This window comes from Dermacentor albipictus, chromosome 4, assembly GCF_038994185.2.
Source record: "Dermacentor albipictus isolate Rhodes 1998 colony chromosome 4, USDA_Dalb.pri_finalv2, whole genome shotgun sequence".
NCBI lineage: Eukaryota > Metazoa > Arthropoda > Arachnida > Ixodida > Ixodidae > Dermacentor > Dermacentor albipictus.
Window position 1 is genome coordinate 35,390,918 of NC_091824.1, and position 72,089 is coordinate 35,463,006.

A 72,089-nucleotide genomic window follows, 5' to 3' on the forward strand; every position below is an offset into this window, starting at 1 on the left:
AGGATTGCGTGCTCAGCAACTTTCCCCACGCACGATGTGAGCGAAATTGGGCGGAGGTTATCGAGGCTGGGCGGCTTGCCTGGCTTCGGGATGAGAATGGTGTTGGCAGATTTCCACATTCCCGGGACTTTACCATTGCTCCACGCTTGGTTAATGATGTCCGTTAGGTATTCGATGGACTTCTCGTCCAGATTCCGTAGAGCTTTGTTTGTGATCTTGTCCGGACCCGGAGCCGATCTGCCGTTGAGGGCGTGGAGCGCCTGCCTGATCTCCTCAATCCCGAATTCTGCGTCGAGCTCAGGGTTCTCGGAGCCTTCGTAGTCAGGGGAAGGTGGTGTAGGGCACGATGCGACTGATAGGTACTTCTGTACGAGTTTCGATAAAATTTCCTTGCTCGAATATTCTCGCTTGGCTGTGTGTAGGGTGCGCGCCAGTGTGTTGCGTTGGTTGGTTCTAGTGTTCGTCTCGTCGAGGAGATGCTTTAGGAGGTTCCAGGTGCCACCGTTGCGCATCTGCCCGTCGATCGAGTTGCACACCTCATCCCATTGCTGTTTACAGAGGGCCCTGCAGTGTTCCTCTATAGTTCGGTTGATTTCCGATATCCTTTTTCTGAGCCTGCGGTTGAGCCGTTGTCCTTTCCACCTGGCGAGGAGGGATTGCTTGGCCTCCAATAGGTGAGCGAGACGGCTGTCCATCTTTTCCACCGGGAGGTCGGTACAAACCTCTTTGGTGGTAGCTTTGATGTCGTGTCTAACCTGTGCAACCCATTGTTCGAGGCTAGGCTTGTCCTCACTCTCCATTCGCTCTTCCCTTATTTTGCGAAATTTGTCCCAGTCTGTGTACTGGAACATGCGCTGTCTCTTCTGGTCGACTTGGATGTGCGTGGCCAAGATATAATGGTCGCTACCAAAGTCTACCCCGAGGTTTGTCCACTTGACCGCTGCAATGCTCCTGACAAAGGTGAGATCCGGTGTCGTGTCACGGCTCGACGATGTTCCGCATCTGGTGGGGAACGCTGGGTCCGTGACTAGCATCAAGTTAAGGTTTAGAGCCTCACGCCAGAGGTCCTCCCCCTTTTTAGTGTTATATGGGTAGCCCCAGGTGTGGTACGGCGCGTTGAAGTCACCAGCTATGATCAAAGGGGAGTCGCGCGCTAGTTGCGTGGCCTTGGTGATTAGGGCTTTGAAGCGCTGTCGTTGAGCTTTGGGACTACTGTAGACATTCAGGATGAATATACTTTGGCGGTTCGTTGGGCTAGGGATGATCTCTATCATCATGTATTCAACTTTAGTTGCGGTCATCTTAAGGTCGTGAGTGATGTGGGTCAGCTTGTTGCTAATCAGTACGGCGATCCCCCGTCCTTCTTCGTGCTTTGCTACGGGCCTGTAGCCAGACAACGTGACGTTAGATGTTAATGTTTCTTGTAAAATGATAACATTTGGCTTCTCTGCATGCGAGCGAATATATTGTTGCAGGGGAGCCCTCTTGGGAAGGTAACCCCTGCAATTCCATTGCCACATCTTGAATGAGCTAGTTTGAGTGGCCATCGTGTTGCTCTTGAGTTGCTGTGCTAACCATCGGAGAGCCGATCGCCCCCGAGCTGTTACTAGTCGATGCTGTTGTTGGGGGTGTAGGAGCTGTAGGTGCCAGCACAGGTGCTACAACGTTTTCTAAGAAGGATTCAATTTTGCTGATCCGCTGATTAGTGCGCTCCTCCATGGAAGCCATGTTGCTTTGGAAGAGCGAGAACTTTTCATTTATCTGCTTAATGCTGTCACTGAGAGCGGAGAGCAACTCGCGAATCTCCGATTTGGCCCTGCCTGGTGCTCTTTCTTGCTCGTTAGCGATTGCCCTCTTTTTAGCGGGTCTCTCTGTATCGATCTTCTCAACCATGGGGACTTCCATTGGCTGGGGAGCGGCCGGTTGCTTATCCGCATCGCTCTTCTCAACCATGGGGATTTCCATTAGCTGGGGAGTGGCTGGCTGCTTGTCAGCCATGACGGGTTGACCGCCCTTCTTAATCTCAGCAATTTCTGTCATCAGTCGAGCTATTGTGTTCTTCATCATCTCGTTTTCGCGCTCAAGTTGTGCTAGTCTGTTGTTACCTCTATCATGCTCTGGCGGTGAGCCCCGCGTTACCTTTTCCGGCGTTCCTCGAACTCGGTCGGCCCAGGTCGGGTAGCACTCGGGTCGGCGATCCCTGGAACAGGACCTCGAGCAGGACTTGAACCGGACTTGGCTGACTCGGCGCCGGGATCCGGAGCGACCCCTGGAGCGTGATCTGGTCCTGGTTCTGGAACAAGAGCGGCCTCTGGATCGAGAGCGACTCTGGGGGCTCTCTCTGGAGCGAGAGCGTCCCCTGGATCGGGAGCGCCCCCTAGGCTCTTGCGGTGGAGGTTGCTCGAAGTGTTTCTTGCTTTCGCTGCTATGTGGTGTTGACGAAGCCCCATTGGTCGAAGCTTCCACCGTCGCACTCTCCCATCGTCTCCTTCTGACGACGTACGGGATCTGGAATCTCTCCTTGCACGTTTTGTCCGCCGTAGGGTGTGGGCCCCCGCACAACCCACACTTTGGCGTGCACTGGTGTTGATCGTCCGGGTTGACTGCCCCACATCCTCTGCAGGTGGACTCTTCGGGAGTCGGACAAACGTCGGCACGATGGCCGAGTTTGCCGCACGCGTAGCAAATATCAACTTGTTTGCGATAAAGAAAGCATTTCACAAGGACTGGGCCATAGCGTACGAAGTTCGGAACCTTGAGTCCGTCGAAAGCAATGATGATTGTGCCTGTGTTCTTAATTCTCTTGACCGCCAAGGCCAGTGGGTTTCTCTCGTTGACGATGTTACGTTCCAGGTCCGAGGGACTGTCGTTGAGGTCGATGTGTCTGATTACCCCTTTGCACGTGGTGTGGGGGGCGGCCTCGTATGCACTTACTTCAAACATTTTTCCAGCCACATGAATTGCTCTGATTCTTGTGTATTTTGAAGCGTTGTCTCGGTTGGGCGTGCTGGCCACCAGAATGTTTTGCTGTATGTTAGGACAAATGATGTCCGAGCTTATCTGCGTAGGGGTAAGACCCGCCGCTTGCACGATCGCTTTACCGATCACGGTCGGTCCTGTCTTGGCAATATTCAGCCCTCCGCGGGGTCGTATGATAATTTTGGCATGTTCCTTGGGCATGGGAGGCATCCGTGATGCCCTGATGATTTTGCTCTTGAGCTTATTTCCATTTTCCTGAGTGCTGAATGAGGCGCCGGCGTTAGGCTTATTCCCCCATACGCCGCCGCTAGGGCGCTTGGCAGAGTCCGCCTTGGCGGACATACGCTTCGAAACTGCCGACTGCCATCCAAATTCTGGTGAAAATTCTTCAGGAGGAAGATCCTCCCCGTCAACCGTCATCTGCATAGTCACTCAGATCTCAGAATTGTTGGTCCAGCTACACTTGATGGCGCCGATCGGCGCTACGCCGGGCTAGGCTTGTCGTTAGGGCCAGAAAGGCGGCGGCGTGGTCCGAGCACAAAAACGTTCATAAAATGGAAAAGAGGCCACCCACCGAAACAAGTCCAATATCGATGTGATCCTCTTCCCTTTAGACGTGCGTTGGTAACAACATGATGGAGATTAGAGGCGAAAATCTTGCCGAAATCATTCAAGAGAGCAGGAGCCGAGATGGAACCCTAGCGCTTGCGTCCGTCAGTTCTACATCATTCGCGTCAGGCGAATACATCAGATAACACAAGGTTCGGCAACAACAGACTGCGGATAGAAGCATCGATAACTTTCCAGAAACTTCGGATACATGCAAGCGCGTCCCGCGCTGTGCGATAAGATTTGTTAGGCGGTGAAACCTGGTCGCCCGATAAATATAAATACACGTGCCAATATGCTTTCCTCATTGGAATGGCCAACAGCCCCACGTGTGACACATGCAACATCGACGAGACGCTCGCACATATTATCTGTGTCTCCCGCGTTATAGTGCTCAGAGACAAGTGATGTGCAGAGTACTGGACCAGTTGGACAATCGTCCACTATCAGAACTAAAAGCTTTAGGTCAATGCTCCGAAAAAACATCCGCGTTGAAGGCCTTACTCGCGTTATTAAGGTTCCTGCGGTCTACGGGGCTTCACGACAGGCTCTAAGAATGCCACCCCCTACCGCTTTTTACTGTACGCGCTTTGTTCGTGCTTGTCTCTCTTTCTTTCTATCTTCCTCTTCCGCTATGTTTCTCTTTTTATCCCCTTTAACCCGTCCCCCTGCGCAGGGTAGCCAACCGGAACTACCTCTGGTTAACCTCCCTGCCTTTCTCTGCGTTATCTTATCTCTCTCTCTCTCAACAAAGCTCAACAGATTTGGCGCAGTGCCCGAGCTAAAGCTTCCCGTTAAAAGAAAGGAAAAGCAAAGGGCTAACTAGAGCAGACATCGACCGCTTCTGTGTGGGACTGTGGGCAGCCAACCAAATTAAGAGGCACCGGAAAAATAAAAAAAACTCATATGGTTTTTAATATAAACCTATTGCACAACTGGTACAAATCCGAAATTTTCAATTTTGTTTTAGGTTTGTAAGGCGGCCGCATGAGGAAGAAATATTTTGCGGAGTCGCTAATTGCTCTTCTGGAATAATAGCAAATTCAATTTATTTGTAAGCGTAGTCGTGGTAAGCCTAAAATGACGGAAAAATTGAGGGCACGCTTGAATATTCCACATTCGTTTCAGTGGAGGTCATTAGATAAAAATAGTGTGCTCTTGGAACTACCTAACTACTCAACAATAATGTATATTGCACACTGCATTGCAATGGAGCCTAGGAATACCCAATAGCGTGGCGAGCTTTTAGCAGACTTTTTGAACAAAAGCCGCCCAAACATTGGAAAATGGGTCGAAATTGAGCGGTGTCGTCGTAACCTAGAGGTACTGTCGTTCCGTGGCAATATTTACTAAGGTAAACATCTCTCATAATTTTCTGCGCCAGTAGATGAACTTTTGCTTTAAAAGAATATGACCTCTCCCCTCCCTCAAACAGTGTCTTTAAACAGTAATTACTTCTCCATAACTAGTTTACTATCTTTTTAAACCGAGTCAAAGTAACTTGAAAGCCGAGGTACGCTGACACAACCGAGCGGCAAAGGTTGCCATTCGTGAGTGTTCATCAGAGAAGGTCAGTGTAGTTCTCCGCAGTTTGCACTATCTGAAACGTACGATATATACTAAAGACCGGTATTGGCATGGTGCCGGAGCCCTCTAATTAAATTTCCTTCAGAAGAATGCTTGCGCTCCCGATGTCTATTCCACAGCAGGGGGGGATGGCGCACCGGAGGCTAATTAGGCAAACTTTTAGGAAATATCTTTTTTTTTTCAAAGGCACTCTGGTGGCGATCTCCAACGTATTGTGTCTATCTTCTGCATACTTCAAATGAACACGCCCTTTGACCATGGGCCTACGTTTGGCAACAGGGCGAATCGGGTTACGTCCATCGAAGTCTCTTCAATGCGGAACCCTATCAACTGTCACAATGCATATTTAACTGAGACGGTAACGCTACATTCGCTGTTGACATTTGCTGACTCCGTGAGCCTACACCACGGACAGAAGTGGGGTGAAGTTATACATGTCTGAATAAAAAGCGCAAATATTTGAGTTGATAGAGCGCGATTGCTTTTCAAAGAGAGGCAGATATAGGCCCAAGTGGAACCCTGTAATCTTTTTCGGCGATGCAGGCCAACCCACAGGGCAAATGTCTTAGTGTGTAATGAAGTTCGCACTAGTCAGACACCTTAGCTAGCATTTGTTACCGCGCTTAACACCATTATTATTGGGAAGGCAATAAAAAAGCCTTAAAGCTGTGTGCTGTTTTCTTCCTCTATTCCGTCACAAATTTGCTGATGAGCGCATCGTCGGTGTATAGTGAGTGTGGCCACGTGTTGGTACCTGACAAATGGTCGCCCGAAACATATCAATGCTATTTCGCTATTAATGTACGCGCAAACTAAAGTTGAACGATCTCGAAAGTATCAAAACAGAAAGCAAGCTTTCTATACTGAAAACAGCAATAGCCAAGTACGCTACTATAGCGACCCAAATAATGGCAAGAAGTTCACCCCTTTCGAGAAGTTTACCTATACGATATGGCTTCACAAGAAACGAAGCTGATGACCCCGTGCTTGCACGTATACGGCGGGTGGCCTGCTACTATGCTTGAGGCCATGCAGCTGGACCTCATATGATAATGCGTACTCAAACGCCACCAATTTTAAGCAGTGCAGCGAAGATGACTGCCAACTTTCCCAGCCAAGTATCATGCGTCAGCATAGATCAGATGTCTAGTGCTTTACACTGGGGTTCTATCATGAGGAATACTAACTAGGCGGCCGCATTTGGGCCTGGACGCACATTCGTCGGCGCAATTCATGCACGCAGCCCCTTAAAAGCTACTTTAGACGCTACAAGACTGTCCATATAGAATGAGCGACAAAAACTACGAAGGCAACCCCGCGGAGTATTGGAGACACAGCGAGGCCGCGCGAAACCTAACGTCGTCCATGTAATGAGGCCAGAGGATATCACGGTGTTCGTGCGGCGAGAGCGTTGTAACACGTGACCAGAGTGTACGGATTACTACAGTACATTATATATAACTATATTTGACATCACAAATATGATGACGGCTCAGAATTAACGGACAGGATGACAGTCGCTTCGTTTGATTAGAATACTACCGAGCGTGCTTGCTGCTATCGCTACCACTGAAGTGTAAGTTTCGAGGGCACGTAAATAGACAGTTCTCCGTTATTCCTCAGTTCACCTTGAGTACCGCCCCTTCACCATCACTACAGCACGACACTATTTATTTACAGCAAAGCACCACCTGTCGGTGTGTTTCTCATAAAGCTGTCTTAGTGAAAGCTATTCGTACACACCGAATTACGACGCTACATTATAGACTGTTTCGGAAAAGCGTTCAGCCCCTTACATACGCTAAACGCAAACCCTTTGCGCAACGCTCAGGTGCAAGTCTCTGGAAGACCTTTAGTTGAGCATATGGGAGCGCAAACATGTCATAGTATGTCACATAACTTGTTCTGACGGTGGTAATACCTTACATCGCAATGCTAAACGCATTGCCGTCGAGTCATTGCGCGGTGAGTTCCGCCCAATTTTCTTTGTTTTTTGTAATAAATAAACCATTTATTAAGACAGTGTAAAGTTCTTTCATTTGATGTGTATGTCCACGCTACCCATAGGTAGTGCTGATTGTGGTGTTCTTGGTCTGATTTAGCCGAGTACAATATAGATTGTGTGCTTTGTTCGTGAACGAACAGCGTTGTCACTTTCGGTTGCATATCGTCCTCTTTTCAAGGATGACGGCATATACCGCGTGGCAAACAGCCGTTACATATAGCAGAAGAGTTTAGTTTTGGGCCAGTTGGTTTTCCATCTGTGTATGGCTGTGGTTCATGTATCGCTCCTATGTTGTGTGACATATTTTTGCCTTTTGTTGATAGGTCTTTGGAGCAGGTTTTTAATGGGAGGGGGGGGGCAGGTTTTAGATGTTTTTAGGTATGTCGATCATGTTTAGTGCTTTCAAACAATAAGCGTGACTTTACCTACCCTGCTTTCATTTTAGAAGCTTTTACGAGCCGATGCCAAGGGTTCGTTTTTACGCATGAACTTCCTGGCGCCACAGGCCTGCAGTTCCTAGATTTAAAGCTGTTTTTTGTAGATGGTTACGTCTGCTGGGCCTGTCAGCCGCGAGCCTTGAAACAATTGCTGCCGTATGATTCCGTACACTCTCTGGTGGTGAAGCAAGCAGTAGGTAGTCATCGCTTGGAATCAGCTTTGCGAAAATCGTGCGTGCACCGAATGCGGTCTAGTTTCTCAGATCAAGTTGGGCGCCTTTTGGCAGCAGGTTGCCCTTTGATGGTCGTCAACGCTATAGCAGAGTCTGTACTGCAAAAAGTAAAGCTTGGAGCACGAAGGGGCGAGAGCAGAGGTCCAAGGACCGAAGGTGAGACCGGAGGTTATACCCTACGTGCACAAGGTGTCACATTAGCAGTGTGTTCAATGGGGTTGGTTGGCTCATCTTTAGAACAAAAGCAGGAACAGCGCAACACAAGGCGAGCGAGTAAACAGGACAGAGCGCCAGGAAGTTCAGCGCTCTGTCCTGTTTACTCGCTCGTCCTTTGTTGCGCTGTTCCTGTTTTTATTCTTTAAGTGTGACACAATTTTAAAAATGTTGCTAACCATCATGGTATTCCTCTGCTTTTTTTTCTGTGCCCAACAAGCTTTCGAAGCTGTGCTCTCGAGTTTGCTTTGAGAGCAGGTGGGGCCGCCGCGCGAGGCATGAGAAGCCCTTCGGTAAGTGCTCCACAGGGGTTGTACATGAAATTTCCTTGCACTCTTGTCAGCAGCTCCGCATTGGACAAACCGAGCGTTACGTGAATGACTGTTTAAAGGAACATGCGCAAAACCTAAAGAAAAAAGGAGGATAAGGGAGCACATATGGTAGCTGATGTTACGGCGTGTGGGTGCGACGCTCGATTTTCTGAGACTACTATTCTGGGCTGGAGCGGCAACGCCTCTTCTAGGCTTACACTTGAGGCCTTCCCTATCAATAAGAATAGAGATAGGTGTATAAGTGAACCTTCTATCTCATTACTAGATGCTGAATTGAACTTCTTGCGCAACGGCCTCTGATATGCATGTGCCTGTTACATTTTGTTTGGTACGCGCATGCGTGAGAAGGGGGTATATATATATATGTACGACCCTATCCTCAAGGTCTATCTAAATAGGTCGCGAAGCTTGGAACGAAAAGCGTGCCAAAACCTATCGCCACGGATATAAGTTAGTTGTGCACGATTGAAGCGCGACCAGGTGACGGGGAGGCAAACACTGAAAGTAGAAAACCTAGGTGAAAAATAAATTGTTCTAAAATGTTTGCTCGGAATACTGACATACGAAAATATTTTACGTTTCAGATATTTTTCCTGCGCTAAAAGGACAAATCCTAATTTTTCTTTCTATTTAACAATTTATTAGTTCTTGCTTGGCGATCCCTACCAACCAGCCATTCTGGCGCGATACTTAGCAAGGCTGTGCAAGTCAGCTAATATGTCGTGAGGACTGGCATTGCTCACTTGAAGGCGGTGGCTTCGTCCGAGTTGTTTTTTTTTCTTATGATTATTTCTTTGCGTGTTTCTTCAAAGTGTGGCATGCGCTTCACTTCAAACTTTGCGTGACCCAGCGCACTACATTCGTTGGCGAAAAGTGTGAGTGCAGGCTTTTTGTTATCGTGCAAGTTCGCGCTGCGGAATCCAACGCGCTTGTCTCGTCGTGAAGGTAAAAGCCGAACGGCCTGTGAACAAACGTCACGCTATGCTCGTTTACTCTGTGTAACACAGGCTCAGAGTTACAATTATGAGGTTTTACGTACCAAAACCATTTCTGATTATGAGGCACGCCGTAGTGCAGGACTCCGGAAATTTTGACTACCTGGTGTTCTTGAACGTGCACCTAAATCTAAGTACACGGGTCTTTTCGCATTTCCCCTCCATCGAAATGCGGCCGCCCTGGCCGGCATTCGATCCCATGACCTCGTGCTCAGCAGCCCAACGCCATAGCCACTGAGCAACCACGGCGGGTACAGGCTCAGTGTCCGACGGGCAGAAAAATTAGCAAGTGGAATACTCTCTAAACGATAATGTGGCGCAATGTTGTCTGATAACTCTTGTATAAAATCCATGGTGTGGCATGGAATTCCAAATGATTATGTGAAAAAGATTCGCATAGGTTGCTATGCATTACGACTGTGAGCTCGTCATAGTACTTGACATCACTGAAACATGTTTTGTTTGGCCGTGTACATTGGTTGCATTATTCAAGACGAATAAAAGTGAAGTTGGTTTTTAAGGGTATTTCGCAATGGCATTTATTTCCAGTATATCCGCTCCCCTTCCTGAGGAAGCTACTGGAGCAATTGCCGTCAATAACAGCCTAATTACGTTCACATCAAGATATACGCCACTCCTAATAGTTAAAAGACACGCTGGCGTTTCAGCTGAGGCGAGGTGCAAGCTCGCCTTAGCTTCAAAAGGACAATAACTGCTGTCGTAGCGTCCGTAGTGCCGGACGCTAAAGAAATTCATACATTCACACCAAGCGGCGCAGGATCTTGACATCAGTACCATTTCCGCTTCTGATGCCACTTTCTTTTTTTTATTTTTTGCTTGCTGTCAGTTTTCCGCACGACACGTAGATGGCGACAATTACAAAGAGCCCAATTTTCTTGACATATGGGCATCTATGTAAGCTTCGCGACCAGTTTACATATGCCTTGCTATCCTTCTATTAAACAGTTGTGAGTAGCGCTTGTCTTTGTCCACCTTTTTTGTCTCTGTGGTTTTTATCGCGCTGTGTTACAACTTCATTTACATATAGCAGCTAAGGGTTATTTATTATTATAAATTTCACATGGTACAGAAAATGTTAATGGAAAGCAAACAAAAATAATAAAAGCGTATGAAGCGAAGGGCCAAAATATTGCGAACGCATAGGCTATTCAAAAGTGATCCGCGTACATTTCTCAGTTTGCGTTCTCGACAGCTGCTAGGGCCTCCGGACATGGAACGCTCTTCAACCACGACTGAGCATGGGTACACAGATTTCCAGAGATGCGTTCCGACATCTGTCTAGGCCCATAAACGGTAAGCGCATCTGCGTTTAGAATAGGAAATAGGCTCTCTACACTATTCTTTCGCTAAGCACGCGCTGGCCTAACACACAAAGAAGTTTCACGGTAAAACGGGAGATGCATAGGGTCGAAAAAGTTATACTATCGTCGTATACAGTTTATGGGGTGATGATTCCACGAAAAGACTGTTTGCCAAGTTCACGCTAACGCCTTTTTAAATGAAGGCGATGCTGTCGGGTTTCACACAGCCATGCAGACCGCTCCTCAATCCCTGACTACGTTTGGGAACTTCGGAGAAATTGTGTTAATTTTGCGTCAATCCAGGACTTCCCATAGTCCTGTGAAGCCGAGAGAGCAAAACTGCCGAGGTGCATATTGTCCTGCGCAAATTGAGCACTGCGCAAGATAAGAAGAAAGAGTGAGACCTTCGGCAGGCTTCGCACCCACGATGGTTCTCATATTGACGCAGATTTCAGCAGCGATAGCAGTCTGCTATTTCAGCCAAGTGCTTGTAGAAGCAGCACGGGTAAAAAGGCAGTCAAAATGTCCGATGTCTTGTGACGATGTTGTTTGCGAGCGCGTCGACGCGTCCACGTGCACCGGAAATAAGTTGTTGCGGCACAACGCCGGACCATGCCAGTGCTGCGACCGGTGTATCATACAACTACGTAAGTATTATTCAGGGCTCGCATTCGAAAAAATCTCTAGACCTGTAGTCGTTCGCAAGAGAAAATTTCTGCAAATCCTGGTGCTCGACATATTAGCGAAGGCGGCTGTCTATTGTCGAAGAGCATAGAATTTGCTTGAACAATTACTTAATGGAACACCGGTAAAGTCGCCATGGAAGTTTCAAGAATGACTGTTCAGCCAGTACGGGAATGATGGCTAGCGCACAGAATTGACTAGTCCGCGTTTTTCTGATTTCAAACGGCTTTGTGAATTTGTACATTGGTGATGCTCAACAAGATGCTGCATGTTGCTCAACAGTATTCATTTGTTTACCTATTTATTGCAATGTCTGCAAACAAATTTTGCAGCGTGATCGCCCTTACTAGTCGGATGGCATTGCGACTTGCCAATTGCTACTTGCTATATGGCACTGCTACTCGTCCGGTTGGTATTCAAATAAGCTACAAATTGGGCTGGGTCTTGGCCTTTTAGATGCGCAGTCGAGGAATTAAAGTAAACCAATCTCGAAGTCCATGCTATTCCGTACTGCGAATGTCTGGAGATACACAGGCGCCGTTTTTTAAACGTCATTTATTGCGAGGGTCCCAGACGAAGACAAGGTCACCATTTGTTATTGACGAAACACACAAGTAACTGAACAACTGCGGCCATAAAATGGAGCTTACTGCAAAATTTGAACACGAACAGTGCAACGGAATTCGATATAAACAATGCGCAAAATGAACGGGGTCAGAAGCAACAAGAAAGCAGCACTCTGACGACTGAAGAAAAGTTATTTCGGTACAGACGCCAGTGCTAACTGGAAATTGTACAGTCGCATGACCCGAAAACGGAATAAACCACACAGGGCGCGTTCAGACATATCTAGGCATCTTATACTGCCATCAGCACAACATCGTATCTTTATCGCTCTATGCTGGCGGTTCTTTAAGAGACTAGACCTTCCTATCAGCGCAGCCAAATCTCTCTTCACTAACGGTAGGTTTCGTTTCTACCGCATAGCGACGATATGGCAGCCAATGAAGATAAATTAATACAACTAAGTTTTAAATCTAACAAAGTACACTAGTGCCACAGTAACGGTATATCTGCACTTTAGGTGCGTGCTATGCCAGGCCCCTTCCTTGAACTGCGGTCTCCGCCTGTTGTAGTAACCACGGGTGTGTGACAGCACAACCAACTGGATATGTTACAATAATTAATGATGTGTTTATTCATCGCGGTTTTTCTACATGCTAAAATGAAGTCTCTTTGTGCCACCAAGTCATCGAAAAACAAAACTTCATGATGAAATAAAATTTCCGATTTGTCGTTGGACGTACCCTGCGTGCTAGGTTCAACCCTGCCGCTATCAACGAATATTTTCCACCACAACATAGACAATACGTAACGTATGTACAGCAATACTGCTATATGAAATTGTAAATCGGTAGAAGGCTGCACAATATTGAAAGTGCGTGCCTGGACTGAGCTTGTGCTCTCGTTGAGCCAGAAGCCAGTGCTGTATGTAATTCAGTTTCTTTATTATGGTGATTGAATACCGATATTTTACCGGAGTGATGACTTCCGGTGTACCAAATAGCCTAATAGCATTCTGAGAGCTAACCTACAGAAATTCGCAACCTAGGCAGCTTGTTCAGTCGCTCTACCCCCATATATTTCCTAAGCAATATATATATATATATATATATATATATATATATATATATATATATATATATATATATATATATATATATATATATATATATATATATATATATATATATATATAACCTTTTTCAATTCAATTCAAGTATGTACAGATGACAGGAGTACAGACAAATTCAACTTGACGGGGTCTGTCCCCCTACAGAAATGCCACTGTTCACAATAAAGAGAACACAAACATACAGTAATGGATAAACGAGAAAAAAAGTGAACATGAGTGCACATTGTATAACTGAAATGCATACTTTATTACAATTCCCGCAAATTTCTGTGGGTTAAAATTTTCTTGACTTTTCCATGTCTCCCTTGAATTAGAGTTCAATTTTATAGGCCGATATAGAACTGAAAGTAGAAACCGTGCAGATTCAACGCATTGTCGCATTTTAAATGACGGGAAGCTTGTGTGACTTAGCGAAGTAGCAGCCACAACTGGAAGGCTTAATGTTGCAGGTGGTAAAAGTTTCCTGCGCATAGTCATGCATAACCTTACTATGCACCACGCGAAAGTAGACCGACGCTTTTAGTAAGAGAAGTCTCCAATACAAAGGTTATGCCTGTTTCGGGAGTAAATTTCACTTACTTTCGCAGGCGACAACGCAGCAAGCATTTTTGCTTTTCTTCGGAGCCAAGATTCATGGCTATATCACAAACTAAAAAAAAAATATTTCCCCGGTGCCTATCTTCAAAGCCATTTAGGTTACCAATTAGAGCACATTGACCATATTTTACGCCTTCTGGAATTTTTTTTGCGATAAACATACGCTAGAGAAATTGTCTACAGCTCCGAAGTTCTATATTGAAGTTTTGAAGGCTGTGGTATTGTTGGCTTTAATGCGCTGTTAACAATCTTTGAGCTGCTTGTCTCCAAATTTTCACTGCGCGTATCCTTTGGCAGGTTCGTTAATGTTGTTACCTTTTTGAGAACGAAACTTTTGACACTTTTCTGATGCCATCACGGGCAAGCTCTAGATTGCTAATTGATGCATGAATATATTAAACGGATATCTGTGGTTTGGCGTTTCCCAGGTTTGATTCGACCACACCAATACGCTACGAGGTTTTTAAACCTAAGAACCTACTAGCCCTACCTGTTGGCACAACCGCATTTACAATTGACTAAGCACAGTTCTGTCGGGCCGTCTGCTCCGTGGTGACTAGCACATTTTCTCGCCTGAATGAAGGAATGGTACAAAGATGGCAGTATGACGACAATGGCATGAGGACATTGCGATGATGATTCAAGGTATCGGCTATAATATAAAGACAAATATCTGACGGAGACAATATCAAGACAATAAGATGACCAAGGCCACCTGACAATGAGGCGCGACTGCAGTGGCATGACGAGAGTCCGATGACAGAATAGTGGCAATACAGGGACCGTAACGGCATCACGACAACGAATGTAAGACATGCGCATGACGGCATAACGATGACTGTTTGAAGACGATTCAACTACGGCGAAAAAATGACGAAGGAGCAATCATTACGAGAGAACATGAAGACCATACGATGACGACGGCAAGACGACAATCTAATGACAATTCCGAATAGATTCCGATGATGTAAACACAACAGCTTTACGACGATGGTGTGATGATGATGGCCCGACGACAAATGTGTGATGACAACGGCGTGACAACGACTGCATAAAAACGGCTGCATGACGGCGATGGCGCTACGATGATGGCAGACGACAAGCGGATGACGAAGCTCGAATGACGAGCATGCAACTAGCATGACGACATGAGGATGGCATTATCAGAGCGAACTCATGATTAGAACAATCTGATGACGCAATGACGATGATGGCATATATCAACGACATAATCCCAACTGCGCAAGCACAGCCTAATTACGATAAAATGGCAATGTCAATGACGCGAAAAAGGTGGTATAATGACGAAAATGAAATTACCTCATGGAGATGGCGTTTCTGAAACAATGACGGTAATAAGACGACTGCGACGGTGGCTAGACGATCACTGTATAACGAGGTTTATATGGTGAGGATAGGGTTTCGAAGCCGGTGTGACAAGAATGAGATGAAGAGGCAGGACAGACGAGCATGGAGCAATTACGACAGCTACACGACGACGATATGAGAACGAATGCATGACGACGATAGCATGAAGACAGTCGGAAGACGAAGCGACGACGCAACGACCACACGATGGCATCAGTACCTTAGTACATACATAGTGGCCCAAGCTATCAGACAACTGAGCCATTGGGTTGGCCTTAGAGAAGTTACGAGGACGGAATGACGAAAGTCAAATGAGGAAGCTGAAATGAAGACTATGAAAAGACCATGGCGACACCAGTCCCCAAGCACATAACTAGTGGCGAAAGCTCGTAGGCAACTTGGCCCAGTAAAGCGCAAGATAGACAGAGACGCTCAAAATCACAGAAGCAGGCAGGGAATGCGAATTGCTTTATTATTTTTACAAACAGCGGCATATACCTACTGAGAAGTACCCATTGGCCCCATCTGACATCGAATAGGTTTGTTGAAGTGGACCCAGCCGTCAATACGCTATAACCAAAGTTAGCGTCAAAGGCGTTTTTTGAAGAACTCCACATACTTAGTGACCCAAATTTTTCGAAAGGTTTGCGTTGATCCCATTTTGCTCAGCTCAGGAGTCAGATACTCTACCAGTTTGACCGCGGACTACCGAGTTACCGAAGTCAGCGCCAAATAAAGTAGAGTCCGGACATGCATGGAGGCTTAGATACATACATAGATACATCCCGACATTCAACAAAATGAGTGAAGTTCCTAAAAATGTAAGTAGCAATAGAAGTGCATGTCTGCGACGTCATGAGTGCCGGGAAGTCCTACTAGCGTGCCAGTTTTCAGCGGAAACTGCCACTGAAATGCTGTCTCTTGACTGACGCTAATGCTGAGATGACGACTCGTTTGGCGGCTTTGTGAATCAGACCTAATGGTAGTAGTGAGACAGAAATGTAGCAGAGACATTTAAGAGTGCTTACGCCTGGGAATTCGAAAGCGTTATAGTTGCCTTAGTGAAACGTATTTTTTTTTTCGCGCCTTCCTTTCCCGCGCAAGCCCTCGGCTGCGTTCTCACTACACCTCGGTAAGGCCAAATCAACATGCACGAAGGTCTCAACGCGCTCGCTTGCCCGCAATGAGTTCATTACTCGAAAGACCATTAGGCAACGTTCTATTGAACGGTAACACTTTTAGTTTTATTCAGTCATTTTATGCGCTTTCTATGCGCTTTTAGAAGCCAATAATGTACATTGTTTACAGGAACCTCACTAAGAAATTCGGCGTCCATCTTAGCATTTTGTTTACGTGCTTTTAGTCCTTGCGCCATCGGCCATTTTTGTTACCATCTTTCGGTCACGCCGACTACGCAAAGGCCTTTTGGCGGAATAGGGCATATAATTGTTTCGTAATATTAACGTTACTGGTAACACTGAATCTCTCTATTACGGCTCGCTCGTATCAAGCACGGTGTTGGTAACGAAGTTTTTGCTGTGCGTTTACGTAGAGAACGGTGAACTCTGTAAGGATGCCTACCTATGGGGTGACGAGGCGCCGCTGGCCGAATGCGTACAGGGCCACCGTTGCGACCCGACCACTGGCAAGTGCACTCCGGTGTCACAGATAAACTGGTATCCCTTCGACAACTGACGAGCACCGGAGAACGGAAATCGATGGCAGAAATCAACCAGTAAATTCTTTCCCAACTTTGTCGTTCCTTATTTCCATGAATTCTAATTAAAACAAGTTCCAAATATAACGCTTGCAGTTCTTTGTCTGTCTGTTTAGCGCTACGCGACATTAAACACTTCGCCTAACCAGAAGCATTGATTTATTATTTATATTTATTTATTTATTTGCAAATATCGTACCAGCCCAACCCTTACAAAAATTTTTATAGAAAGTCCATAGACAGTCTATAGGCATTTGTCTATGACGTCTATAGACTGTCTATAGACATTTCCTTTAGACTAGTTTATAAAAAGTCTGAGTCTATAGACTGTCATTAGAGTGTCTATGGATTAATTAAAATTCATGTTTGTAGACAGTTGTCTGCACAATGTCTATGGACAAGTGTATAGGCTTACAGTTCTACTTTTGTAGGCTGAAGTCTATAGAATGTCTATAGATATTCTATTGACTTCAGTCTACAAAAACAGAACTTTATAATCTGATACACTTTTTTCTATGACATTCTGAAAGCATTTGCCAACAAACATGAATTTCCATTAATATATAGACAGTCTATATACACAGACATTTTATAGACAAGTCTACAAAGAGTGTATAAAGCCATAACTACATAGCTATCGGCTATATACAAGTTAGTTTACATTTTTGTTTGCATGTGGTAGCAAAAACTTCTGAATGTATTTATGCATGCGCACCTGTTGCTTTTCATCTGCACTTATGCATTAACGTTAGTAGAATAATAATGCTCATGAACCAGCTGTACTTTCATACATGTTGCATAAACAAATAATTTAGTGCTGAATCATGCAGTGCAAAAAAATCAAACAAATGCACCGGCAATGCATTAACCGTTTTTATTGCTCCATATAATAGATGAATTCCTTAAAATGCATGTGTTATGCTAATATGGAAACAGACTAGATATTTACACTACTTCCCCTTGGCAAGCATGGTGGACATGCTGGCCTTGACCTTTGTGTGATTAGTACCAAAGGGGCTGCAGGTGTATGCTGCAAATAAGTAGATGCAGCAATATGAGGCAAAAATAACAAGTGTGTATTCTTTGTATGTTCAATGAGCAGCTTAATATATTTTCTCAAGCCATCTAAGTCAATACTTACTGCAGTTTAACTATGACTAAGGGATACTTCTCAATACAATTCAGTACCTTTATACAATGTTTTATTTTATGGTATGGTGAGCAATTAAACAGTCACAACTGCTGCTCGTGCCAGCAACAGTATGTTCCCTTTTATGACAAGTTCATATATGATGCATTAGTGTACTTATCCCAAACGATCTTTATATTTATTGCCATTTTTTTGGCTGGCAGGTAAGTATGCCCGTGCACAGGAATATGCTCAGAAGACGTGACTAGAGTATTCACAGTATCATGCCAAAGATTTTAATTTCTATTGCTTAATACACATTTAAATGTCTTTCTCATACTCTTAAATGAATGGGTCGTTGGCCATAAATTCAACAGAAGGCAGATGGATTGATTGTATTGATATGGTCACTTAGTTTCTTACAGGTAATGAGGCCTCTTGGGCATGCTAACAGGTTTCCCAGTTAGGTATAACACATGAGCACCCGAAATACCACACGAGCACTTTGTGTCATGGCACGACAGATATGCACCTCCCAGGAAACAGAACTGATAGCATAGTTCGAATGAATTCTATCACAGTAAATTATTTAATGCGCTTTCAAAGATGAAATTTTTTCTAGGGTTGCGAGGCTCAGGACTCTTAGGTAACACACAAAAAAAAACAAATTGAGTAAGAAATGCTTTGTCAGTATGCTTGACTTCCTTTCTTTTTTAATAAATGGAAGCAATTTCCCTCAACTTTTAAGGAGGTGAAACGTTTTAAAAATATATTTAACAGAGAGATTCTCTGCAAACTTTGTATGACATATAAGAAGACAGCATACCTATGTGGCCATTTTAAATTTTCCTGATCTTTTTCCAAGCCTTCCCTGGCTGTTTTCATAAAATTATCTGGAAATCTATGACGCCCGCAGCTTAAGTGCAATAAAAAAATATTGTGGTTTAATGCTTGCCAAGTACTGCCAGTCCATATTATTTAGGTAAAACGAATAACACGTCAGTCACTTGACATGCAGTATTAGATTCAACTCACTTGAATCCCTTGTTTAATAAAGCTGACAAGGGCTTGGGCAAGTTCGTAATTAATGGCCACGCGAGTACAGCACGGAAGACAAGGACACAGACGTGCACGTAAAGCAAATGCAACAATGTGAGGGAAACCTATTGAATGAGTTATCTTTACGGTTCAATAGTAGTTTTATATATCATTTGCTCTGATCACTTATGCCTCTAGTTAACTTTGTTTACCTGTGACTAAAGGCTACATGGCAATATGAATCAGTACCATTATGATGTTTCGTTATATTACAGTATGATAAGCAACGAGAAGAAAGGGGGTTAACCGAGGGGGCTGATTTATTAGTCATATCATAAGAAGCCAACAAACACTGACACCAAGGACAACATAAGGGAAATTACTTGTGCATAACAAATGAAATAAAGGAACGTTAAATTAATGGAAATTAAAGTGGATGAAAAAACAACTTGCCACAGGTGGAAACCAAACCCACAACCTTCGCACTATCGGTTTTCTTTGTCGCGGCTGTTGAATATCATTACATAAAGATGGCTAGCACACGTCTCAGCCAGTTGTGAAGACATATGAGCACCGCCACCAAATGCCGAAGCGAATATATATATGGAAAGATGGCTACGATTGTATTCCGGTTGCACTAAAGGCTGATATGTAATCAAAACAAATAAAAAACACTGATTTTCTTCATGGCTGAGGCAGCTCGCTAAGGCCATGCGCAATGACAGCCAAGAGCTGGCGCAGGGTGCCTGTAATGAGTGCAGCCGCCTCCCGCAAGCGCCGCATCTCCTGTGCCAGCTGCTGATGATGCTGTGAAACAAACTGACAGGTTGAAGTTACAGAATATGCAGTGTGAACATTTGTTTTACAATTTCTGCAAGTGTTATAATTCCAGCAAGATTTCTTTTGTGGAGGGTGAGAGCGTATACATATAACATGAGAAATGAAAGTGCAAACTGAATGCGATATGTCAAGTTACAAACTTGCAGAAAGCTAGCAGAAGCAACCAAGCGACCTGGGCCGCTAAGTGCAGGTGCGTGATTCACTCAGCGAGTTTAACTGAGCGATAATACTTTTTTCATTTATTGTCCATGCACTGTTTTTATGTTACAGGGCAATATGAAAAACAACAGCAAACATTTGGGCCGCTAGGGTCGATCGCATGCTGAACTATTTAAGATATCTTGCATTTATTACATAGATGCACAAACTTTAAGCTCGGCAGCTCTACATCACATCATTACCGCTGCCTAGCAGATGTTCAGTTGAATTGCTATAAAGAAGGCCATCGCGCTTCGCTGGTACAAGTAACCAGGCAAATGTATTTTGAATGGCTAAGTAACGGCACGAGAAAAGCAGTGTAAAGGACACCCCAAAGGGGATATAGAAACGTGCAGGAGCCATGGAGAACTTGAGCCCAATGAATACAGCTCACTCTCGTCAATAATGAGGCTGTAACTTACATTACCATGCAGACAAATCACCCCTTTAAAAAATGACAACATGGACAAGTTGTATATACCCGCCCATTTTTTTCCAAGCAGCATCTGGTGGAATCTAACGTTCTTTGCGTTCGCCGCCTACGCCAGCTGCCCCTTGTTGGTGTTGGCGTCTGAGACCACTTGGCGAAAGGAATTTCAACCGACCCTCTCACCCTGCCTCGTGTAAATGAGGTGTGACTTTCTAATTCGCCATGACCGTTTCGAGTGTGCCTGTCTGCCGGAAGCCCCGCAGTGTACAGCCTCTTTTGTGTGTGCGTGTGTGCGTGTGTGTGTGTGTGCACGCGCGCGCGCGAGAGAGAGAGTTTAGAGAGGCCCTTTCCTCTAATTGGACCTAGAAGAGAAGTTCCACGAACCCGCAAAGCGCAGAAGAGGTGGACAGGCGTCTATGATTCCGGGAGGCCTTCTTCCTTTCAGCAGGCTCGATATAGCGAGAAGCGGAGGGGCCCTTTTTCTGTGCCTGCCACGTGACATCGACGAAAGCAAGATCCCGCCCACGATTGTAGAGAGCCTATTTAAGGGGCTCCGAAATGTGCTCTTAATCACTTCATGCTCTTCTCATTTTCTTCATCTACCTTTGAATAAACCGTGCAAGTTTCACACTAGAAAATCGTCTCACCCTTGCTTGGTCACCACGGTGTACCAGATGCCTGCAGCCCGCCGATAACGCCACGCTACCCAATCAGTAACGTCGGTCGAGCTTCGATTGGCAGGCGCCGCTACTACTCGGCAGCAGCACGATACGCTGCCCTGTAGCACGCAACACCCTGCCGTTCGGGTTCTTCAGCTGCCCTGCAGGCTGCACCTGGCTGCACCCTTCAGTTGTTGTCGAGGCGCCTTGCGGTGCTGCTGCCAAGCTGATGGCCTTTAAAAATAAAATTAATGAACAGCATAAAAGGTTTGTGCTATCCTGCGCAGAAAATTTCTCGAATCTTTATCACAGTTGGAAGCCCAGAACAATAATCCTTGCACAAACCGCTGAAAAAAAAAACGCTGAATTACGTTAAATAAAAACGCACCGCAACATTTTACCGTTTACGTTAAATCCACATTAAATATTTGTGCAACGTGCTGGGGGAATTATTCACTGCGCACGTTTCCTACGTTTGAAGACACTTATTACCCTTCTTCAAAAATGTTTGCTTACCAAACATCTATTATGATGTAGTGCCTTTTAATAACAATAGATTGTTACGTTTCCTATATGAATGAAAACAATAGCAAACAAAAAGCGATCATCACATATGTTCAGATGCTACTGTTAAGGCATTAAGCACAAGATATATATATGTTTACTCATCTTGCACTAGGCATTCACGATTTCCATGATGTTCACAGCTTCCAAAACTCTACTCAGTTAAAGTACACCTTGGTACCATAGGCAGCGTTACGAGCACAGGTCACACATGCGGACCACGGAACCGATCCGCTGTTTTAACGTAGCGGCCATCATACGTGGGCACAGCTAAATGCCTTGGATCGATAAAATCGAAATACTTGCATTTACTTTCAAACACGCGGCCAGAACTTTTGCGTCAAATGATTAAAAAGTAGCAAAAGTATTCAGCAGCATACATTTGTTCTTTTATTAAGCGTTTATATCCTAAATAAAGCTTTTATATGGCTCTTTTTGGACTAAGAAACAAGCAAAACATACTTCCAGCAACAATTAAGGCTTTCGATTAGGCTATTTACAAAACGTTTCAAGCCCTCGCCCCCATTCACACAAACTTACACGCCTATTTGACATCCGGCCTTTGGAAGGATTTGGAATAACTGGGAATGATTTCAGGCAAGCTGTAATGCTGACAAAAATACTAATATTATTTTTCACATAATGTTACAGGACGATCTAATTCAAGCAGTGAATGAACCAACTCGTGTGCAAGGTTCTGCGAGCAGAGTACTGGATCTGTTGTTTATTCATCATGACTTTTCAGACTACGTTGTGTCAGTTGATGACACAAACTTGCAACTGTCTGCACCTATATTACAACGAAGCTGTATATAGCTAGCCGATTCGTCCATCCGTCTGTCACATGCACGCCCGAAACTTATCCGGTGCCACCCCATGCGCATGCGCGAAAAAAAAAGACAGAGAAAGGGATACGCGTGTTTGACTACGCCACTAGTGACGTCGTTGCTCTTCGTCGCAGCCGAGCTAGCGCGCAGCAGTTTTTCTCGCGCGCTGAAATGGGTAGGCCACAAGTCAGGGCTACTCCTGAGGAGCAGCCAGCTTTCGATTAGCAACGTCGCAACCAGAACTTGGAATGAGCTTGCCTACGCCGTGCCAATGCTGCAGCGCGGGTAGAAGAACAGGCTTGTGCAGCCGAGCACAAGCAGCAACGGCGCACTGAGGATCAGGCACCCTACAAAGCCATCATTTAATGAAGCGTCGGGATTAACCCCGTGATTAACATCGGGGCCACACGTTTCAGCTTCCTTGTTTAACCATCTGTACGGAGTGCTTGGGCGGTAATTTTTAATTGTATTTAAAATGTTAGAGTAAAAACCCCATTCTTTAAGACAGATATGTGTTTACTTTAAATTGTTCCTTATCAAACAACATGGCGAAACGCACAACTTTAGCTCGGCTACGCTGCCGTTGTGAGCGTTCGACTGATAAACCCAGCCGGAGCTGTGTTTGATGTCTGGCAACAATCGCACCCCAACCGCAGGTAGCATGGTTCATGGCTAACAAACAAAAAAATTTGCTCCCCATTTGTCTGCTGCTCTTTTTCAAGCCTGTCATCGCTAAAAGCACGAAAACACACCGTCAAAGGCTACTCCAGAGCTGGTGATGCAAATATAATAAACTACATGGAAACGCTTATGAAAAGTGCACCAAACATTTTGGGGGCTATTTCTGTGACAGTACAAACCCAGTCAATGAGATAGTGATTGAAGGAAGTACTATCACAGATATGAATAAAATCGCTGAAAATTTCGACGTCCTCTTTCAGCGTGTTATCCCATGAAAACATAGATAGCATGACTGATCATACTTTGCTTCATATCATAGAAGTGGACTTTGTTTCATATCATGGTATCGTGTCAATGCTTTTAAACCAGAAAACGAAATGATCGTGTGGTCCGGACAATCTCCCAAATGTGTTTCTGAGACGCTATGGTGAAATAACTTGTCCAATGACTGGAAGTTGGAATCGGTTGGCGAAGTACAGGGGTAATTGGAGATCGGAGGGAGAAGAGGCCTCGGTCCTGCAGTGGACTTAAAGTAGGATGATGATGATGGTGACTACAACGACAACGATGATGATGATGATGATGATGATGACTGGCCGACAGCACCAGTTGTACCCGGTTTATAAAAAAGGTAATCGCTTGTCGTTAGAGAATTACCGCCCTATGTCATTAACTTCTTTATGCTACACATTCGTCGAAGATATCATCGCCAACCATATAACAGAATATTTAGAACGAAATTCTACATTAACAAATTCCCAGCGTGGTTTTACAAAAGCTTATTCCACCACGACGTAATTAATGGATAATTCATACATTTTCGAGAAGTTTGGCTAGAAACAGTCAAATTGACTCCCTGTTTCTAGATGTTAGTAAAGTCCGACCGAGTAGTTTATTGTGAACTTATTAAAAAGCTCAGAAATGTTAATTTACCTGATATTCTAATTCCACGGACAGAGATTACCTTTCAAATCGCGTGAAGTTTGTTTCATTTGATGCCAACAACTCTAGCTCTCGCCCCGTTACGGCTACGGCAGCCCTCTATTCCAAAACTATTCCAGCATGTTTTTATTCCAATCTCCTGGCGTCAAATTTGCGTAACAGCCGATGCAAGCATCGGGCGGTCACCCGCAGCGTCGTCTCAACAGACGAACCAAACGCTCTCCTCCTTCATACGAGGTCACTTTCGTTTGCTTTAAAAACGAATAACATTGCCTGCGTTGTGCGGTTTTTCCTATGTAAGTGGTTGACAAAAGGAGTGTAGCACAATAAAGTGGAAGGGGTTTCGATGGGGCTGAGCCAGCGCACTGAAAATAGATAACCGGATGAAGAGGGACGTGACGGCGTCTGCGATTGGTCCGCTTTCCCTTACTTAGCTTACGGTGGCTGGTCGAAAATCGTGGTGGCGTGCAACGGAAGGCTAAAAATGACGTTAAAATGAATCCTAAGCGAAGTAGACTTGGCAGAGCGAGGTCGAAAACGTGCTGAAAGTTATCAAAGACGTTACACGGCCACGCAAAAAGATTTATTGTACGCAGATAATCCCATGCACTCCGGCAGCTGCGAGTAGCCAGTTCATGAGTGATCGGCTGCAGCCATCTTTTATTCCTTTCGGAACGGGGCTGTCTCCGGCTGTTCAGAAAACAATCCAGTTTTGTTCGGCGTATTAATGCATCTTTAACGCGTTCACGTCACTTTGACGCAATTAGTTTTCGCAGCTTTGGGATGTCGAGTGACAGGCAGGTGAAGAGGGTGCATGCAGCCTGAAATTTTTTGACCGAGAGCAAATGGTTAACGGCGAAGAAGCGTCGAATCAGAAATAAATATTTTTCTTTTGTTTGATCAAATTATGCATAATTTGTGTGTACAGGTGATGTTAGATTGATAGCTATCGCCGCTTTCGTGACGTCGCATGACAGACAGTTGAAGTGTGGGTGATCCAAAAAAAGCTTTTGTCAATCGCGGACGGCTGATTGTAGAATTTGAATAGAAAAGTTTGGAATAGCTTTACCTTATCGCGTCCCTGAGGCCATTGATGTTTCTACAGCACATCAATGATATTGACACATTGTCACACCTGGTACACAAGTTAGGCACTTTGCAGATTACTGTGTCTGATTTCGTGAAAAATCTGTGCATGACCAAACTTAATTTGATTTTAGCTTACAGAGCACAGAAAAATGGTTTGATATATGGAGTTTACCTTTGAACTAAAATAAAACGGTTTTTCTTCCCGCAACACGTAAGAAAAAAATCGTTAAAATACAAGTACACACTAGCCTTTATCCTGCGAAAACAAGTTGTAAACTACAAATGTCCTTTCTTGGAATTTAAATATTTACAATATTCTCTCTTCCGTTTTCCGAAAACTGTTCATTAAGACACAAGCTCAGAAATTCACCTCCCAATGGTAAATTACTTAATTATCTTACTTTTATTAGACCGAAACTAGAGTATGTTAGTATTACATGGGATCCATATACTACACTTAAGGCACGAACCGCACGATATTCCGAGGAAGGCTATTCGTTTCACCAATGGCAAATTTAGGCGCACCGATTCCCCTACACAGGCAGTAGTCGCAATTAATATCCCCTTCCTCGAAACAAGGAGACAGATGATTCCCCTGAATTTTTCATACTCACGTATTAATCGCAAAATATCCCTAGAGCGCATTTTATATGTAATTCCTCTCGCCACTAAGCGCACACGTCAGGATCGACCAAATGCACTCAGCCCCTGTTTCACCAGGACAAATACTTACAAATGTTCTTTCTTCCCTCGCACAGTATCTAAATTGAACTCAGAATGGAACTCAGAATGCAATTTATTAGAGAAGTACTTTAATTACTATGCTGTGTGAACGCATAATTGTGTATTTTAGTAACATTTACTTGCCACGTTGTCTTTTATTCAGTTCTCTTTCTGTTTCCGTTGTTCACTATTCTTAGTGCCTGTCCTGCAAGGACCGAATTTCGATCTGCTGTATGTCATATATGATAATAAATTAGTATTCTTGATTTCTGGCCCTTTGGATAAGTGTCCTGTCTTCGATGAGTCATCAAGCTTGCGGCGTGCGACATCAGTGATGAAGACATGCCAGAGTAAACCGGAGTATATTTTTTACTGAAAAGAAGCCCCTAGCTGACGGTCACTCACCTCGGCGGATCAATCTCCTAGGGGCCTCACCCAGGCCGCGCCTTATCTGGGCCTAGCGCCCGCTTCGCTTCTTAGGCAATGGCCTATCCCTAGCCATTCGCCGTTCTCTTCATCCTCCTTGATGTCGATGCTGCTACAAGTGTCGCAAATATGAACCAATGTTGCCCATTCTCTCGGATTGGGCATGTGTCTGTGACACGACAGTTATTGAATGCTTACATATCTTTGCCGACGTACGTATCGTAAACCTCCGCGGATTCCACTCTTTCTTGTACAAACATCTTGGATCGTCTTGCTCCTCGTGAAATTGCTTAGTGATCGTTAAGCAGAACTGTAGGCATCGCATTAGGTTCTAAACAAAAAAACAACAAATACTGCTTCACCTTCACTTTACTTGAACTGGTCTGCATTTTTAGTCCCTTGATGAGCTGTATTCCTACCTAGTTTTGTATGCTTCTTGTGCTGCTCAGGAGCACCATCAAGTTTTTGTAGAAACCTTGTTTAGGGTTTTTTTCCTGTAAACATTATTGGGTTATGCTCTGAAGATTAACTGGTTAAAACCGGCTCGAACTGTTACTTTTATCACCTCGTAGCTGAACGGAAACTGAACTGCTTTTGCTGAAGGGGAATTAAATCCTGACCGAAATAATTTTGGGTCGACACTCTGCTTCGGACTGTTTTTCACTTCAACGCGTGACAGACACTTGAAATTACACGCCCCTAACACAACAGAGAAAACAGCGCTTCAAGACTGGACACAAAAGTAGAACCAGAAAGACACGCACACGGCCCTTACACTATAGGCAGGCAGGACGACAGCGCACGTGAGGCGACCAGCAATCTAGGCTAGCCAAACATTTGCACCCGCCGCGTGTTACCTCCAAGATACGGGTGCGGGGCTAGTAGTGTAACGGCCCAGCCACGCAGACAGCCATGCGCAGCCACGGCCCGGGTAGTGCAGGAGATGCACGATCAGCTCCGCCACGTCCCCTCGACCACACATTTGATCACGTGACATCCAACATTAGGCAACTGGAAGGGCAGCCTGTATCAAGCCCCATCCTTCTCCGCTCACCCTTGCGCGCTTTCCCTCGCACCCACATAAAGCAGCGTGCGAGCTTCGATGTCTTATCGCCCTTACACTATGCACAACCTAATGGTGACTTCGAAGGCGAAAATTCACCTAGCATATCCTTATAACCGCCGCTGCAATAAAAATGAAAAAAAAGAAAGAAATCTCTCAGAGTTACAAACAAACGAGCATGTACCCGCATAAAAACTACACATCGGCCCTGGCCGCCGCGATCGTTTCTACTGCACTTCAATAAAAGTTCAGGTATAGAAAAGTACTTGGTCACCAGGACTCACCGCATCACCAACAAAATGAAATGGGGTCCGGGTGGCGCAGCTCTTTCGTGGAAAGTCAGCGAAGCGTGATCGCTGGGGGTTAAATGTCGGCACAGGCCATTTAGTGCTTGTTAAAGGCAGCGTATTCAAGGCAGTCACCACGCACGGGCTAGAAGCCGCTGTTCGCGTCGTCCACACGCGACCATGACTGCGGGCAGTTCGGATGTTACGCTCATGGCTGCACCTCTCCCGTCCTATCGACCGCAGAAGCGACAGGAGACTCGAGTAAGAAAAAATTCGAAAAAAAAGAAACCGGTGTCTTATCGCCAGTACCACATGCGTTGTTCAACGCAAAGTTGTGGACATTCACTCTGCAAAGGGCGGTTAACCTGTATTTACCGAGAACAGTTATTCTCAAGCAATATTGCGTTTTGTTTTCCTGCAGCGCACACCTTCGCATGCGTTTTCCTTCATTCTGGCGGTTTAACGGTTCACAATACCTCCATATGGTATGATGGTATATGGTATGGTAACCCCATATGATGTCTGCGTCAGCTAGGGCTTGGTTTTTTGCGACACCGCGGACCCGAGCACATAGGGGCGGACCCTTGCGCGCCTCACCCGGCGTGCATTTGCCGTATCCGGGAAAAAGGGAATCCTGGGGCTCGGCATCAATATTAGCGTTAGGCCCTTCGTGTCCCCTCGTCGAAGGCAACACGCCTCTTTGGCGTCGGCTTCCCGTAAACTGGACTGACTGAGCCGGGGTATATCTACCGGTCGTCGTTTCCTGTCCATCTCTATAGAACTTTCGCTTTTCCATATTCTTTCCTATTTTATGTGGTCTCCTTTTTCGATGGCTTGCGTTCTCATTTTATGTTTGCCTGAGTTAACTGTGTGTGGTGTACCCAACCTTGGTATATATCCCATCGGGTTATCGCGTCGTTGTACAGCTGGCGCTTTGAAGATATTGTTTTGTAAGTCTTGTCGCGTGTCTTTGTTAGGGTTGGTGATAGGTTTTTCAAATATTATGGCTACACATTTCCGTCCTTCGGCATCTGATGGCTCACTGAAGATGGCACGCACCAAAGGAACCCCAAAGTTGAGTGAAGAAACGTTTACATGCGCAAAGAAAATGCACCAGTGACATATGCCATAGAAGAAGTAAGGAAGCTGTCCTCTTCTTATTTGCGATATACCCAGCAGAAGCGCAAGAGCAATGCTGTAAACCCACAAAAAATGGCTAGCACAGGCCTGGATATAGAAGTACTGGACATACATCAGCGTGGAAAAATTATGCACATTGAGAACTTTTAGAGGCTTCCCCTTCTGTCTAGTAGTAATCCCCATCACGTCCGAGGGGTTGCATTCGATGACTTGTTTCAGTTGAGTAATGCTGCACGAGTCGATGGCGAAAATTACCAAAAAATGAGGAACGTTCAGAGAACTATCATCAAATACCACAAGAAAACTTTGACAAGGCACATAGTATTAACTTTCAGCTCCAGAATCCTCCCTTAAACCCGCGTAACAGGGTGCACAGATACACGACTTCCTCAGTATATTCCTAACCCCTAATGACATTTAACGTGCCAGAGGTGAGGTCATGGTTCACAGACACGCCAGCGCACCAGTCCCGAGTGCAGAATCAGCGGTCAGTTCTCCGAAGGCTGCAATATTACTCCTTCATTGTGCGAGCAATAATGCCGGGCGTTCCGCGTACTAGCGTTTGTGCCCGTCTTGGAAGTAAAAAAAAAAGATGTTCAAGTTCTGTAGGTTAAAGAAAATATTTCATTCAGCAATGCGCGGAAACGACCCTTTTTCCTCCAAGGGACGGTGCTAGAGGACGTTTCGAGACGGGCATCTCTGCTCCACGTTTGATTAACGTTGATCGGGTGTCCGCGCTGAGCCGGGCGTCGATATGGTGGCCATGGATAGGTGACTGCGGTCGCCCGGTCGCCTGACCGACCCAGAGCGGTGAACCTCCTCCAAGGGACAAAGTAGGATAAAGCGGCTCGTAAAAGGCAGCACCGCAACAGCCTCAGGACCACGTGCGGTGAGCCAGTGGTTGCCTCACCGGTCCCCTTGGTGGCAGTGGGGGAAGCTACTCCGCTTTGTCTGAAACAGGGGTGCTATAACGTAAAACTATTCCAAACTTTTCTATTCCAATTCTGCTATCAGCCCTCCGCGATTCGTCAAAAACTTTTTTCGACCACCTCCCAATTCACCTGTCTGTCACGCAACGTAACGAAAACCGCAATACCACCCCATCTGATATGATGTGTACACACTGATTATGCATGATTTGACAGAAAAAACAAAAACAGTTATTTCTGATTCGACCCCTTTTCGCCATTAGACCCCGGCTATTGGTAAAAAGATTTCGGGCTGCAGCCACTTCACCTGCCTGTCACACGACGTCCCAAAACTGCACAAACTCACCGCGTCAAAATGACGTGTACGTGATAAAAATGCATTAATATGCCGAACAAAACTGAACGTTTTTCGGAATAGCCGCAGGCTGCCCCGTTCCGTAAGGAATAAAAGATGGCTGCCGCGGATTGCTGTGACACTGGCTACTCGCACCTGCCGGAGAGCATGGGTGTATTTGCGTATAATAAAACTTCTTGCGTGACGGTGTAACGTTTTCAAGCACTTTCGGCACGTTTACTACCTCATTCTGCCAACTCTTCTTTGCTGAGGGTCAGTTTTAGCGTCAATCTAAGCTTCCGTTGCATGCCGCCGTGATTTTCGACCAGCCACCACAAGCTAAGTAAGGGAAAGCCGACCAATCGCAGACGCCGGCACCACCCTCTTCACCCGGTTATCGATATTCAGTGCACTGGCTCTGCCCCAGTGAATGCCTCTCCACTTGAGTCTTCTCCTCGCCTCTTGTCAGCCAATAACATACGACAAGCCGCTCAGTGTAGGCAATTTTATTCGTTTTTCAATCAAACAAAAGTGACCTCCTATGAACGAGGAGAGCGTTTGGTTGGTCTGTTCAGACAACCCTGCGGGTGACCGCCCGGTGCTTGCGTCGGTGGTTACACAAATTTGACGTCACGAAATTGGAATAGAAACATATTGGAATAGTTTTACATTACAGGGCCCCAGGACCCTTTAACCTCTGTATTGCGAAGTTCGGAAGCCTTTTATCACGTCGCAAGGCCTCCATCAAGCTCAACGTTTGCTCAGGCTGGCGTCCAGGGCCTCTCTTTCGTAGTAATAGACATTCCCCAGTGCCCCTTCGCGTAGTCAGTGTACAAGGAGTAACGAGACTCACTTGAGCGTTCCAAAAATGAAAATGCGGTTAGGGTGACTGCGCCAGAAAAGAATTTCGGGTGCATAAGCCAGGTAATTTCTAGCACGTACGTAACTTTCTCCTTCGCTTGTAGAAATTAATACCCAGATAACCTAGAAGTATGCTAGAGGGCATCTGCATGGTTTGTACGATGTTAAAGGACCCTAACACAAATTTCTACCACATGTCGTTCTGTGCACGGCAAACAAACCTAAAATCTCCCTAAAATAATGTTATCAGACAATATGCTATATTTAGAAAAGACCACGAGGATCGCCTCGCTGCATCTGGTGGTATAGCTACTAAAGTACAAAAGTTAGTTGCTTGGCAACACCTACGCTTACAAACAAATTAAGAATCGGTATCCAATAATGCTCTACTGTTTGACAGGCCTGAGGCAGTCTGTTCTTTCTATGTGCCAACTAACATTGGCCTGGAGCATAGAGAGGTTGATAAGTTAATTTATCAGCTCGCTGAGCCATACATATATTGACAGGAGACTTAAATGCCCATAGAGCCTCTGGGGGGATTTGAATTGCAGCACAAACTATCGGATAACAAAAAATATCTTTTGTATTCTTGCGCTATACTGCTAAACAAAAGGAGTCTCACCTTCTATAGAAACCCACGTAAATAATATTCTTCTGTACACTTAATCATACAATCTGCAGCAGTTAGTTCATATTTAGAACGAGATGCCATTGAAAATTGGTACGGAAGGGGACCTTTTCTAGTTGCTCTAAGCCTAACAAGCCGGTTTGGTGTATTATTGCGAAAACAATTATATGGGCCCTCCAAGCGAATTTCTCCCAGCGGCGGCGCCATCAACCTTCGGCGTCACAGTGAGGTTCTGTATAAAGTGCAAGGGCGATAAAATCGCCACAGGGCGCCGTATGCTGTATGCGCGAGTTAAAGCGTGCGAAGGTGAGCCAGCGATCCCGGCTGAATCTCGCGCAGGAAAGAGAGGAAGGTGGGGAGGAAACGTGCTCTCTTTCGTCGCGCGCAATGTTCGGGGGTGGCTAGGAAGGGGTAGGTGTGCGTTCTACTCTACGCGGACCGGGCGCGCGCACAGGTCCGCAGTAGTTTGAAAGGCATCTGCGATGGGCGCACAGTGCAACTTGGCCTCCGTTTTCGCGGCTTAGTTCGCGTTGATGGCAGAGGCAGCGCGAAGGTCAATTCGCGCACTTCTGCTGCCACGCTCCTTCACTATAGCGTTTTCAAAGCGAGTTTCCGCGGTCAGCGATTGAGATGTGCTCATGTTTGCTTGTACGTGCGTGACACCACTCTTGTTAATTTATTTAGTATGCATAAGTATAAAAGTTTATGCGGCCGATAAAACTACTATCCTTACTTCGTATAGCTGTCCAATAATTTTCTATCGCAGTCGATGCCCTGCCTTTCGGGCTAAACTGCAACTTTTCCGCGCATGGCCAGATAGACAATCGACAATGCCGCCTGGTAAAATTTTCAAGAACATTAACTTGTGAAGAGCAATGGCACTTCAGCGTCAAGAGAAGGTGATACAGTGCATACTTCCCAGCTTTCGTTATTGATGCTACATCAACGTGCATCCCGAAAACAAATAGATCTCCTGGTAAACAGCGCCATAGTGTAATGAAAAATGCAAGAACGCACCTAAGAACCAATACCAAGCTTGGACACGGCTACAAGAGTCTCGAACTGCAGAAAATTCTACGAAATTTAAAAGCAATAAGTCAAAGAGAAGGTGGACGTGCTGACATGCCAAGCGGAAAAGCTCTAAGAAGTACATAGCAGACTACAAGCACACGCAATGCCACTAGTTAATTACAAAATAAAGTGACGAGAAGATTGAGAAGATTTTGTCAGGGTTCCCTTATACCAGGTATCTAGTTCGACAAAATATTCAAGGTAATTTTAAGCCTCAAGAACCTCACGTAAAGGAAGTCACTCGATCGGAAATGCCGGTCACCTTCAGAGTATAACGGCCCCTATAATATACCTGAAGTCCAGGCAGCATTTACCTTCAGTAATAAGTTTGTACCGGGTCCTGGCCGCATGGTGTACGGCATGACGAAACACGTAGATTTTGACATCCTTATGACGCTGCTTTCACGATTTATAGCTATATACGCAACTAGGTATGTTTTCTTCTCTTAAAAGAGGCTATTCTACTTCATATCATTAGGAGGCGAAAGAGACCTTCTCAGCCAGCAGCTACACACTTAGGTCTGAAGCTTGAAGATGTATCTGCAAAGTTTTTTGAAAATTAATAAATCAGTGCTAATTCAGATCTTAGAAAGCAACACGTTATTATATTTAATCTTATTGTTGTTATAGGAAAGGTGTGTCGAAAACAGACAACCTTGTGCCTATTGACTCAAACATTACAGATGCATTTATTTACAAACAGTTATCTCTCACAGTGTTTCTGGTCATAGGAAAGGTTGGAAGTCGCACCCATATGACATGCTGGTGTAGAGCCGTTCAGCCTTTGCTCACCATGCGGATATGGGGTAACATGTTAGACATAATCCAGAGCTACCGCTCGAATGAAGCACTACGTGTAAGATTAGGTAATACTCACTCCTGGGCATTTATTATGGATACCGCTGTGCCACAGGAAGGTGTACGAAATTGCACCCCCTGTGTGGTTAAAATAAGTTTCCTGACTACATCATGCCCACCTGCAATATTTTACTGCATCTGCGTACATGTAGCGCCGTTCGCTTTTGAGTCGCGTAACCTCGCGATCTGCGAGCGAACCGTTCAGCTTGGCGTGATGAAAGTAGAAATAGGCCAGTGAGAATGAACTTCAGCTGAAAACGCATAAACGCTCTGGAGCTTTTTCCCAAGGAAAAGAGGTCTGGTTGCCTATATGTATGTAGATCCCAAAGTAGGGCAGCTATCCCTGAACACACAACACCAAATCTTAGTCCTCACCTTAAACATCATGTTAGCCTTCCTTCCACATACAAATTTATGTTAGACACACGCTTAAAAAATAAAGCTTCGTAATGTTCAGCTTCACACAACATGAGGCTGTGATAGGAAATGCCTACTGCACCTATACAGAATCCTTTTCCATACGCTCCTAGACTTTGGCGCCATTGTGCATCAGTACGCTACGCCTATTAGTTTAATGATGCTAGATCATGTTTACCATTTGGTCATTTGGTTGGCCACAAGTGTCTTCGGGCAAAGTCCTAGAAAGCCTTTAGGTATAATCAAATGAGTCGTCACTCCATCTTTAATGGTCGTAATCTAGAATCACGTATTTCAGAAAGTTACACTCGAAAAGTGAGAAATTTTCCTCATACTTTCTCTTATTTGCCCAAGAATGAGAGCATCTTTCTCACATCCTTTGAGGAAGTTCAGTAAAAGAAAAGGGTAGCTGGCTGCAAAAAAACATCAAATGGCTATGGAAAAGCTGTTACTGCAGAACCAGGGTCACCTTGCAAAATTTGACACAGCATTTCTTGAATCGACAAACCCCACTCGGGATGTACAAAATGGTACACACTTCTTGGACTTTGGGTTTAAGTAGCTGTGTCCAGAATCTTACACTGATGCACGAAGGTGACGTGCTGGCGTCTCTTATTGAGTAGTAAGATTTTACTTCTCGAAGTCCATGGTCCTGTATGCAGAAACATGTTTCTGTGTTGCAGGGGCCAACGCCGTGGCGTCAGCCTAAATTATTTTCCGAAGACAAAAGGCACGAAAAGCTTTGTATTCGCCTTTCTTTTAAGCATCGTGAGATGTTTACAATCATTTCGTAAACATACAAATCCTTTGTGATCTTTATTCACTTCTGTGCAAGCATGCGCATTCAAGCAGCCTGTATTCTGGGTGCCTGGCTACAGAGGCATCGAAAGATATATGCCCGCAGAACGAATGGCCACATCAATCGCAACGAATACTAACACATCCATATTGTTTCTGGCATGAATTTCGCGCCTTTACTGCGCAAGGAACTCAGGACAAATCGTCAAGACACGCCCGGGACGATGAAACCTCGAATAAGTTCTACGTAAGATGCCACATCTAGAAAATTGGCCATCGACAACAAGATCGCGGTCAACCGGTGTCCTTATTTTTGAACTAAGAAAAGGCAGCACCTATGCAACCTATCCTTACCTGTTGACCGGTAGTAAACTCCATGTTTGTGATAGTTGTGGTGAGAATTTTACTGTTACCCATGTATTGCTGGAACGCAGTAAAGCCAAAAGTGAACGAAAGATGCACCCACCCTTCACTTGTTTACAGTCGTGAGATCCCATCCTACCCTGTGCTCTTTCTCGGATCTCAACCGCGATTTACCAACCAACTGTTTTTACAATTTCTGAATGGTGTCACACATTGCAGATTATTCACTCAATTCATTCGTAGCATAGCTTCCCATTGCAAGTTCTTGCAGTCAGAGCACGTGGCTCGAGGCCCTTGTGGTCCAGGACCATGGGGAGGCAATAGCGCCACTCATTCGCTATCCGCACTCCCACGTTTACACGGCGCATTCCTTAATTCGTAAGTTATCAATGATGTTCACAGCACTCCTCACTACAGCCATTTTCATACTTTGATTTTCTTTATATTTTACTCAATTAAACATCGACTTACATTGGACTCATTTGCAGCCATGTTATGTGAGATGATAAAACGGCCATGTCGATATCACCATATAGAAAGTTTAAAACAGCGTCGTGGCGATTTTTGGGCATCACAGGTTCTTGCGCCATTAAAATTCATGCATAATAATAACGCCTAAGAGTAACATTGGGACTAATAGAGACGAGGTGGTTGAGGATTAATTTTGACCACCTAGCGTTCTTTATGGTGCCTCGACGTACACGAGCGTCTTGTAAATAACCTTATTTTTGCCCACGCTTATAATCTAAGTTTAAAAACGCGTTAAATCGGCTACAGTGGCTGAATACATATGGTATTTTGCAGCTTATGACACAATGACTAATTCAAATTCCGGCCATGGAGTTTGCACTGCGGATAAGTAGGTACGAAGACAGCACGTAAGTACGAACTGCTGACCTTTATCGCACGCACCCTACGAAGCGCACCTGATGGAACAGATGGAAAGCGCCGGGCAGAACGGACGCAACCTCATTTCTTCCAGATATCATGAAACGTGCACGATGTCAGCATGCTTGCTTTTAGGCACCCTAACGTGCTTAGAGCAAGAAACACCATGGTCGATTACTACAGCAAATAATATCTAGTGATTTAGGTGTGGTATAACGGCACCATCGACGGTAATTTAATACCGGCTCGTTGGTCTGTGAGTAAAAGCAAGCGCAACAAATATCGCACTTGTCTCTTGCATACCGCGAAGGAATGAGTACTTCGATATTGCATTTCCTCTTCTGTGTCTACGCGGCAACTTAAGCATCTCGAAAACCCAAGAAAATTTAATAAATAGATATTGTTTGTTTTTTCTTCACCGCACACAGCCTTCTGGACAAAACTGTGAGTGCTTTGATGACTACGGGCCGGACCAGGGTTTGAGACACAACGAAGCTACCTCCGTCACTCATTCAGAGCGTCACTCCATGAGTGCCACTTTTTGGCTGCCAAAATGCTATGTAGACTCAGAACTCAAGTGCAGAACGCTCCACTCAACTTGGAGTTCTGTGAAGCATGAGCTACGTTGTGGAGCGCGCATCAAGGAATTCTCATTACGCCGTTGCTCCTGGCGCGCAAAACTTTGTATGCTTCTTCGCTGCTACTACTGTCACTAACAGCCACCATAGAGATGAACTCGGACAGCTGACACTGTGAAGTAGTTGTAATTAGAGCGTCAGATATTGCCTCTGAAATGCATGCTTGAATGCCAGAGAAGATCGCTGTTATCAAGAGATATAGAGCACGGTTGCGATTAACTAACGCTGGCGAGGAGGCTACAGTTCCGTAGAAGCCTACAAACAGCAAGTGTTTCGCACCGAGATAAAGAAGAAAGTATATCTGGGGCGCTATAACGTAAAGCTATTCCAACCTTTTCTATTCCAATTCTGCTATCAGCCCTCCACGATTGGTCAAAAACGTTTTTCGAGCACCCCCACTTCACCTGTCTGGCACGCGACGTCATAAAAACAGCGATACCTCCCCATCTGATATGATGCGTACGCACTGATTATGCATGGTTTGACGGAAAAAAGAAAAACAGTTATTTCTGATTCGATTCCTTTTCGCCATTAGCCCTCGGCTATTGGTAAAAAGTTTTCGGGCTGCATCCACTTCACCTGCCTGTCACGTGACGTCACAAAACCGCAAGAGCTTACCGCGTCAAAGTGACGTGTTCGCGATAAAGATGCATTATTATGCCGAACAAAACTGAATTTTCTTCTGAATAGCCGCAGGCTGCCCCGTTCTGAAAGGAATAAAAGATGGCTGCCGCCGATCACTCAGACGCTGGCTACTCGCACCTGCCGGAGAGCATGGGTGTATTTGCGTATAATAAAACTTCTTGCATGGCCGTGTAATGTTTTCGAGCACTTTCGGCACATTTGCTCCCTCATTCTGCCAACTATTCTTTGCTGAGGGTCCGTTTTAGAGTCATTCTTGAACTTCCGTTGCATGCCGCCACGATTTTCGACCAGCCACCGCAAGCTAAATATGGGAAAGCCGACCAATCGTACACGCTGGCACCATCCTCTTCATCCGGTTACCGACTTTCAGTGCATTGGCTCGGCCCCATCGAATCTCTCTCCACTTGAGCATTCTTCTCCCCTCTTGTCAGCCAATTAGATAGGACAAGCCGCTAAGTATAGGCAATGATACTCGTTTTTCAAGCAAATAAAAGTGACCTCCTATGAACAAGGAGAGCGTTTGATTGGTCTGTTCAGACAACCCTGCGGGTGACCGCCCGGTGCTTGCGTTGGTGGTTACGCAAATTTGACGTCAGGAGATTGGAATAGAAACATATTGGAATAGTTGTACGTTATAGGGCCCCTGTACATCATTAGGAGCATATAAAATACACAGTAAATGGCAATCCTTAACCATGTGGCTTTATAGTAGGTCTAACCACGAAATGAAGCCTCATGAATGGCAGCTTCAGAGTGTTGTAATTGTATCCCCACAAGACTTACTCATGCAGTGTTTTAATATGTAACCACGTAGAGTCTGAAACGGTTTAAGATAAAAGACATGCGCTGACGGTGCTTTCCGTCATGACACTTGTTCTTGGACTGCCATTTTCAAAATTCGGAGAAATGATTTTGTCGAGACTATAAGAGCTGGTCTGAACAGCTTCAGTGACAGTCTGATGTGGCAATGCAACCTGCGTATTCCTCATGTGATATCGCACAAGACCTCGGAAATTGGTAAGATCTAGGAAAATGATACATAATATTGTTATGATAAGGCGCGTTTATTTAAAGTTGAATTGATGGAAAGGTGCTGCGCCGACACCAAACCGCCGCAACGACAAGCGCAGTTCGTGCTCCTCTTCCTTCGTTCTTCCTGTAGCTTTAGCGTAACACTCGTCCCTTCGCAGAGGAAACCCGCTGGGTGAATAGCTGTTACGTCCACTCAGAGTCACGGGGATGACAACGTTTTAGGCGGGCGACGTGAACAAGCCGCGTCTTCTTAGACCGGTTGCCATTAAAAACTAGACGAGCAATCGAATAGGTCACATCATTTAGGCGATTCGTGATGACGAAAGGCCCGGTGTAACGAGCCAGAAACTTCTGGCACCAGCCGCGCTTGCGAAGTGGTGTCCAAAGCCATACTATGTCCCATTCGTCGTACGACACATTCTTATGGCGTAAATTGTAGCTCATCTTGGAGCGGTGCTGGGATGCCAGCGTACGGACCTGAGCTATGCGGCGTGCTTCCTCAGCGTGGCAGAGTCTGGGCCATAGAAGAGTCCGCATGAGGAGTAAAAAGTGGAATGGTGTCGAGGAAGCTGCGGGGTGGTCTGACACAAAGATAGAAGGGACTGTAGACGGTAATTTCATGCTTTGCAGTGTTGTAAGCGTATGTGATAAAACGCAAGATATCATCCCAATTTTTGTGCCTGGAATCGACGTACATCGAAAGCATGCTGGTCAAAGTTCTGTCAGTGCGCTCGACTAGACCATTTGTCTTCGGGTGTTACGGGGTCGCGTGGCGAAACTGGCAAGTACGGAGATGCAACAGCTCTACGACTACGTCAGCCACGAACTGGCGACCACGACCGCTCCCAAAAAAACGAGGGGGTCATTGACGCAGCATAACGGAGGACAGGATGAAGCTTGAAACATCAAGAACCGTGGCCGTTGGCATCGCTGCGGTTTCACCAAAACGCGTCAGGTGGTCGACGCAGACTATATTCCAACGGTTGTCGTTTGTTGAGCGCGGGAATGGGCTGAGAAGGTCTGCTCCAATCATTTCGAAAGGAGATGATGGTGGCGCCACAGGGTGAAGGAGTCCGACCGGAGCAGTATTAGGACACTTGAATTGCTGGTACTTGTTACAACTGGCCACATACTTTTCTATATGCCGTCGTATACTAGTCCAGTGGAATCGGCCTTTAATGCAGTGGTATGTTCAGGTGAAACCTAGGTGCCCAGCGGTCGAGTCATTGCGCATAGCACGAAGCACGTGGGTTCTCAAATTCTTAGGCACCACTAAGAGGAGGCGGGCGCCATAAGTCACATAATTCTTCTTGTAGAGCAGGCCATCTTGGATGACAAAGCGATTTTTACATGTTGGTTGAGCAGCTGAGGCGAAGAGGGCACCCAGGCTGCACTCGTCACGCTGCTCTTCCCGGAAAGTGGCCAGATCGGGAAAAAGAATGTCGTCCATGGTGGCCAGAAACTCATTCGGATTGTCGGCGTCACATGCACTTGTTGGTAGAGGGAGTCTCGAAGGACAGTCGGCGTCCGCATGATGTCGGCCACTCTTCCAACGGACTGCAAAGTCAAATTCCTGCAAACGTAGCGCCAATAGAGCCAGGCGGCCAGACGGGTCGCGGAGACCAACCCACCAACATAGTGAATGGTGATCAGTAACGATCGTGAAGCGGCGCCCGTAGAGATATGGGCGGAACTTCTGGACTGCAAAGACGACAGCGATACACTCTTGCTCAGTGACGGTGAAATTCTGTTCAGCCTTGCTCAACGATCGGCTGGCATAGGCAATGATATGCTGGGCGTCACGAAAACGCTGGACGAGGATGGCGTCGAGCCGATTCCACTCGCGTCAGTGTTCAATTCTGTTGTGGTATAGGAGTGAAAATGGCAAAGTATGGGTCCGGGAGAGAGCAGGAACTTCAGTGGATGAAACGAGGAATCGCAATCTGCTGACCAGGTGAAAGGGTTACCCGTGTGCTGCAATGAAGTCAGAGGGTAGGCAGTATCAGCAAAGTTGCGCACAAAACGTCGGAATTGCGAGCAAGGACCCAGGCAGCTCTTCCGCTCGCGTTGTGACTGCGGTTGTTTAAAGTCGCTAACTGCAACGACCTTTTGTGGGTCTGGTCGCACCTCCTGCATGTCCACTAGATGTCCAAGTACTAGCGCCTCTCGTTGGCCAAAGTGATATTTCTTGGAGTTGAGGTTAAGGGCAGCTTGCTCAATGCACGTCACAACAACGTCCAGTCGGTGGTTGTGCTCTGCAAAAGTGCGGCCAAAAATTATGACGTCGTCTAGATAAAACAGACAAACCTCCCAATTCAGGCCGCGCAGTACCTTGTCCATAAATATTTCAAATATTGCAGGCGCGTTGCACAAGCTAAACGGAATGATGTTGAATTCAAACGAGCCGTATTGGGTCACAAAAGCGGTTTTCTCTTTGTCAGCTGAATGGATCGGTATCTGCCAGTAGCCCAATTGGAGGACTACAGATGAAAAGTAGGATGCGGAACGAAGGCAGTCGATAACGTCATCGTTACGGGGAAGTGTATACGCATCCTTTTTCGTCGCAGAATTGAGACCCCGGTAGTCGACACAAAACCTCCAGGACCGATCTTTCTTTTTCACCAGGATGACAGGCGCAACCCTCTCCTGTGGCGCAAGAGGCAGAGGTGAGGCGAAAGGGGAGGGGCGTTCTTTTCCGGCGGCTGCTACGGTGCCTCGGTGTCCTCCTTCCCCGCCGCTCCGTACAAAGTGGAGACCACCGCGACGCCTATTACGGCGGTAGCCACGCGAATCGCGGACGGCGTAGTAGACGCCTCTGGCGGACGCCGTAGGAACGCGTTGCCGTCGTTCTTGTGTCTTGAAAGCGATCTGTGACGTGGCTAAAGTGCGGGTTCACGCGGGCCTCGTATTCAAAGCGATCTGTTATATTTGCATAGTGCGCGCAAGGCTGGTAGCTTTGTATGCGCTGTGATTTCGACGTTTCGTACTCGTTGAAGCGACAAATTCACGGAGGTCAATTGGCTAACGGCTCTTGCGCGATGCCTAACTCCAGTGTTTTCACAGAGAGCTTCCGTTGCCATCGAGCGATGTGTCTTCATGTTTACCTGTGCGCGCGCGACACCGTGCTGGTTAATTTAGTTAAAATATGTTGACTGGCTAGCATTGGTTTGAATCCATGATAGAATGTGTAAGCGCGACTCAACAAGGATGTAGAAAGAAGTAGACACAAAAGACAGCACTGTCTCCATGTGTCTGTTTTTATGCGAAGCATATTACGAGAGCTCAACCCAGCTCCTCAGGCGCGGCGGTGTCGCCTTCAATAGCACGTGACACCGTGACGTCACGACAGAGGAGAAACGGAGCTCCAACTCGCGCCGTCGCTCGCGCCGTCGCCCCTCGCATCGGACGCGGTGAGCGTCGAGCAACGCAGCGTTCGGCGCGACAACGAAATGTGCGCCTGAGCAAGCGCCGCACGCCTGAGCCGACGCCGACGACACCGGCTTTTCTGCGACACGAGCTCCTTAACGCTGTCGCGTTAAAATAAAGGCAAGTATGCTTCGCATCCTGGGCTTAACCTTAGCTAAGCCACAGCCACTTTTTTTCTACTTACTCGCTGAGTTCTCTTACGCATTCTATTATTGTTAATTTCTTTAGTAAGCGAATGTTTACAAGTTTATATGGCCGATAAATCTACTATCCTTACTTCGTACAGCTGTCTACGAATTTGCTATCGCAATGGGTGCTTCGTCTTTCCGACGGAACTCCGAGATTTTATTAGATAAATGTTCAAGCGAAGGTTTTTGTAGCATTTTCCCACCCTTTAGGTGTATAATCTTACCGCCAGAAACTGTGCGCTGTCGTTGGCATAGCACATGGTGGCCGAAACGCTGCACTCCCACAAGTCATAAAAATGAGGTGTGGGAGTCCTGCAAGCCAGCGCTTTGGGACGCTTGGTGCGTTATTGCGTCCCATCGCGACAATTGTAAAGCGAGCGCACGTATCTTTTAGATGAAGATACGATAAAGCTAGAAGTTTTGGAACACCTTCGTTGCCGAAATTTGATGTGCGTCTCTCATCGTAATGTAGCGCGCTTCTACAAGGCCTAGCACATCCTGTCTTTTGACTCAACATGCTTTCATGATGAGTAAATGAATGAGCGAATACTTCAATAATTAAATCAAGACCTTGCGCTTGGGTCCCGTTTGAGAAAGAATATAGGGCAAGAGGTTGGGAGTCAATTAAAGGTATTCGATTCTGTCTCCCGTCGAATACCTCTGTTTAGTCCGAAGGATCACAGTGGTGCGTCTCTCACCGTAATGTAGCGCGCTTCTACAAGGCCTAGCGCCTCCTGTCTTTTGATTCAACATGCTTTCATTCTGAGTAAATGAATGAGCGAATACCTCAATATATAAATGAAGACCTCGCGCTTGGGTCTCATTTGAGAAAGAATATAGGGAAAGAGGTTGGGAGTCAAGTAAAGGTATTCGATTCTATCTACCGTAGAATTTCTCTGTTTAGTCCGAAGGATCACAGCGACCTTAGTGAGGAGCGAACCCTCACAGCTCGTGTGACGATCTACTCTTCCAAAGAGCACACTGCATGCTCGTGGCGCAGGCTTGCGTCTTCTAACCAGGGGCACGTGCAGAGAAGGTTGGGTGCCGTTTTCCTGTTGCAGTGACGGAATGTGACAGTGGTTGCAGTAAGCTAATGTCCGGTGGCAATTGAAGAGGCGACCCCTCATTTAGCTCGTCATTGGCATTACTCTCATTTGCTTGCTTCATTACTACGGGCGCCACTTTTGCAGCACGTTAGCCGTGGGAGCAAAGCCACTGGGTCCTTTGTGCACACGGACGTGGTTGCCCCTCGGCGGCAGTTTAAGTAGCGGGTTGCTTTTGATGGACATTGCTGATCGCAGTTGCAGCCACATTTCTCGCGTGTGTTTCTCTACTGCCCCTTCGGGGTCGGTGTTTCGCTTAGCGGGAAAAGAGAAAATGTACCAAGGAAGAAAAGGGCCGCCTTGGGAGAGGCTTGCTGTCATTGCACTCGCCAATGCATGTGCATCCTCATTCCCTCGGATTACGTTGGGCCCGAGTAGCGACATCACCAGAACTTCTTGGTTCGATTCTGCCGCCAGGTTTCGGCAGACAGCGTTCACGACGGAAGCTACAGTGCACTCCTCGTGGTTAGAAAAGCTCTTTCGGTGCTTCCAATTGGTCTGTGTATAATGAATCTCCTGTTTTACTAAGACTGGCCAACTGAATGATTCATAATATTGCCGTGAGGTCTGGTTGTGTAAAGGTAGCAGGTTCTTTATTTTAGATATATTATAAAGACATTGCCAGTGTCTTCGTGTTCGGTATCTGCCATACCCACCACTATGGTGTGTAACGTCCAGACCAAAAACTACTGGAAAGGTATTGGGTTCCGTACCAGCCGACGCTGTCTTCACCAAGGTGTTTCTGCGGTGATAGGGTTAGACATTCTTTTTTTCTTGCGGGAAAACTGTTGGGTGGCAAACATGAACGATTGTCTGCTGTGAAATCCTCGGCGGTATTTCTTGTGACTGTGTTGCTGCCATGTCTACATCGTAGGCAAGCAAGTGGTGTACCTGGCGTGTGAGCTGACGCCTGGTCCATCTCGCTTTCTTGCATATATTTTGGATTATATAACTGGCAGCGAAGGAAATAACCCTGTATACCGAAGCAGTTCAACTTTAGTTTGTTTCAAACTCATACCATTACCCTGACGGCTGTTCGGTGTAATTACTGGAGCTTTACGGTTTGTCTTCTCGTCACTGTAAAGCGTGTTCTTCAGAATCACGGACGTGTGCAACTTAAACCGTGTCTCCGGTAGTACGTTAAGAGAGTTATTCAAGGAAAAAGCAAGAAATTCTAATGGTGGTCTTCACTTCCAGAAAATCTAGTTCACCTACAGTGTAGAAGTAATTAGTTAGAACAATGATTAGTTGAACCTTACTTATTAGACAGTGACGAATTCTGATTCCCAGTGCAAAAAATGTATGCCTCTTAGAGAAATCCCGCCCAATAGGTTAAAATCATCTTACAGTTAAAATTATACACGCGGTATAATCTCCCACCAAACACGTGTAGTATTCATGGCGGCGTCGCTAGATGGCACAGCATGTCCAGGGGGAAGCGCGAGGGAGTAGTCCGTCTGCATGTATTCATGCCTCACACACGGCGCATTTCGGCGACGGCAATACAGTGTGTCTCTGGAGAGCTCAAATCAAGGCATATGGACACATGGTAGCGAAGCGGCCATAGAAGTCCGTGGAAAAAAAAAAGAACTCGGTGGAACAAAAAAAGTAGCAGTTTCGCCGAAAGGCGCGAAGCATCGATTGCGATAGTAGATTGGTGGGTGCACAGCTATACGATGTAAGGATAGTAGTTACTAGTATAAACTTGCAGAAATTCGCTTACTAACTGTATTAACGCACTTATAGTCAGCGCGCTTGAGCAAACACGAACACGTCACACTCGATGAGCCTGGACATCATTGTCAATGCACTGGCGTGTAAAACCACGGCAGCAGCAGCGAGCGTAGTGACCTTCGTGCGGTTTGTCGCTTCACCGCAAGAGCGGTGCGAACGCAGCGCGCACAAAGGTATCAGTCGTCTGCAGATCTTTTTCAATATACAGCGCACGTGACCGCGCGCGCCCGTACAAAGTACACACTTGTTTGTGGAGTCGAAGCCGTCCCCTTCCTCCCTCCCGTGCTGCCTCCCCCGCTTGCATCCATATATGCCGCGCGAGGTTCAGCCGCGATCGTCAGTTGCCTTTGTGCACGGCCGCGATATTCATAGTTGATGCCAGGGCTCTATGCCAGTCCCTCCCTCTCTGCAATGCTTCCATGGCCTTTCGCGCGACGGAAAACGGCGCGTTTGTTCTTCGCTTTCTTCGTTCGCCCGCGCTAGATTGAGCCGCCATCGTCGGCTTGCCTCGCGTGCTCTCGGTCGCACATACAGCGTACGACGTGCGGCGACGGTGTTGTCGCCCTAGAACTTTATACGAAACATCTCAGCGACGACCAAAATGCGCCAGTAGTGTCCATATAATTGCTATCGCAATAAAATCAACATTTGCCGTTCGAGTCTTGTGGCGCCAAGTCGTGTCTGCGCCAGCTCACACCACATCGCACAAATAGAGCCCGTAAGAGTACGAATGAAGCACCAGTAAGTCAGAATATTCGCCACAACATTGCGTCAGAATCAAACCTAATACGCACATGTGCATTTATAGCCCCCATTCTATAATGGAACCCGTTGCACTGGCGAGCCTTGAGAGTCTTGCATAAATTCAGAGCGATTAGTCAACGCACATTTTGAGCTAAGTATTATATGCACCGGCGCTTATAGTACTAGCACCTACCGGCTATTTCGGGGTGAGGACAAAATCGTTCTTTAATAATGGAGATATAGTAAAACATATTATTTAGTGAAAAGGCTGTCTAAAAATAATGTTACTGATCAAATCTTATATGGTTAATACTGTGTATATTACCATTACGTTTTATGGCTGCGCATAAGAGAGTTTTGACTACATTGCACTGCTAAATACGCTAATACATTCACAGTATATCTCAGCGCGCACCGCCATGAGCAAATTTCGAAAAGCCTACGCAGTTTGGTACAAATATATATTCGAGAGTAGAAGCAAAAGGCCAGCGCCTTTAGATATTCCTATTCTAATGACGTTGTCGCTAGTTTCGAATATGTTTCTTTTGGTGATGTATTCGATCAACAATTTTCATCAACTAGTGTTTTGCCCCGCGAGATGTAGTCGCGTTTCGATCACACGAGCGTAATTGATGTTGCTGCTCATTGATTTAGAACCGCATTTCAGCCTCCCCTTCACGACCCTGTGAATTAACTATGCCTTAAATACTTATCGTATTAACGTCAATGTTGATCGTTAGATAGGTTTTTATCGCACTAAAATGCTCTCTACGTTCTTTTATAAAAAAACATTTACAATGGGCATAACAATTATTTCTTTTCATTTCTTTTTGCTTTAGGGGAGCTTTGCACATCGATGCCCAGAGCCTCTTAGTGTGCCGTGGCCATCCAGCACTTCAGAATCAAATGTGACATTTGGCTAATAATCAGGCATTGCCCTGTATACAGGATCCCATTGCCACTCGGTTTTGCAATAGAAGTTTAGAAGCCATGACCGCAATATGTTTATGAGTCGAGATGTAGTGAGGGAATTTGGTTGGGGATAGTCGGGGCTAGTTGGGGCATCGTATTATGCGCTGAAAGATTCAGTGCAGACACCCAAGACAAACCACAAGAAGCGACGAGACAAGCACTGGCGCTTGTTAATCCAGAGTCCCTCACTGTAGTGCGGGTACCCTGGTGTAATTTTAATCATCTGCCATTTACTTAACGTGCACGTAAATTTAAGTGTGTAAGCCATTTCGCATTCCGCCCTTATCGAAATGCGGCTACCGCGACTGAGATTCAACGCGCGACCTCGAGCTCAGCAGCATAACGCCATAGCCACTAAGCCACCATAGCGGTTGGACAAGCGAAGGTAAATGTGTGTTAGTGAAGTACATTGCTGCTTCAAAGTTTCTTAAGTGGTCGAAAGCGTTATACGGGGGCAATGTTGTTCTTGGGTTGGTCATACTGTGGTAACGCTTTAATGTGTGTGTTTTAATTAGAGAGCTGAAATACTTATTGCAGCTTATCGAAACGAAATGCTTTGCTATAATTTTGGCTGTCTTTGTGCAATGTCGCACCATATTGTTGTTTGTTTTATATCAGCACAATTTCTTTACTTGTACCTTTGTTTGTAGTTAGTCAATTCTGGTTTAATGGCGCAAAAGCGACTAAATGCACGCTACGCCATCCTTTGCTTGTACGTGTGCTCTGCTCCTTTAAGCACGGTCTTCCCTAGTATTATTTGTCCTGGTAATTTGGCCCTTTCTCTAGTAAATGACGAATACTGAAACGAACCAAGAGTTATCACCATGTCATTTAACTGCAATTACCTTGTACTCTACATCATTTTCGTAAGGTAGAGAATTGAGGCGTTCTACATCAACTACATTTCACTTGGTAACATACTCAGCAGTAAAGTTATTATATCATAGAGTCATCCCTCAATAAATGGAGAAAAATAAGTTGTCCCTGACACCTACCCGTTGAGCGAGCATTTTTGATAAACAAATGGTGCCAGAATTTCTGCGCAGGACCACTTTCCACAAAGCAAACATCGTTTTCCTTTTTTGTGTGTGTGCGAATGTGCGTGTCAGTGCACGTTGGCCGTGCAATCTGGAACTCCCAGCACCAACAGGCAGCGGAATGGCCCGGAGTCTCCTCCCCCTTCGGGCGGCAAAGGACACGTGCGACCTGCGATCCATGCAGCGACAGTTTCGCGGGACCAGAGCCTCACGTGCTCACGGGAAAGGTGGTGGTTATTTTCCTGGGACGAGGGGAGGGGGGGAGGTGGCCAGCCCCCACCGGGCAGCGAGTGGGTCAGTCGAGCAGAAGCCGCTGCGACCGAATCGCCTAGCAACGGCCGCGCGCAACACTGCCCCCGGACACGGCACAGTGACGGCAGCGTGCCGACGCCAGCGCTGCCGGCGGAATTTCTCGCGCGCGCGCGACCCGAGTCGGGCAGCCTCGTGCCGCGGTACTGGAGCATCGCTTCTCGCTTTGTTTTCTCTCTTGTGCAGCGGTCCAACACTGCGACATTGCCTGAACAGTGCGTTGTGTCATCGTTGAACGACGACACCGTAGTTCTCGATTCGTCTGCCAAGGCTTCGCAGAGACAATTCGGCCAACACCTTCTACGGTGACGGGCATTGGTCATGCGGATGTTGATCACACTGGCCTCTCGCCGTTTCGCCAAGGCAATCGGTTCAGTTTCTATGGTGCCGGCTCTAGTGGAATAGTAATAATTAGAGGTGGTGGACTCATTGAGTGAATACTGGTGGCGACGGCTGCTGTAGTGGGAGACACCGTGTGATCAGTTAGAATGTACTCCTTCCTTTTCAAGGATCAACCAAGCTCTAACGAGAAGTCACCTGTGTCACGGTCCTTGTGAACGTTACACGTCCTTCAATGGTGTTACTAAGCACGGGTACATCCACGTGACTCTCTGAGACGCTTTGCAGTCTGAACAGCGATAAGTCTCCAATGGTGTAGTGCACATGCAATCAATGCGGTGAAAAGCACTGTTTATTGGCTATAAGTGAAAGGCCAGTAAGCGAATTCTGGCACATCAGCAGAAGCGGGGCAGGAAATGAGTACTTACTCTCCTAATGAGGACACTTTCGGCAAGGTACCTGGGACTTCACGCTACTGCGAGCAGTCCTTCAGTGCCTGGAAGTGGGAGACATATCCTTGCGCATCGTCCTACTGAACTGTCCATGTTTTCATGCCTCAAGAATTTGACCGCCTGAATAACTCAGGCTATCCAGGTTGGCTGAGTGTGCAGTGAACTACTGATGTGCGCGCTCGTGTCTCAGGTGGCGCCCGTATGAACAAGTCGACGAAGGGACATGCCACAAGAGGAGAACATCAAAGTTGCGGTCCGGGTCAGGCCTTTCATATCCTTTCTGGTTTGGCAACAGTGGGTTAAGGATGCCGGCTCCAGGTAACGCTTACTGGTAAATTTCAAACAATGTGCGTGGCGCACAAAATATTGACAGGGATATGGTAAATATTGACAGGGATATGGTAAATACCTCACGCTATATATTTTAGACTCCTATACCGACTGCAGGACATCAACGAGGATAAAAAGAAAAAAAAGCAAAGAAGGGCAGAACGTGATTACGGCGGCACTTCCCTTCCATTTCTACAATGTTTCATTTCACTATCTTTACGCTATAGATGTTCAGGTTGTTGCAATATTTACCCGTAAGATGCCATATGCAAAAGCAACTGAGAAAAGCTTGCATATGTGAATTGATCCTATGCGAAAAATTCAAAGATTACTTCAACCTAGTGATGGAGACTTAACCGTCAGTGCTGCAGTACCAATCCGTATCAAACGAACGCTGCTGTACACACGGTTATATATTGTTTGAGGTACGTAAAGAGTTTCTTTTAGGGAATTAGTTATCGGAATGCTTTAGCCGTGAATATAGGAGTGATTTAAATAATAATTAATACCTATCGCTACATGTATAGTTATACTCTGTGCAGCTTTCAGCGTGGCTTAATATAAAGACAGACTACTATATTTTGTAACATGTAACAGCTAATTCAGTGTTCTACTTGATCGGCAGAATGCCTCTCTCCGATCATTTCGACGGCTGGAAATTATGAAAAGCAAATATTTGATGTAACCGTAGAGTCACGACCTATATTTACGGAATATTTCCTGCGCTAGAGGAACCACAGACGCCACCGAATCGGCATATAGAAAGTGAAGTATCAGCGAACGCAACAGCCCAGTGACAAGCGATCTCCGATGGACTGGCTACGCGAATTTCGGCCCTGAAATTTCTAAGAGATACAATGAACACAATACGAAGTGCATGTATTGGAATTATTGCCGAATGCCACTGTTCTCGTAAAATAGTCGCATGCATTGTCGGTCTTTAGTGGGCGTATGTATTGACACAGATATTCCTACAATATGCCCGTAATTTTGGCGCACTATTTCGCCTCCGCCATCCTTTTGACATCAAATGCAGTCATCATGGCTTGTTACCATTGAAGCGGTACGTTGAAACTCTTTGAGTGGACGCGCTTCTGTGTATAATAAGTGCTTTTTTCTCGTAACATGTTCTCAATGGATGTCCCACTCAAAGATATATTTCTGGACAACAGCCAAATCAATTCAGTTTTTATTCACAGCTTTTGTTGCGAGTGGTGATCGCACGCACTGATAGCTTACTTGAATGATACAACGTGCGTGTGTTTACTATTGTTCTTATTGCAGAGTTTCCTCACTTGCCATTACAATAACTACACATGCATATGATTAATATAGTGTTTTGTGGCGCAAAGGCACGCATGCAGATAAGGCGTGCACTGTTTATGTTTAGTTGTTGCAGAAATTTTCTGCAGTACCCTTACTGTTTTACACTTTTGTGTCTGTGGTGCGTACGCGGCGCAGGACGGGGAGGAGGTGGCGGGAGGGATGATGATTTCATATCTGAAGCTTGGAATAAATTACTTTTGATAGAATAATTAGGATTTGCTTGCAGCCATTAAATTTATTGAAAGTTTAAAGTAATTTGGTAAGAGGCTGGTGTAAATCACCAACTCTTGTAATGTATATTGAGATGTCGCTTGACTACATCGCAATCTAGAACATAGTTTTATCATAAACAATCGGCGCGTAATGGCTTTGCTTCCTTCGTGGGTTCAGGCAAAGAAAACTTGCTATAAGCTAACGAAAATCATTAGGAGACGGTCATTTTGACTATTGGTATATCACTGAGATACCGCTAGTGCGCCAAAGAACATTATGTTATTGTCGAAAATAGGGTTGACTGATGCATGATTATAATTCAATGAAGCGAAATCGCAGGAGAATGAGAAACGGAAGGCATAAACGACACCCTGACCTGAACTACAGAGGAATGAAGCGAAGTGATTCGAAAAAGGAGACCTGATGTCTTAGATATAAGCTAACCGGATGAAGTACAAGTGTACCGACAACGGCTGGTTGGTGCGCGATTATAACCACGGCACAAAGTTTTCCTATAGTGTAAGGTTAATTATTAAACAATAATAGAGCAGTGCTTTTTTTGAAACAAGGTTTATGTTTTTTACCTTCATATGAGACTGTTCGGCTCATAGAAACCGTCATTAAATGGTAAAGGGGAACCATGCTTTCAAGCCTATTTAAGAAGCTTGAGCGCAGCAAGTGAAGCCCGGTATTCGCACTAATTCAGATTTGATGCTATATCTAACACAACGGGCCACCTAAGAACGGACATAGTGCTGCCAGGCTCGCGCTAGCACACATATATACACATATACAACAAAGCGGCGGCCAAGTGCCGGTCGCGGTCGGGTTGAGGGCCGTTCAGCGGTTCCACCACTTGGAGAGTCGGGGTCTCTGGCCAGTGGGCGCGGGCTCCCGAAACCGGGTCGCGGCTTACGTGCCCTCCATACCCGCACCGGCCGTTGTCACGTGGCCACGCGGGAGCCTCCCTCTCACCCGTATCCGAATGGAGTGAGAGAGAGAGAGAGCCCAGCTTCGCTTTCTAACCTAGGAGCGCGGCCCTTCGCCGCATGGCACATACTGCAATTAACCCGCCAGAACTACGCATGACGTCAGAGGAAGTTAGGCGGCCGAAGAGTTCCAAGAGCGGGCACAGTATCGAATGCGTCACTTTTGTTCGGAGCACCTCAGTGGATATGTTGCTAACGTGATGATCGACAGTATCTGCTGTGTTCAATTTCCCAATGCAACCGTCTCTTCGCCTCAATTGCATGACGGCGCTTCTGCCATATCGCAGTCTCCAAATTATTTCGCATGGTGAACAGATAAACTCAGATACATTTTTTGCCCTTTTTACCTAATCTATCACGGTCAACCCACACAGAAAAAATCGCTGCTAAAGCTAACCACACATTAGGTTATTTAAAGAGCAACCTCATAGGCATGCCTACTTCGACTCGACAACTCGCCTATCAAACATCTGTTCGCCCTTAACTTGACTACGCATCTTACACTTAGTCACCTCACTAAGAACACCTCGTCCGTTCCCTTAAGCGCGTACAATATCGCGCCGCTTGTTTCATTGCACGAGACTACAGCCGGGATTTCGACATAACTAACATTAGGACACCGTGGTTTCTTCCGTCGCTAGAATCTCGCAGAAAAATCGCACTTATTTGCCTCTTCCAAAAGCATGTTCATAGCCGTCATCCATCTACCCTTCCTCTTACACAGCCGAATCGCACATCGTACCTATTGCATAGTCACCTTAGTTTTAAACACCTTTCGTTGAAAAACCACCGCATTCAACTCATCAGCCTTTCCATGTGCAAACATCAATTGCAAGTCTTCCGGTCAACGTTGTTTATATTTCTGACCCCGTTATATTCAAAGAAAAAATATGCAGCATTTTGTTATGACGTGTTTTTTTTTTCATTTCATTTTCTAGTTTGTTTATTTATTGACCATTGTGAAATTATGTTGAAATAACAATGTTCAAACTGCTTCTGTTCGCATCGAAATTTGTAAACCCCCCTCATATAATCCTGCAGCTTGATCCCGTGAGGTTCCTCAGTAAACAAATTATACCATACACTATATGCACTCACGTATATTGGAAGCAGTCAGAGGCCTTCTGCTTGAGCGATTTGCAATTATCATTTTTATACAATTTTTTTCAGGTAATGACAAATAACCCATTGTCATAAACACAATTTTGCTACACCGACATCAAGCCGAAATACGTCCTGCTATAATAAAGGAAAGTTGTCCTGCAGCATGAACACGCAGACATGCACAAAACGCTTCAAAAAAAAGAAACGTAAGCAGATGCAACAGATTGGTCTGATCATATGCGCAGCGAAGGCTTTAGTAGAGCGATTAATTAAATGCTTTAGTGTTAACGTTGATGCGCGGATATTGAAGAAGGCTTGTCGCTCGGCTTGTTAGTTCACGGTACATCGTAAAATTAACAGAGCAAGAAAGGACGTGCAAAAGAATGAACACCCCAAGGAAATGTGGTGTTCAGTACTATCTGTGTCCCTTTTTTCCCGTTTTTATTTTCCCTACGTAAACATTTCTTTACTTCCATCATGTACAGTGGGTAACCTCAAATACTGTTTATTCTTATATACCACAAAATGCAACAAGTTTATTGCCACTCATTTTTTTATTCACGCACTGCATCCCTTAAAACCTATACCGGAATGTATGCTCCCGTTAGGTGGATGCAGAGTGTGACAAGTATACTCGGCAATCGTAAAAAGAAGACGATTTATGAGGCTTGTTGACGCTAGAATGGTGACGACAGGCGTAAGGCGCAGAAAAGTGCGACACATATCAGGCAACATTTAGGGACTCTGTGCCCCTTCTGTCACAGTGGGAATACCCTTCTGGAGGATTGGCCAACAGCGGCCAATCCGCTGATGACACAAACAGAATGGCTAACAAAAAAGTAAAGTAAATCAAAGAATTCGTGAAATAGAGCTCACCATTTTGTTAAGATGTCCCTGCGCTCTAAAGACATCTAAACAACACATTATATGTTCAGGTTCCTTGTAGGAGTCGTACTGGGACGTGCTCGTCTTGGAGGATTGGCCAAAGACGGGCATACCTGATTCCACATGCTGTGTGGCTAAATCAATGAAAACTGAGGTAATACAAGAATGCGTGAAACTTAATTCATCATTCCAATAACGCAGTGGTGTTCTTCAGAAAAGTCTTTGAGCCGACATTGTATGTTGTTGTTTCATGTAGTAATTAATGTAGTAACAATTATACTTATCTCGACACTTGATCCGCATACAAGCGTTGTATAAGCCACTTCGTTGTTACTTTCATAAAACGTCTGCGTATAGATCCACAAGTACATCCTACGAGATAGCACCCAACTCTACAGCATCCAGCAGCCAAGGCAGCCATGCGAAATCCGGTAAAATAGGTAAATAAAATTTTGCTAAACAATCCATGTTCCTTGCAGCGGATACGAACACGCCAAGAAATGATGACTCTTTCGAGCTTTCTTTTGTAAATATTAAACGAGTTTTGATGCAGTGATATTGGCTTCTGCGAATGAGAAATCGAAAAAAAATATTTTATTTAAGACTCGCATCCGCGTTCCATATTACACTGTTGGTGAACATGAAGATTGAGTAGTGAGGGGCATTGATTGGTCCACTGAATATTTTTTTTTTTAAATGGCAGTGGCTTAGATCGGCTATGCCAGGATATACGTAGCGAAAGCTAAGGCATAGCATGGGTAGCCTTGGTCAATCTTGATTGCAAGTCCAGGTTTGTCTGGTTGTCTAGCTATGTTATGGCGTTTAGCCAGTCGTTCTGCGCGATGTTCGTCTCTTTCCTGGGTGATTCGTTTCCTCTTCATCTCGTTCCGATGTCCATTCCAGGCCTCCTCCTGCTTATCAGGATTGTCGCCGTCCATACTGCCGCCTCAACTGTGGTTGCGGCGCACGCGAGCTCTCCTTTCCTATCCTTCGACATGTAATCAAGCATGCGACCCAGGTGGCGAAGCGAGCGGAGGCGAACGCAACGACGAGACACACGTGTGACGCCATGTGCCTCCTCGGAGCACGGCCTCGGTGAAATCGCAAGTTAGTGGCCAGTAAAGCTTTCGCCTTAAAAAAGGCGGAGGCCAGATGAGGCCACAGCGTTGGCTGTAGTCGCCCGTCGAGTTGAGCTTTGCCTTAACATGGCCAAATAGGTAGGCGCTGACTGCGGTAAAATGTGATAAACGCGGACGTGCCATATCCTAACTGGTAGGCGCAATTTTGATAAAATGTGAGAGTACCCCCGAAGTGGTTCACACGAACCCTGTGTGTGGACCACGTGCTTCCGGCTCTGTTCTGTACAACAAAAGCAATAACTACCTACAGTAAATTACGGCTGCAGATTGGGCTAGGTTAATGTAGTTAGTGGTTGTAAACATAAAACCTGCTCATAATTCCTACGGGAAGCCTGCACATGTAATCATTTGCGTATTCAATGTTCCTTATTTTCCTTTATTGAGCCACTCAGTATGTGCCATTGGGGTCTTAGCTCATCTTCCAGAATGCGTATGCACCACTGTGTATATTTTCCACATAATCCCTGGAAGTATAACTTCGGTTCACCGATCTGTTTTTAGAATAATTAAATGTATTTCAAGAAATCCCTAATTTCTTTTACATTCTTCGATTCCTCCATTCGGTATGTGCCACTGGGGAAGTGCCCATTGTCGACCAGTCCTCCAGATGGTATGTCGTACGGTGGCAGAAGACGTGAAGAATCCCCAAATGCTACTTGCTACGTGTCGAATTTTTGTGCGCGTACACCTGTCATCACCAAATCGCAGTCTTCGCCGTTATCTGCAAAGCGTTTTTATAACCGCTTTCTTGTAACTTCGCTTCACATTGGTGCCAACACGTGCCTTGATTTTTCGTGTGTTCGTTTTTTTATTTTTGTTAGCGTAAGTTATCCCGCAATGAATCTTTTAGGATGCAGGGTACTCCCGAAACGTCAGATTTGATCGTAATGCAGTAATCATATCTACAACGAGTTATCTTTTCCTGATACTTTTTTTCACCACCGCTAGAAAAGACGATTAACTTGAATTAATAATTATTACTAAGCCCGTGTACGCAGCTGATTATGAGCTCAAGCAATATTGTTCGCCAACACAGCTTATCAAAATGCGAAAGAAAGCATTAAAACGTGCCGCGGGGCGCAATAAATCTTTTTCATCCCATTCTGTTCATTTGTGCGATTGTTAATTCTCAACTAAGTATTGGGTTATACATGCAAGAATTAGCTATAATAATGAATGCACGGATCGTTCTTGTCTTCGGCTTTATGAAATATAGGATTGCTTCAATATTTAGGCCAGTCAAGTTGGATAAATCACGATAAATAAAACCGCTACAACGTTTGAAGCCACGAACACAAGGATAATGCGCGTCAATGTACTAAGCATCATGCTAACGCTAGCGGAATATGCGCCAGAGCTTCCTTTAGTATTAATCAGCGATGCATGGCAAGACGCCATACCGCGGCACTCGTTCAGAAGGAAGTAGCCTCTCTCCGCGTCCCAGTATAGGGACCTGACTAACTAAGCGGGTATATCGACCCGGTGCCTTTTCCCGGTTGAACGTGCTTCACGTATTCGACAGTGAATACGCGAATGAGCATGCAATGTACGTATACTGAATCGATGCGCGTGACCGAGCAGAGGGCTCGGACAGTTGTGAGAAGCCCTTATCACCGTCTACTACCATAAGGGTACAAGTATACAATGTGGACAGGACAGACACTCTGTCCAGTCCACATCGTTTCCTTCCGCCCTTATTCCGCCCAATGACACATAACGAGGCACCAGCTGGCCCACAGTCAACGATTCTCCCTTACCGTTATTTGTGAAAACTTATTTCGTGACATTTGCAACAGTGTGTTTGTATGTGTGAGTGAATATCAGACAGCCACCCCTGGCGCTCTAAAATGCGAAAACTACCTTATTCCTAAAAACACTTGCGTGGGCCAACGCGTACGTATTCATGCGCTATGGCCGGACCCAGACATCGCGGGGGTTCGCCGTCGATTATTGACCGTCACTGCCTATTTACGCTCGTAAATTTTGTTTGGCGAAACGCAAAACGTTTTCTTTCCCTTCACAAAATACACTGTCCATGAGATTGCTGGACAGACAATCATAAACGCGTCGCAGAAGTGTAGAGGCTTTCACTTGATATTACCGCTTGTACATATGCTGCACGTGTGATGGGACGCCAGTGCATATGCGTTTTTTTTCTGTGTGTATGTGGGATTTTTAGAAAGAGACCGTAATAAAGCCGCGATGGTCGTCGGAGGAGGCTTTGCTTGGTATCTAAAGTGATACTATTTATAGCAGCCTAAAGGACTTGTTGGTAAAGCGTATTCACAGGTGTACTCATTTATCTGTTTTCTGGGGACTGTGTTTCAGCCAGCCCGCCGTGGCTGCTTAATGACTATGGTGTTGGGCTGGTGAGCACGAGGTCGCGGGATCGAATTCCCGCAACGGCCGCCGCATTTTCATGGCGGAGAAATGCGAAAAGACCCGTGTACTTATATTTAGGTGCACGTTAAAGAACCCGAGGTGGTCGAAATTTTCGGAGTCCGATCATGATTTGATTATGAGGCATGCCGTAGTGGCAGATTCCGGTATATATTTTTTCCACCTGGAGTTCTTTAACGTGCCCCCAACGCATGACAGACAGACATTTTTGCCTTTCGCCGCCATCGAAACGCGGCCGTCGTGGCCGAGGTGTGATCCCGCAACCTCGTGCTTAGGAGCGCAACACCATATCCCCTAAGACATCACGGCGGGTCGAGCACGTTCGTCAGTCAAGCCTGTTGATTTGTCAAATATTTATGCAAATTTCAACGCGTCGATAACGTCGCCATGTTTGAGCAGATCAGTACATGGAGTACTAATATGGTGTTTTCTACGAGCGATTCCTAAATTCTGTTAAGATTAAAGAAAGCCTAACTTGGAGGCCAAGGGAGCATCAAGCCTACGAAGCTTTTTCAGCCATCGTTCTTCCTTCTAAACGTTGCAATAAATCATCGGGCCCAATATTACTAATGCTATTATAATCACTAATAAAATTATTACCGCACCAATATGTATAATCCACGAACATTAAATAAGAGGTACAGGATAGAAAGTTTTTACCTTAGGAACATTTTACAGTGATAGGTGTTATGAGTTCACTCCCCTGATCGTTTTGATGTCCACCAGTGTCGCTAGCGCAACTCCAAAATGACTTGAGAGAAATTCGTAAGGAAGAAATGGCGGCAGAGTTTCGACATTTGTCAGTCGACTCTAACTGGACTAGCATTGAAACTGTCGATGACGACGTGGCGAGAATCGGATGACGAAGCTGCGATGACGACAATAGAACAACCACAATGGCATCACGACGACAATACAACATTGTATGCATGACGACGACTGTGTGATGACGGCGCAGTGACGATTCTAGAATTATGTCGGTGGTACAACGACGTCAGCGTAATGGTAATGGCTTAACGAAAACTGTATGACGACGACTATATGACGAAGTTGGCGTGAGGTGATGTAACAGCGAGTGCACGACGAGAACTGCAATATGAAGCTGGAATGGGGCTGACAGACGCTCGGGACGACATCAAGACGACAGTACGACAACGAATGCAATTACGACGAAGCTGTAATGACGATGGCACGACAATGACGTCAAATTCACAACTCAACACTGATAGCAAGATGACGATGTAATGTATGAAAATTAATGTCGTCAATCAGACTGCAAAGGCGGGATGAGACGAGGTTTCTGAAATTATGTCAATTGCATGATGACAACATGTCGTGGACGGCATGACGGGAGTCAGGTGAGGAAGATCGAATGATGGCGATGCAGTGATTACGACAGCATCATGACCATGCGTACATGCCTAGTGGCCCAAGCTAATAGACGACTTGATTCGCTGGGTAAGGGAAAACGGTTAATAACAGGCAGCGACATAGAAACCAGAAAGTCTGTCAAGTGTTCTAAGAATGTAAACTGCAATAAATATTTTTGCAGAACCCGTATCGCAATGGCTGTCGACGTGAATGCAATTATAAATCAAGCAATGTAAACACACAAGGTATTACTGAAGGCACACCGCACCTTTACTTACAATCGGTAGTGGTCAATAATATATTCTTCCCTTCGGCTATGCGCGACATGTCTCCAGGATTGGCTCAAATTGGCATGATACTCGCTTTCGATGATCCGCCATGATAGTGACGACATGACGTGGAATTTATGACAAAGAGGCTGTGACGATGGCGGATTGACTCAGATGGAATGGCGTCTACGGCATGACTGCCATGGTATGACGATTCTGAAATAATGGCGGTGGCATAATGACGGAAATGCCGTGACGACGGCATGAAGAAAATGAAGTGGCACCGACTGTGTGCCGAAGACTTTATGATGATGATGACTAAACAACAACAGCGCGACGATGACGTCATCACGGGAATTGCAGGGCGGCGAAGAAACTCACGACGGCATCACGGCGACTATACAATAACGAATGCATGACCACGACTCTACAACGTCACAATGACATAACGATTGAATGACGGCATTGTGACGTGGGCCTCGCAACGCGCAGCCACGGAGATATTGCAACGGGTGCATTTTTATTGTTGCCGAAGGGGGGGGGGGGGAGTTGTGGTCGTTGGTTGGTGGTCGTATTTTAGCCGCCGAAAATGAGGGGCTGTGCTCTCGCACAGCCGCCTTGTGCGGCGCGTTCATCGCTAACAGTAAATATTTCAGACGTACAAAAAAAAAAGGCTGTCAATGGAACCGTAGCTTTTAAAACCTATGTGTTCTCTATATAGGTCTTATGTTCAACGCGAAAATAACAGTTTTCCTATTTCGTTAAAGATCCAGGATCATTCTAGACGGTGCGAAGACGCCCGATTGGGCGACAATGCGAAGAGATAACTTCGTTCCGCTGAAGACCCGCCTATGTAACATCCATGTATGTGCGCTGTGAGCATGGGCTGACGCGTTCGAACAGTCACCATTCTGCACCCGTGGCGGAAGCACGGCTGTGATGCGGTAAAGAAGGCAAGATAAGTTTATTATACTTAACCGAACATATCTAATAAATACAGGTCGTAATTCGCGGCAGTGACAAAAATGTCCTCAAGAGCTACTAATTGAAATGAATGCTCAGCAAGCATAACCTTCTCTTTTTGTTTCAACGGAAACCACCGCCCTCTCTCACTATCGCAGCTGCATGAAAAAGCTCCGACTCCACCGTACAGGAACTCGTTCATGATCCGGTTCTCTACAGAACTGCGTAACGTGACATAAACGCTGCCTAAATGTCCTCAGTGCTAGAAATGTACATTTCAAGCGCATCATTCCCCTAATAAATGTGCGGCTTCCCCAAAGCATTCGGCTATTCGTTTACATTGACAATCATCGTCGGCGGTTTCTTTACAATTTATAGCATTTTCTTATCACCATAAAAATTATCAGGAACATGAATATATCCATTGGATATGAATAGGTTTCAGTAGCCTAAATGGTATAAAAAACCTCTGTTGCTATGTTCAGCATTTGCACGGAGAATAAAAGACACACTTGGAGGAGGACAGCTCCTAGTACTGCATCAAATACGTAGCGTTTGCCTTCTGCACTCAAGAAATAATTTTAGAATAACTGCATATGTATACTGAGCGCCAGTAATTGTTCTGAAATATGGGGTATGGAAGAAAAAATCCCGCAGTTCCGTTCTTTACTTCTATTAACAGTAATCTGTATTGTATCTGTCGCAGGAATTCAGCGCGCTGTCATGCCCATTCACTGCTCGAGCGACAATCCTACGCTCACTTGTGTTTTCGTTCCTGACGTATGTCGCGTGTGTTTCTCCTGTTCCAACCCGAACCAAGCTTATCTTGGAGAGGGTCCTCTTTCACTTCCTCTGGAAGGGTGCAAATGGTCGTGTAGCTAGGCGGGTGCTCAAGTTGCCCAGGGATAAAGGAGGACTCGGAATTCCCGACCTGGGAACCGTGGCTACTGCACTACACGTCAGATTGACCCAGGTCGCTATTAACTCGGATATGCTCCTGACTCCAAGCTTTACCTCTTTATTCCTTAGCACCTGACTACGCTTGTTTTCGCAGAGCACATTTTCCCACTGTGTTGCTCGCTCAGGTTCCCTGTCCACCATTTATGCGGCGGCTGCCAACTCTTTGGTAAGTCTCCGCACGATTCGCCCCGACGTCGACGTAGTTTAACTCCACTTCAAGAATCAGTAGATATCCTCACCCCAGGCCTCACCCCGCATTGCCAAATGTATGACCTGTCCATTCACAGGCGAAACTGGAAGCTCATCACGGTCAGTTTCCTCGACGCTAGGCGAGCCACGTTCATGTACTGCCTGGAGCGAGGGTGCCTGCCGTTGGGCGGCTACAGGGCCTTCACAGCCGTCCCGGCTCAAGCTTACGCTTTACGCAGTGTTTCCATATTGCAGCTCTTCTCCAAAGGATTGCTCGTCTTTTTAATCTTTCAGGGGTTCCTCACCAGACAGTTCGATTCTTGCACCCTTTGACTAATCAGGCGGTCCAACCAGTTCGTGCTTCTTCTGGCCGAGTGCTCCTACTAAGTTTGGTTGGCACGCCACGATGCAGTTTTCGGGGGTCGGGCACGGCGCCTTCACGAAGGGCTTGCTAAACACGGAAGGAGGTCTGGTTCCATCTCACCCTGGAGCGGCACCGCTTGGGCGCGAAGAAGTTTCTCGAAGTGTGGGCCCGTCCTGCCGTGATTTTTGATGAGTCAGGTGGAAAGCTGTCCATTAGGTTATGATGCATGCTCCTAAGGTCGCTCGACTCGGCCGCGTGTGTCAGTCGATCTACGGAGTTTTGTTTGGCTCAGTGGAACACAGAGCTGGAACCGGTGGTGGCGCACCCGTGGGTGGTCGCGCTGCTCCGCGGACGGCTTTGGTGCTATCCATGGTTGTATGCTTGGCCTCTTTGGCATCAAGGCAGTCCGAGGGTTAGTCAGGCTTGCGCCCCGTAAGACCGACATGACTGTTTGTCTGTTGAGTGCAGTAACTCAGTGTTTCTGCACCACAACAGTCCCCTTGTCCGGGAAGCACCGTTGGCCCGAACCAAAGCCCCCCGCCCAGTCAACCCGGGTTGAGGGGGGGGGGGGGAACCGGGGCCAATGTATCGAATGATGCTGGGTGGATGAGCACATGTAAGCTCACTGACGCGGTGCCTTCAAAGGTGCCAAGTTCTTCCCATCTGACAACGGTTCCCCCGAAGTAGAGTCAGGCAGATCCGGCACTCCCCGAACTCAGAGGAACAAGACAAGCGCGCAACTCCGAACGTGTGACTCGCTGTAAATGGCAGATGTGAAACCTCGTGACTTCTGCCAACTTAAATTTTTCGTCTATGCAAAGCTCCCGGCGCTGCCTTGAAAACCGGCGGACGCGCCGTGGCACGAGCGTTCGTCGAGACACCAGCAAGCAGTGGCCTAGGTTGCCTTGGTTACGGTGGACCGTCGCCAACAGCGGCGACGCTGTGCTGTGATGACGTTGCGGGCAACGCTTCAATCTCGGTGACTGCTCCAACGACAGGGCTCGGAGCGCCTTAGAGCACTCGAAGATGGAGGAGAGTGATCGAGAAGAACCAGCCCAACGCAGGGCGCACAGCGTCTTTCAACCAGCCGAAGACAACGCCGCTCGCGAGACTGCTCCAGAGCGCTTAGAAACGTCCAGCCGAAGATGCCAGTAGTAGAAAATACCTGCGACGACAGTGCAGGCAAAGCGAATAGTATTCTTTTGAGATGAAATTGTTCTCTTGGAAGACTGAAGAAAAGTTTGCTTGTCGTGAACCTTTGGAGAAACTGGTGCTTCTGTAAGGCCACAAAACACTCTTGTAGGGGTGCCGTGTCCGAGGCAAACTAAAGGCGGTCGCGACAAGGTGCTTTACAGCTAGATCTTCGCACATGTGATTTGCGGGCTTGCCAACTTAAACTGCATTCTGTAAAAACGATTAACTGACTCGAACACTGCTGCACACATACTTATAAAGTGGCAATGACTGCTCAGCCAAGGGTCTTGTGGCGTTTCCTGCGATTATAAAGTTCTTTGATGTTCTCAGGGAACGTTGTAGGAGCTTCCTGCTTGCTCAACATTATAAAACAAGGGATGCTAAACTCATGAAGGCGCAAGCACAGCTAAGGAAACGGGAGTGCCATTGACCCTCTTTATTTTCATTCTCAGAGGGAGAAACAGCAAAGCGGAGCTTGCTCCTTGTATAAGCTGTCGTGATTGCCGCGCAGCGTTGGCAACATTTTAAAGTACCGCAAAAGTGCTGTAGTGCTGAATTTTCTTAGAAAATTGCGTTGAGCCGCCTAGAATTGCAACGCCAGTCACACCCTCCTTTGGGCTTTCTTACGCAGATGTGTCGATATTTATCGCACCACTTCGCCTGATCTAAGGAAAACCACCACGATGGATTTAGGCTTAGCAATACACCATAGGCGTATTCACCGTGGGGGGGGGGCACTTCTACGCCCCCTCCCGGCACTGTTACAATTGAGGGGGGGGGGGGGGCTGAGTATGCCATCTGACACCCCCCCCCCGCACTTATTGATGAAAGCGGGCGCTTTCGGCTACACACTGGCAAATCGAACAAAACAACTACTAAAGTTACATTTTCTTTCTGGATATAGTGGCCCTGCAAGGGCTGGTTTTGTTGATTGCTCATCCCTTTTTGTGCAAGCGAGGATTGTCTTTTATGCCCCAGCGTGACGAGCCGTAGCAGGTGACACGGGGGCACGCCATGCACTACCCGATTGCAGAGAAGAACCTAGCACTATACAGTTCCCGCCATAACAAATGTCAACTTACAAAAAAATAAAATAAGAACTCGGAATTTTATACTTTGTTTTTCAGGACCGTCTAATTATGGTGCTAAACAACTATGGTGCGGCGGGCGCTTTTCCCGCTACCCCATTCTTGCGCATTTATGTGTGCGAACAAGATCCACCCTGAAGAGTGTATGGCCGCGTCACTCATGGCCATCTCGGTATATGTGGAACACCCTTTGGCCAACGATGTCACGTTATACGTTAATATTAGAATCAGGCGCCTGACGAATACGCGTTCCGTGTTGCTTACAGACTTGTTGCATCCTATAGCAAAAGTGTTACGGCTACTGGAAGCTCTCTAAAACCGTATTATGTGTATTTTTGCTGTGTGACGGGAGCACTAGATTGTTCACGGAATTTATATTTAGGACGAATTTGAAGCGTATGTCCTAACTAAACTGGAGGAAAATTTTCAAGTTTGTGGGCTAACTAGTGGATAGAAAATTGCTGAACCTTCGTTTTTCTGCTGCTTATAGGTCCTATATTAAACGCTTATAGACTTTCTCCTGCTGCACTGGGAGAACCAAAGCCAGTAAAACATATATATTTTCAGAAAATGGGGGTGTAATATGCATGACGGATACCTACCGTAAAGTTTGAAACATGCAAGTTTTATTCACATTATGTAGAAAGTGACTTATTCTTTAATATAAGATGTTTAAAAGCAAGATGCGGTATTCTCAACGTCTTAAGTCAACGTGCAACAAGCTTTACATTTTCAAGAAACAATGGAAATTTTTGTGCTAGGTGTACGGAAAAAATTTCAAGGGCGCCCTAAAATTACAGCGTTTGCAAAAAGAAAGAAAGAGCTCTAAAATATGGAAAACGGTATAGTGCCGTTAGTTGTTTCCCAGTGTTTTGAGTAGTATGTCATGGCAACTCTACATCATACGATTTTAGATGTTGTGAAAAATTCAGGGCATTCTAACGGTAATAAGCTAAACTTAAGCATTTCTGACAGAACTATGATTGCTCCAAATAATCACCGAATACTCATTTATTGCCTATCCTCGTGCGCTTTAGGGGCACGGAGTAAACAATGCGCATCGATTCCACCTTGTAAAAGTGCATGTACAGCGAAGCTGACGCTAGACGACGTTACACATGCGCCACCACCACAAGCGACTCCGTCACGCGCGCATGTGCGTGTAAGCAAGTGCAGCATACGTCCTCATTCTCCTAGGCCCTCCGGCATGCGCAAGTGCCTCATGGAATTAAATTAATGTTTAAAAGTAAATTGCGCCAGAAAAGCGTAAAGTATGATTTAGACGCAAGCTGCACAGAGGTAGCCTCGTATTGTTATTCCAATATACGAGAAAAGATAAATCTGTTACGCGGAAACAGAAAGGCACAGCCGTTGTCTAGCTGCCGCTTGATGTCTGATGTTATTCCGGCTAGGGGGCGGTACCGTTATACATCCGGTATAACGTTCTGTTACACATGCGTTATACATGGCGGTAGCGCAGTATACATCCTCATTCTTTCAGGCCCTCCGCCTAGCGCAAGCGCGTTTATGAAGTAACTGAATTTCTGAAAGTAAAATGTGTCACGAAATTGGTAGAGTGCGACTTAGACACAACCTGCAGACAGGATATCCACGGATTGTAATTCGAATATACGAGAAAACATAACGCTGGTACGCGCAAACTCAAACACGAACCCCTCTTCCAGCTAGCGTGTTTTGGGTGAGCACGCCACGAAAAAGTACGGCCAAGTAGAGCTACATAGCTTTGCTACAATATATGCGAGCAAATATTTAAAACTAGGCAGGATTTCGGGCACACAATTTCTTAGAACTATATACACAATTTTTATCTTGTAGTGTAAGCTTTCCCGATTCTCTTTGTGAACTAAACGAGCCAATTCGCTTAAATTGAGAGAAAATAAAGGACACATTGTGGGCAATGTGCAGCAAGGTTTGGAAGTGTGCCGATCAATTGCCGCCTTCAGAAAATTGCATCTGCTAGCGTTCCAGAAGGATATCAGTGCGTTTTACGAGCTCCTCACAATTTAACTGATTTTCCTGCAATAACTACAACTGCCTCCATTATCATAATTGCGACCGTGACTGGGCGTTGGAAGTTTGTGGTGAAATTAAAGCTTTTCTGACCTATTAGCTTAGCGAGGGCTCAAATGGTTATAATGCCGTTATTTGCGATGTTTCTTAATGTCCAGAGAAAACTCTACGTCACACTTAATTCATATTTGTTGAGAATGGGAGGACGTTACTTGTAATGTGTGGATATAATTTCACGCTTACACAATAAATATGAGCTTGGCAGATATTTACTGAACTGTCGATTTATTTATCTTCTTTCTTTGTACGATGCACCAGTTGTGCCCTCGGTGTAGTAAACCAGTCACCTTGCCTATATTTTGTGTATACAGGGGGCAGATTATGGCGATGCGTACGCAAAAATTGAAGTATAAGGATTTATTACTGCTTGCGCAGTGAATTACACGAAGTGTTCTGATGCTTGATGAGTGCTTTAAGAATGACCTAGAATTTAGCCAGCTGGAGCGGTAGAACGATAATTGTCCCGCAGATAAATTTAACAAAAACACAGTCAAAATTATCACTGTTGTGCATGCAAATATAAAAGCGTGTGTAAAAATTAGAACCTTCGGCAAATGCTTATTTAGCAATTGTTTAAGACAGACAGAGCTAAAAAAAGGCAGGCAGGTAAATTATGCTGTCCAGCTTGCTACCCCACACTAGGTACGAAAGATGGGGTATTGAAAGAAAGAGAGAGAGAGAGAACGATATAAATCTTGATAATTCAGCGTATCTACAGTCGAGCACTCAATTCTGTTGCCTTCAGGCACAGCTCATCAGGTGAGAATGCCACACGAGCTCTTCTACAGTAATTGTTAGAAAGTTTTTCAAAGACTTTCTACTCAATTTTCCCGGTGGCGTAGGATACTTGTGCGTGACGCCAATTTCACATTCGGTGGTAATGAAAGCAGTGATGAAGAGCGAAAGGTTAACGCTTCTGCCTGAATTACGAGTCTTGCAAATCATTACTCAACTCTCAAAGTTTTCTTCATTTGTTACACAAGGCACCCACGATGTCCTTCGTTAACCATACTTTTCACCTTGCTTACATTTCGTTCTAATGGGGAGCAGGTGCGGTTACGAGCAGACAAAATATCTGCCTGTGGAGAAGGAACGGTAACAGCCAACGATATCGAATAACTAAAAATGGAGGGGATATTATGGATGATGCGCATCTTAAATAAAATGTGCTGGAATAAAGTACGTCCACGGCACAAAATTTCCTAATCAAGTCCTCCAAAGGATTACAGTACGGGAAAATTGTAAATCGATGAGTGATTGTCGGCCAAAGTTTAAAAGCGTGCAATTAAAAAAGGGTTAAAAAAGGTAAAACAAAAACATAACGTACAATTTCTATCTTTACTACAGAAAATTTATTTCAGAGGAAGAAACCGAAATTATTTCATTTCGAAAAATGCTTTTCCTGTTCATGGTCACAAGTAAATTTTTCCTTCATTTCAACATAATTCCTTCGTACAGGGTAAAATGAAAAAATTGTCATCAATACAATAAGGGAAAACAAATTTCTTCTGTTTACCATTCTCACATAACTTGTGCAGCTTCATCAACCGCGCAAGTACAGGTAGATAGATCTCGTATGCGCTTTTTCTCATAAAAGTTTTCCTCATAAAAGAAAGCTGCAATTTGGACGAGTATTGCTGCCGGGGCGTTGCGATATAAACACGTAATGGATGCTTGGATGTGGCGTGTAGTATAGGGTGTCATGTCACCAGATGCTTTGTCAGGTGGTTAAATCTCATATGCTTTATGTAACGCGTTTACTATCTCTGATCTCTTGCAGTCGGAACCCAGCATGTGGCTTGTTTCTTACTGAATGAAACGTGCAGGAATGAGGGAAGCAAGTGTTACTCCCCCAGTATTATGAACTATGCAGTAATTTCTTCGGTTATATTACAGAAAAACCGTAAACAAATAATACAAGAACGAGACAGATAATATAGGTTAATAGTTGTTCCAAACTTCTTCTGTCTTTCGTTTGCAAAGAAAGTTTTTAACACTGCGGGGTTTATTGACAAGCAACTGACATTCGTAATGCAACTGCTCGAAAGAAGCAGTTTCGCTGGAAATTGTGTTGTGATTTTGCAATGTCGCACAAGACTTCTGTCTTTTCTTACGAGTTAGGCAAAGTATACTTCCTTGAAGACTGTTGGTTCGAAAGCTTCATCGACACTTTGAAATTATGTGCGCATATCCTCACGCTTATTTCCCGTGTCAGCTAAGCGAAAGCTTCTCTATTATTTACGTCATAAGGATTCTGTTGAATAATAAATTTCCACTAAGTGTCATTAGCAAGTTCTTCTCAACTATACATGTTTTAGAAACAGCTTGTTTGCCGCTTACGTAGCCTTTCGAAGTTGCAACCCATGTAGAATAATCCGAACCACTGATGAACTTTGTTGAAAAAGAAATTCTTGAACGTCTAACATGCAGTAATCTGTTTCTCCTAAAGTGGGGTAATTGAGGGAGAGGGGGGCAGCGTCTAAGTACACGATCGAAGACTACGCGGTTGGGAAGACGAGCCAGTTACGCAAGAAAAAAAGAAGAACGTTAGCAACAGTCTGAAGGGCGCGCAACTCATTTGCTGGAGATCACCTTAAAATAAATGGCGTCGCGGCAAACGCAGTTACTGGACGCGGCATGCGGAAAAAAAGAAGGCAGTAGAGCGTAACAGCGCCAATTTGTCCGCGATTGCGGAAAGAGCCCAGTAATGGCTCTGCCGATACCGCGCACTCACCGTTTCACTCCCTTCTCTTGTTTCTTTATTCTTTTCTTTTTTGTTGCTTTTGTTTGCTTAGTGCAGCGCATCTACCCACATTAGCAGCACTTTTTGAAGGCATGGAGCTGGTTTCGGGTAATTAGGGGGCGAACTCGGCAAACTGTAAGAACGCGAGCACTCTCAGGCATTAGCGCTGGCCATGTGCCATTGCTTACTAGGTTACCGCAAGATGGAAGACTGCTCTAGTTAGTAAATGATTATCCTTAAACTCATAACTTGTAGTGCAACGGTTAACACAAGAAAAAAAGAAATAAAGAGACAGGAGAAAACTTAAAGCAGGTATTCTAAACTCTAACGTAAAGAAACCACAAGCACTAAAATATGCTCAGTATGTACACTTGTTACAAGCATTTTTACTAAAAGCAAGACGGAGTAGTCAACGTCCGCAAGACTTAAGAACCCATATGAGTGAGCACTTATGCGATTTTTTTCATTATAGTAAACTTTAGTGTATCGACCTCGACGTATATGTCAATCACGGCGGAGAACGCTTACTGCAATAACAAGTGGCATTATTCTTTACACAACGGGCATGTAACTTGGCAACACACTGCTAGAAAGTATTACTTATGGAGCTGATAGCCCCAAAGTTCATGTTGACTTTTCATTGGTTTGGTCATCTACGCGTTCATTCTTATTCAGTGGATCAGTTGTTGAACTTCATTGACGTACTGCTCTGTCCAGGTATTCTAAAATTTCATTTTCTATCCGGGCAAAAGGCAGTGGGATGCACGGCGCAGTAGCAAAACAATGAATGAATAAGCATAAATTGTAAAGGATAAACATTTATTGCTTCCGTGAAGCCTTTAAAGCCTGTCACTGATTCGCTTAGTATGACTCAAGCTTCTTTGAATCAACAAGAAGCGAAAAGGAAGGAGTTCTAACCATAAGCATCGTTTACACATTTCCTTGTTGTGTTCAGCCTTTTGCTTACTATATCCAACGTCCGCCATGTCTCTCGCCTAAGTAAAAGCGGCTTGAATTTATTGATAAAAAAAGTACTCATGAAGTAATCTTTGCCGAAGGCTTCGTAACCGAGCGCTAGCGTCAGCGAAACGCGCAACATTGTATCAACTTAGGTTCATTTAAAGCCACGTTCAAAAAATAAATAAACAAACAAAACGCTAGCGTTACAGGAGGCGGATGGTGGCCTCAAGAAAAAGTGAACAAAACCTGGTGCTCTCATTGCGTATGTACGCGACATCTCGCCCGCGTCGTCAAGTATGAGTAACGCATGGCGCGTAAAGGCGACCCGAGCTTACCACCGGGTTAGTCGCGCCCAATGCCACCGAAAAAAAATCTCCCCGATAAATTAAACCGACCTGGGCATCCCGCCGCTCTGCCCTATACCTGTACTATACGTACGTGCCCTTGCGTGCATCGAAAGACCTACATAGTCGCATACACGAAGAGTGCGTGGCACATCTGGCGAACACGGTCAATTGGGAATGCGCCCGTCCATGCCGACCCTAATGAAGATTCGATTGTGCGAGCGCCGCAGGACGCTGCCTGCCTGTGTAGGCGGCGTCGAGACGGCGGCGGTGGTTGGGCGGCGTGTCACTCACATTAGCGCTGGCCCGGAAAAAGTTTGTTCGCCCTGCGGTGGCACCCCCGTTCATTAGAGAAGACGAATAGACTGGCGCCGCGAGCGCATTCGTCTTTGCTCTTTTTCTCGTCACAGGCCGCTGCTCGCGCTTAAAGAGTGGAGCGGAGGGGTTGATGGTGCGGTCGCAGTGTCTCTTAAAGGGCCTTCGGCGCACACTTCGAGGGGGCATCGAGCACCGCTGCTAACAGGAACCCTGGACGAATCGGGCGAATTAACGAGCCCAGAGGGGAGAGAAAGGGGCACCGGCGAACGTCAGCTCGACCTGAGAACCAACGGGACGCACAGTGGAAACAGCAGTTCCCCCAACTTCCGGGTGACTGTCGCGCTTTCAGTCTGTTTATAATGCAAAAGAAGCGTACGCTTGTGTCAGCTATGCTGTCTCTCGACAACATAAGGCGACATAAGTGAAGGAAGAGTGGGAAAAGCGCCCGCAAAACCCCTTTGTCCTGTTGTGCTACGCAAGTGACGGAAATGGGAAAGGACAGGGAAAGGGAAATACTCATAGTAGTATTGATTGAGAAATAATTTTGCATGCACAACTTATGATTGCGTTTCACATGGTTATATGCTCATCATCATCATCAGTAACATGATTCATGTTCGCTGCGGGGCAAATCCAAGTGAATTTCAATTGCTCCGTTCTTGAGTAAGCTTAGCCTATACTGTGTTCACAGGTTTCCTAATTTCGGCACACCACCTCACAAGTCTAGTACACAATAAAAAAATGACAGCGTAAGAGAAAAGCTTAGTGTAAGCAAGTGCTCCATGACCATGAGTGGCACTGGTTAGCACCCCAGGGCCAGAGCCTCTGCACATACCAATACCAAAGGGATTGGATGGGAGAACGGTCATCGCCTTAGCTACAGAACTCAAGACACCCCCTCCTCCCCTTCCCACCAACACCCCCAATCCCCTACCCCTTGAGCGATGGGAGACCTTGTTATCCAGCCCCGCCCTACCGATTCAGCTGGCACTGACGGAGAGGGGCCAGGAGCTGCTGGAAACATATGGGTCCCGTAACTAGGGAACCACCCTTTCTGGTGCCTGCGTGCACCACCGATTTATTTCGGGCCCAGCAAATGTTGCTTCATCATCATCATCATCATCCATTCGTCTATATTTTGAAGCAATGCAACTTTTCTAAACGGCCAACGTAATGAAACCCCGCGCACACACGCATAATTACTGCAAATTGTTGCATTTAGAACACAATATTTTGTTGATCAATTTGGGAAGTCAAGAAGCCGATTGAAGCCACAAGGGCGATGTTTAGGCAACAATTCTGTGCGCTAACCATTCCCCATGCTGGCTCAACCGTCGTGCTTGCATCAGCAATAGACAGTACAGCGCCAGAGTTACCTGTAGTAAATATTGTGGGAAAATCTATGACTTGTCCTAGGCTTACATTGACTTGATCAACTTCATTTATTCCAATGATTCTGAATTAAAAAAATATCGCCAATCTTCATTTGCTCTTTTATCCTAATCACTGTATTTGTTTCCCTGTAGCCATCCTCAAGTCCTGCAGTAACGTGACAAGCGTTGCTTGACAGCACACCAACAAAAGTTTGAGAAGTAGTGTATAAAGTGCTCGCGATTAGAACCCGATTATCGGGTGACGTAGTGGCTGGTGCGCGCTTTTTATTCAGTTTTAAAATAAATCAATTTGATTGTCTACGAGGAGGCCGCATTGAAGGCTTCTTTAAACAACGCCTCACCACAACAATCATTCAAGAACGTTATCATGCGGATGCATTCTAGCTCGTGAAGTGAAGCGCGTGAAACACTGGAGCACCCTACTCACCTAAGCTAAATGTGCTGCTTATGTATACGCTAGAAAGTGGATAAAAAGCTTCGACCATAGCAGTCTAGAAGAGAAAAGCTACAGGAATACTGAGCGTTGTCTACTGATTCATTAGTATGGCTTGGCTCGGCTGTGGCTTCGTTTTAGCTTAGTTTTGCTTACTTGCGTTTCTTGGGTTATGCACATCTACCCATGGTCTTTCCGGTAGCAAAGAACGCTCAGGCTTTAGTAGAGAGTTGTCCGATTTTCTCGGCGCATCTGGCTCCTTCAATGCAATCATCCCAATTCAGGCGGAACTCCAGGCACGAGCGCGCATTGACGAAGCAGAGCGCTCGAAAGGAAGGACAAGCTGCCGCAGTTGTACGTGAGGCGTTGCGCGAGGAAAGAGTGCATCACCGCGATCTCGTATCACCCTCGCTGTTGCTCTCGCAAGCTTGTGATATGTGTGCATT

At 45.7% G+C, this 72,089-nt stretch overlaps 1 long non-coding RNA gene across 1 annotated transcript; it reads left to right on the forward strand.

Moving 5' to 3' along the window:
• Positions 1 to 10,803: 10,803 nt before the first annotated feature.
• LOC139059621 (uncharacterized) lies at positions 10,804 to 16,861 on the forward strand. The gene is made up of 2 exons (XR_011514248.1): positions 10,804 to 11,359; positions 16,610 to 16,861. It is a non-coding gene; the product is annotated as an uncharacterized lncRNA (long non-coding RNA).
• The last annotated feature ends 55,228 nt before the right edge of the window (positions 16,862 to 72,089 follow it).